The 72,089-nt window shown below is 40.3% G+C and overlaps 3 non-coding genes across 3 annotated transcripts; 2 read left to right on the forward strand and 1 right to left on the reverse strand.

Annotated features, from left to right (window-relative positions):
* Window positions 1-36,462: 36,462 nt before the first annotated feature.
* On the forward strand, window positions 36,463-36,569 carry LOC120278311. The gene has a single exon (XR_005541648.1). It is a non-coding gene; the product is annotated as a small nucleolar RNA R71 (small nucleolar RNA).
* An 11,936-nt stretch (window positions 36,570-48,505) lies between these two features.
* LOC120278379 lies at window positions 48,506-48,612 on the forward strand. Its single transcript, XR_005541710.1, has one exon. It is a non-coding gene; the product is annotated as a small nucleolar RNA R71 (small nucleolar RNA).
* A 10,877-nt stretch (window positions 48,613-59,489) lies between these two features.
* LOC120278325 lies at window positions 59,490-59,599 on the reverse strand. Its single transcript, XR_005541661.1, has one exon. It is a non-coding gene; the product is annotated as a small nucleolar RNA R71 (small nucleolar RNA).
* Window positions 59,600-72,089: the final 12,490 nt, after the last annotated feature.

Raw genomic sequence — 72,089 nt, forward strand, 5'->3', positions numbered from 1 at the left:
CAATAAAAGAAATAGAAAATCAAAGCTCTTTTAAATTACTTGTTCAAATGTAAGGAAAACCTCAGCTCAACAAAACCTAGAATAGATTTTAGTGATTTTTACCTGTAGCCTAAAAAAACATTGTACAGTAGTTTTAAGCACATTTGCAAATTGCTTGAAGACAGATCATTAATGTCAAAAAAACACAATCAAAGCATCATTTCAGTAATAATCATTATAAAAAGTCCCATTGAGTGCCCAAGGATAAGATTCAACACTCTAATACTAGTCGCTAGAAATTGAAACAACACTTAAATTCATTTAGTCCAAAACCTGTTACTGAAAAGTAAGAAACCCAATTTATAAAATATCAAATGTCATCAACTAATTGGTTATTTTACTCCAAAGACAAGAATAAACTACTGTTTCAATCTTTAATGAAAGACATTAATTAGGAAATTCTATCAACCAACTGTTGTGCTACTCAGATCTCCTTGAAGAGAAATCCAAGTGTTCAACAAATAAGAAATCTTGTCGAGAGAAAAATTAAAACACAACAGACTTTACCTTTCTTTTCTATCTTAGAAATTTGGACAAACCACTTGAAAGAATAATAGTCAAATCAACAAATCATGGCATGATTTAAAAAAAAAAAGAAATATTTACACTTCTAGTGGACAGATGAAATATAATTGAAGAAAATTCCAGTGATATATCAATTCTCTAGAATCTACAAAATTTAAACATGGTATCATAAAGTCAAAGAAGATATCAACAAGAGATCTTACAAAGATAACCCCTTTTGCACAAAAGGGATAAGCCTCACGCAACCAAACAGAATCCCAAGCTACCTGACATCCAAACTCATCCTTCAATCAAAACACACAACATTATCACCATTATTGTGCACAATCCATTCGAAGTAAAATATGAACAACTGAATAAATAAATAAATAAACAAACATATATATATATATATATATATATTTTAAATCATACACACAACATTCACAATTAGGGTTGTAGAGTAGACCATCCTGTCAATACATGGACATCCCATCTAACACACCCCTTGCGTGTGTACCGCAAGTGCACAGGTCGTCAAAGAAATAAAATACCCCGGTGAGTGGGTAGTCAAATCCACAGGGAATAGTTGCTTAGAAACACAAGTATTGCTATGTAGCTAAAGTGAAAACCAATTTATGATGTTAATTCAAAGAAATCGATGCAAAGAAAAGTAAAAGAGGAGAGAGAACAAGCAAGAGAAGTAAGGAGAGATATCGATGGTAAAATGGGGTACCCAGACAATTCTTACCCTAGGACTATTGTTTCAAGTGCAAGACTAATATTATGCCTCCTTATTGAAGTTTAATGAGTCATGGAGATCCAAAGATACACGGTCCCAAACCTAAGGTCAACCGTAACTAGTCTTTTACACTATGCCCCGGTGGAAAGGAATACTATAGATGCCTCACACTGTGTAGGACTGCTTGAAGCTCTAGGAATTCCAAGTGATAAACCCTATTCCCTAATATAGATCTAACTTTTGGTTCAGGTGAAAGACTCCTAGTCACAATTAAGCCGCAACACTAAGGATTATTTCAACACTTCATTCTGTTGTTTACGCAACTAAGCCCTAATGGAGTTTGTCTCGAAGCACTTCACTCTATCACGACTGCAAAGAACTCTTAGAACTTGGAGGTAGGATAAATCACGCCGGATGGGAAAGGGAACGTTCCGCTACCTCTTGACTCACCCTCTCAGCCCTGATAAAGTTATCACCCCTTCGTAGGATTACCTAGATAGATTCTCAACCCTAGTGTCACTCTAACGTAAAATCAAATCAACAAGCACACAAGATTGAAACTCAATTAAAACATCAATTAGAGGAAACATAATAAGAGTAAATGAAATAGAATTTTCCTAGGGTTTACAAGTCCAAGCACCCACTAGAGGTTTAGCTCTCCATGGAGCAATAAAAATCAACAATGAAATCAAAAGTGTATGCAAGCAATCCATAAAGAAAACCCCCTTGTCATCTGTATCAATGGTCTTGAGGAGCCGCTTCGTCTTCTCCAAAGGTTCCCTTATCAAACATAGGGCACACCTTGCTAAATCAATACTGATGAAAGCTCCCCTAATAGCTCTCCTCCAAAGGAACTCTATATCAAATGCGGTAGAACTGCTCCTAAAGCTCAGCAAAAGCCTCTGCAAACCCTAGCCGCGCTCTCCCCAAAAGATAGGCAAAAGATAGGAAGAAGATCCCCAAATAAAACTTTTAAAGCTTATTTATAGGGCTGAAATCAGGCATCCACAGGCCCTTATCGGATTTCCACACAGGCGTGCAGATTTCCAGGTTACGATTTTCTATGCGCTGTGAACAGTAACTACTATAGTAATTTTGCTACATTATTTTACTACAGTAACTGATGCAGTATTTTTTTACCAAAATACTCCTGAATTTATCTCTTCATCGAGGTCGCCAAGTTGGGCACACAACCAAGCCGTAGATCACGTCGCATCTTCAATTAATCTACATTGATGAAGCTCTTGGAAATGTTACACAAGTTGGAACACATGAGTGTAACTGCCTTTGTGGCCCTCTACTTTGTATATTCACTTGAGCATTTTGGAGATTGGCACACACTCACATATCTTTGATCACAACTTGTGCCTTGACTCTTGTTCGATATAGGAATTCCATCAACAATCGCGTCGACAATCTACTTTTGCTTCTTTTCTTCCAAAGTTGTCTGCACAATCCTAAATACACATGATTATGCTATAAAATCTGATAAAAGTAATGCTCAATGTAAGAAAGTATACTTCATATTACTTATACACAAGCACTTATCACCATCCAAGTATCTGACATGCACAAATCAATATCTTGTTAACTCAGATTTTTAAGTAATTTCAAGCTCTGTAAATAGAAGACACATGCTAAAAAGTGGAAGAATGGAAAGTGGAAGAATCACTAATTCAAGATCTTTACCATTCCAAATATAGGATTATATTTTTAGAAGAATATTAGCATTGAGGTCTTCCGCTAATTGACATTGTATGAGCCTAATAGCATTATTTTTCCAATATAGGCAAATGGCACTCTGCATCACCTATATGACTTTGAGCTACTTATATAACAAAATACATCACTGTAATATTTAAGAAACATTTGATATTGGTGATGTATCTAGCTTGATAGAGATAGGAAGTGTGATATTCTGCACAAAGTGGATTCAGTGTTAATTCTTATTAAACTATTTTGCTAACCTAATACTGATGATAATTGGGTAACTAACAACCAAGGTAAATTAAATTTTTTTTCCTTGTGGCCACAACAAGATATAATGGCTTCACCTCATATCCATCCACAACCAAGGTAAATTAAGTTGGATTACTTGTTCAATTAAACAAAGACCCAAAGCATAACATAACAATATAAGCAGAGCAAGCGGTAAAAATTTGGGGGGCGGGGGAGAGAGAGAGAGAGAGAGAGAGAGAGAGAGAGACAATTGTAAACCCTTGAAATCAATATTGATGCTCACTTGATAACCTCCATCAGAACTTGAATGTTACAATTATCCGCCTGTTTCTGCATTATGTCCATCTCTGTCACCACCGCGTTCTTGTGAATCGACAAGTTCAAACCCCAGAAGCATTCAAAGTGATCGATAGAGAGAAGGAGTAAAAACCCTAGATTCGAATTATAGGCATTCGAGGAGAGGTAATTGGGATGCGAGGTTGAAGGAGGAGACAGTGAGATGGAGCTGGTGTAGGAGGCCAAGGGTATTATTGAGAAGTGCTTGAGTAGGCATATTTATCTATATGTTTTACATGCATTGAGCATCATTTTTACCATGGTTTGTCTTATAAAGTGTATTTGGTGTTCTTTTGTGCAATTAGGTTATGAATGCCTTGAAGGAAGAAAAAGAAGCAAAGATAGGTTATAAAGACACATTTTGGGAATTTTTTGTGTGACCTAAGGATTAAGACACAAGAGGAGCTCATGTCATTGGAGGTGCGTGGCAACTTCCAAGAGAATTCAAGCCAATTTGTGAGTTGGAAGGGCATAAATGCAGTCACACCCACATGTCACTACTTATGTGAAGAATGCAAGAGCCTCTAAATGATAATTCGATGATGAAAAGTCTTATAGCCTACCACGTGGATGTGTGCCTGACTATGTGGCCTCAAGAGAAGAGTGTGTGAGACATATTTATGAAGAGTACTATAGCAAAGTACTATAACAAACCACGGTAGTTTTATTGTAGTAGTACTTTAGCAAAAACATTGTTCACGTGCCCGCTTGAAAATTCCACACGGTCGCTTGGGAATTTCTACAGCTCACGCGTGCGCGTGAAATCTCACACAGTCGCGTGGAGACACATGGCAGAAGCGGTTTAGGTTTATAAATAGCTCTTTTGCCCTATTCTTTGGAAACTTTTTTGCTAGTGTTTGAAGGGTGAAGCGGCTAGGGTTTGAAGTGGAGGTCTTTTGCGAATTTGGGGGGCATTCTTCACCAACTTTGATAGATCTTTTCTCTGTCATAGCATCGAGGAAGCCTTCGACAACCTAACTTCAGAGAGGGATCCTTCAAGACATTGAGCGACCCATCAAGGCCATCATCATGAATTTAACGGGGTTTTATTCCATGATTTACATTGCTTTTCATTGCATTATTCTTTGCTCTGTAATTTCCCCATGGAGGGTTAAACCCTAGTAGGTATTTGGGCATGTGAACCCTAGGATCTTATCTTTTGTATTGATTTACTTTATGTTTTCTATTCAATCTGAGTTTGTTTTAGTTTTAATCTTGTTTTCTAATTGCTTGTATGTCGTATTGATCCTTGTGATTGATTAGTAATAGATGATTTGTTGGCTTAGTGATATGGATGTCTCCATTAGGGTTAGAACTTCAAGATTGAAGAAGATTGAGAGGGTGAGTTATGAGATAGTGGAGTGTCCCCTTTACTCTCCGATGAGTGCTTCCTGTATCCATATTCCCTGAGCGTTATGCAACCATATTTGGTGTGAGGCATGAGATTGAGAAATTTCTCCGCAGGGACCTTGTAGGGGTTAGGGATCTTTCGCCTAGAAGTAGGATTAGATCTATCTTTATGAATCGGTTACACTCCTAGGTATCCCTAGAGTTTATTGCGGTCATATGTGGTGTGAAGTGTTGAGATTGAGCGATTTCTTCACCGGGACCTCATGGGGGACCAGTATAGGTGGTCTAGAGGCAGGGATCGATTGTTCTTGGGTTACCTCAACTCATTTAACTCGATTTAGAAATATTTAGTAAGTCTTGGGCTTCATGTTAGATCCTAGGGGGAGCATTTCCCTGGTATCTCATTTTTATTTATTGAGATCTCCCATGTTTTCTACTTTCCCTTTGCTTACTTATTTGTATTCTTGCAATTAAGTTCATTTTCATCACAATTCATGATTCTGACTAGATAACTAAGAAGTGGTTACCACTAATACTTCTGTTCCTTTTGGATTTGACTACCCATCTCACCGGGTATTTTATTATTATGACACCCGTTCACTTGCGGACACGTATGTAAATTGGTCGTGTCACTTATCGATGGAGTTGATCACTTGGGCAAGGTTCTGCTTCTAGTCCTCGCCGGCGTCAGGGTATTGGCGGCAAGGGTGGGGATGCTGCCATTGCTTCCAGCGATGTTTTGAAGAGAAGGATCCATCGTTCGAAGGTCATCTTGAACTCCCCCTCATCTTAAGATTCAACTGATCACAGTGTTTGCACTTATAATAATTCTTTACTAGGTTACTACTAATACTTCTGTTCCTTGTTGATTTGACTACCCATCTCACTGGGTATTTTATTATTATGACACCCGTGCACTTGCGGTACACGCATGTAAATTGGTAGTGTCACTTATCAATGGAGTTGATCACTTGGGCAAGGTTCTGCTTCTAGTCCTTGCCGACGTCAGGGTATTGGCGGCAAGGGTGGGGATGCCGCCATTGCTTCTAGCGATGTTTTGAAGAGAAGGATCTATTGCTCAAAGGTGATCTTGAACTCTCCCTCATCTTAAGATTCAACTGATCACAGTGTTCGCACTTATAACAATTCTTTACTAGGTTTACCCTAGGATTTCATCGCATCAATACCATTACTCTCATTTGTGTCCACAAAAACGCATCTCCCTGTTCATATCTCCAACTTCAACCTTCCACCTAAGATCCTTTGCCTATTAAATCAAAAGTATTAGAGGTATAAACCTCCAAAATCAATTTAAATGCAAACAAAGAAGTTCATAGATGCCTAAAATTGACTTATGATGCAAACCAATGCACCATGATGTCACTTTACAGAGGAGATCTAAAGTACTTCATATGAGAGCTGGTGGTTTAGATCACCCGAGATAGGAATTCCGCCATGGAAACCAAGCAGAAAGCAGTGCAGAGCTCAATGTCTTGAGAAAGTGAAGAAATAGAGGTGATGATGACATGGAAATGAGCCATTAGATTGGTCTTCACTTTGAGCTTAAGTAGAGATCAGAACCCCTTGATGTCGTTTGGATCATAGGTGAGATGGTCTTTGAGTGCGCGGACTTTCTCATCGTTGGTGAGGGATTCTGGGAGGATCTCGGACTAAGAGATGGAGGTGGCAGTGAGGGCTGGCTTGAGAGAGGAGAGCAGCTACCTCAGCTATGGAGGGGATGAGAGTTCTGAGAGGGTTGTCGTGGGGCCGGGGTTTGAGGGTAACACGAAGAAAGAGAGAGTGTTTGGGGAGGCAGCCACGAAGTCAATTTTTCTAATTGAAAATATGAATAGCAAGGCACCAGAAACAATGAAAGAAAATAAAACACAGTTCATTTTCCAGGAAACCAGTATAATAATCTCATTAATGCATTTTACTCTAAAACATCATATTAGCTTCATTTGGTTGAGAGAATAACAAACAAACAAACAAATGAATGAATTAAAATAGAGAAAAACAATCTGGTAAAAGCACAAAAATGCATTTATTCAAATCTACAAAACATACACTACAAGATCATGAATTGATAGTTATCTTACATATCCAAAGCTCAAATTCTCTAAATAGCAAGGAAAGCTAGGAGAATATAGCAGTGATTGTACAATACACAAGCCTCTCCTTTTTTTTCTGCCTTAACATCAATAAAATATGTCATGTAATAAGTATACCTATCTCTAAGAAACTTTAGCTAGCATATATTATCCAGGTTGAAGAGGATTGAACAAGCTTTTAACCCTAGCTAAATCACTCAATCCCAACAGATGTAAAAGATAGGTCGAAGGGGCTCTGTTGAACTATCTCGTTCTATGATTTTGTATACATATATGAGCAATATCATTGGTGAATGTAGAAGCACCATCTATTGCAGGGGTATCCTTGCCAAAAACCTTTTATCAATTAGAGCTTTATTAAAAACTCTTTATTCAAAAAATTACTGTAAGAACTTATACAACAACTACTATGACGAACAAAAAGATTACATTGACATCAAAGATAATATTGGTGGGAACAACAAGAAAGGTCAAATGTTAGTTAAAAACTTCCACGGCCAATTCAACATCTTTAACAAAGTCAATTTCAAATTTAGTTGAGAAAGAACAACCACAAAATGATTTTTTTAATAAAAAAAATCTTCAATTAACATCAAGTTTTTCAAGAAGTTAACACAACCCTAAAAATTTAATTTGCTTCATAATAAAATACTCCTTATATACCAAGGGTTAGATACTCTCTACGTGCTAATAATTAAAAGAAAAAAATCAGTTCTCTAGTTTGAAATATATACAAAATAAAGCTTGCAATGACAACCTAAAAAAAAAATTGAAATTGGGGAATTTATGTTGTAAAATGATGCACACACAATGAGGTAAGATGATTAAGACAATCTGAAATGAATAATATAAAAACAACACAAAGGCATAGAAGCACAAAATCTAATGGACAAGGAAATCAAGAACAATTATAAAAATTTTAAAAGAAAAGTACAATTTGTGAAATTAACGTAGGGAGAACATCTCAGAGTACATATCAATGTGATATGATGAAATGCAAGATGAGTATTGGCACAACAAGAAAGATTTAGAAAATTACCAAGAAAAAAAATATCCGCCTTGGGCCAAAATTCTAAAGGCGGTTATGAGATAAAAAGGGTTTCAAATTGGTGAATTTATGATAACAATAAGGAGGAATTGAAAGTGTAAATAGGATGAAGGATTAGGAATAAGTACGACATTTGTCAGTGGAACAACACTAATCAATTTACCATGAGAATGGTGGAAAGGTGTTTTTCTCTTCCGTTGTTAACAAATTATATATATATATATATATATATATATATATTTTGAAAATTTGGATAACCCACTTCCATTAATGTAAGAAAAGTACATTAGCTCCCACCAGATCGGTGAGAATTAGGAGCAAACAAACAAAATAAGACAAACCACTAGATGTGGTACAACAACAACAATAACACCCGAAAGAGAGGAAGCAGAGACATAAGAGCAGAAAGCTTCCTTGCTGCTAACATAAAAAATCCCTAGCCCGCGCCCTACTCCTGAAATTCCTCAGAAGATGACACTTTACCTGTCTCCTTCACCTGTGGACCTAAGAAGTTCAGGCTTCACCGAATAATGGCTATAGAATCCTCTAACTTTGTTTGGGAACACTCTGCCACAGCTTAGAACCAGGATAAAATTATACGATTAATCTTTAGGATATGAAGAAAAGTAAGAACCTCAGTAGCATTAAAGATGCGGCCATTTCTAACAAGCCAAATGTTCCACACAAGGGCCTTAACCACTAAATCTCCCAAATCCCTAATCAACTAACTCAAACCTAATCTCCAAGATCCCCAGACCAAACTCATAGAGGATGGTGGGTCCAACAACTATAGGAGACGCACAAAGTAGACCCACACCTACCTAGGAAAAGAGTAATGGATGAACAAATGATCAACTGATTTAGTGTTAGAATGATATAAGACACATGTTGCCATTGGCAACTGATTACAACGTCTTTTTATGAGATTCTCCAAAGATAGAATCTTGTTTTTCCACACCAACCAGAAGAACAAATTGATCTTCTTTGGGCATGTATTTTTCTAGAAGAGCCTCGTGATTGGGCAGCGCAACCCACCGTCCAAAGTTATAGAAAGATTTCACCGAATGGTGCTATTTCTCATGAGAAGCCACTGTTTCTGGTCCCTCAAAACTCCGCTCGTTGTCCTCAGCAGGTCTCTTATCTACAGCAAATCAATATTATCACGGAAAGGAGTCCTCTGCAGCAAGTAAGCGTGCTCATGAACAATGTCGTTTGGTCTTTGACTTGCATAAAATTTCTTAAGCCACAAGTACATTGGAGTTCTCCCCTCAAGGCAATGATCTTTCCAAAATAAAGTCTCTACACCCATATTAATTTTATGCACGATACACCCTCTAAAGGGCGGTAAGCAGTTGACCAGTCCTTGATAAAAGAAAGAGATTTAACCTGAGTATCTCTTAAACATGTTCCAACAAGCCCCACCATAGTTAAAAAAATAACCTCTGCACCACACCACTCAAGAATCATTATACACTTCCACCACCATTTTCCCAATAGCGCTTGATTAAAAGTGGAAAATCAAGAATACCCCGCCACCCTTGGTCCCGCAGTAGGCATAGATTTTTCCAGATAGCTAAACAACACCCAGGATGGTCGATATCCGGGCCTGACCATAGGAAGTCTCTTATAATTCTATCAATTTTCTTAATAACCCAATAAGGCAATCGGAAAAATAGACATCTAGTAAGTTGGGATCACCAAAAGCATAGAATTCACAACGGTGAGCCTCCCCCCAATGACTGATGTCTCACTTTCCACGATGATAGTCTCCTTTTAATTGTAAGGATCGAACCCTCCCAATCCTATTTACGCAGTGGTCTCCCAGAAATTGGAATACCGAGGTAAGTAACCGAGAGCAAACCCACTATGTAATTAAGAGTATCTGTAGTTGTAGCCTCCGGAACCTAACTTGCTAGAATATAAGTAAGTTTTTGAGAAATTGGTCTCCCGACTAGACAACCCTTCAAACACATATAAAATCAGTTTCATTATTTTGAGATCTTCCAGGCCGCCCGTGGTTAATAGAAGCAGGTCATCAGCATAGTGAAGATTGCATATGCTTTAAAAATCGGCAAACGAAACACCAACTAAAACTTTGGATCTTAGCACATGCTTGAACATCGAGCTTAGCACATCAGTCACAAGAATAAAGAGTAATGGTGAAACAGGATCACCCTGAGGCAGACATCTTTGATAGTGAACATATCCATTCAGGGAGCCATTGATAAGAATAGTAGCCTTCGAAGAGAATAGAATACTTTGGATCCAACCCATCCACGATGTCATCAACTAACAAATGCATCTTCCCTTCAAGAAAGCCGACTGATCAACATCAACTAACAAATGAATGAATTTTCTAAGCCGCGTTGCTAACATCTTAGAGATAATCTTCTAAGTGTAATTTATCAAACTGATGGGATGATAACCCCCCGGGACCTCTGGAGTATCCACTTTCGGATCGAGAGCTAAACAAGCCCAGTTAATTCTTTCTAAATTTGCATTACCAAAATAGAAGTCATCATAAAGTCTCTAGAGGTCCGACTTGAGCATATCCCAGAATTGCCAAAAGGAATGCAAGGGAAACCCATATAGGCGTTAAGCTTTGTCCCTTCCCAAATTGAACACTGAACCTTTGACTTCCTTTATGGTGAACGGCCTTTCTAGATGTTCCATGTCAACATGGGATTTGATTTCAAACAACTTTCCATAATCTACTTTGAGTCCAGAAGCTCTCTTTTGGCCGAATTGCTGTCAGAAGTGAGGGGCAAAAAACTTCCCCATTTCACATGGATCCTCAATCTGTGTCCCATACTTTCTAATATTTGGAATGAAATTCCTATTTTTACACCCATTTGCCACCGCTTAGAAATAATTCATGTTTCCATCATCTTCCTTTAACCGTTGTAATTGAGATCTTTGTTTCCAATAAATCTCCTCCTAATTCTGGATTTCTCCCAGGCTCTCCAACAAAGTCTGCTCCTATTGCAGCTCTGGCAACGTAAGACTTCTATCTTCTTTAGATTGGTCCAAATCATCCAATTGTTGTAGCAAAGCCAACTTTCGTAGTTTAATAGAACCAAAGCTAAATTTAGCTCAATGCCTCAAACTTATCTTTAAAGTGGATAATGTTTTTTGCAAGGATGAAGGCAGCACAACCCAAAAGGATTTGACTCCGACAATAATTGTTGAACAAGCTCTTGAAACCCTTCCGGTTAGGCCTAGACTAACTCAAATCTGAAGGGACTTGGATTTGTAAAGTGATGCCCCATCTTCAAACAAATCGGCACATGATCCGAACCCAATCTCGGTAAACTATTTTGAATTAATGTGGAAAAGCCCTCAATCCATGCACTATTAATGAGGAAACGATCTAGTTTAACCCAAATCGGATAAGTTTGACCATTTGTCTAAGTAAAATGCCTATCCCTCGAGGGGGTTCCCAGAGTTCGTGATAATGCATGAAGGAGTTCGCGCATTGAATATCCTCCAAGTTTGGGACACCTGTGACTTTATCCTCCATTATCAAGATAGCATTAAAGTCACCATAGGTAATTGCTGGAACAATAGGCGAACCACCATTAGTCCGCAGCTCTTTCCAGAAATCATACTTGTGGGATCTCTCTATAGGACCGTAGACCAAGGTGTAATGCCACTGAAACTTAAATTGTTTAGAGTAGAACTTAACCGTCAAACTAAACTCACCCACATTCATGATTTGACCAAGGACCGCACTGTTCCAACCAACAATAATTCCACCCAAAGATCCTTTAGCCTGAATGACCGCAAATTAATCTAGATGGCTATCTCCAATCTCTTGCCACATCATCTGGGAAACCAACTTAAGTATAGACTCTTGTAGACAACATACTTCAGCATATTGCAAATTTAGGAAGTCTTTAACAAGGAAGATATTTTGCTCATTTCCCTAGTCCCCCTAACATTCCATGATATAATATTCATAACAAAACTTGGTGCTCGCGTGCCTCCGAAGAGGTCTCCACCGTCTACGTACCAGGAGCTGTACGTGACTTTTCTAATAAGCAAACATGATTAATGCAATCATTAACATCACCAGTAAAATTAATGCATATACATTGCAATATTTAACAATTTGAGCATTAGACTAATTAAGAATTAGCAAAGGTTTGGCCAATGTACCTTTAGGGTTGTCCCCATATGCCCCTTTCTTCTTTGCAGATCTCAGACGTTCAACTAGGTAACCCATCTCCTCATTGAAACATGAGAAAGGTTTCTTTTGTCTCCCACTCTTCCAGGTACCTTGCAAAGAATCCGCAACTATAACTAATAAGTGCTTGTGCGATAAGAATGAGAAGTGTTCTTTCTTAATGATGAGCATTACTTTTATCGGGTTTTGAAGCTAATATGTGTGTATTTATGTTACTTTTATGCAGATAGGGTTGTGAGGCCGAATATTAGAGAAAGAAGCCAATGTGGATCGTAAATGCACCAATTGGAGGAAATCTTGAGAAGGTTTAAACGCGAAGACATAAGTCGGGGTCGAAATGCGGGAATGTGTACCAACCTCCTCGTATTCAAGTTAGCACAATGATTTGGAGGGGCACAAGGGCAGTCACATTCAAGCATTCAGGCTTGTGCATGTATAGCAAGATCTCCACCAACATGTCCGTTATTGAAGAAGCAAAGCGATCTACGACGTAATCATGTGCTCGTTTACATTACCTCCATGAAAGCATGGATTCGGGAGTGTTTCGAGCCGGTACTGTAGTATGGCAATGTAGCAAACACTACAGCAAAAGACTGTAGTAGGTACTATTCATAGCCGTTTGAAGAAGGCTAAAAACAAAGAATCCACATTGGCATGGGTTAATTCCACATGCCCGTGTGAAAAATCCACACGGGCACCCACAGGGGTGTGTGGATTCCCGATTAGAGCCCTTTAAAAGCCGATTTCAGCCCCGATTTCAACATTCTTTTCTCTATCTTTTCCCCACATGAGAGAGGGCTTCGGCTAGGATTTTGAGAGGTATTGGCTAGGGATTTGGAGAGGTTCTATGGCTCTAACATCACGCTCTGTTTGGAAGAAGGTTAGTGGGAGAGCTTTCGTCGGCACCGATCCGGCGAGGTGTATGCTAGGCCGGACAAAGGGACCCTTGGACTAGTAGAGGACTCTCCACAAGAACATCGCCACAACTATCGAGTTTGCTTTTACATTTGATTTCATTGATTGTAATTAGCAACATGGAGAGCTAAACCCCCTAGTGGGTACTTGGATATTTGTGAACCCTAGGATGTATTAATTTCATTGAACCTCTTTATCATGCTTTAATTAATTGATGTTTTATTTGAGTTCCAATATTGAATGCTTGATTGTATGAATACTCCTTTAGAGTGACACTAGGATTGAGAGTTCTTGTTGGTAACCCTTGTGAGTCAGTGACACACCACGAGAGTTAGGCAAAGCTAGATTGAAGAGGGTTGAGAGGGTGAGTCGAGAGGTAGTGGAGTATCCCTTTTCCCCTTCGGTGTGATTTATTCTACCTCCATTTCCTCAAGTTCTTTGCGGTCATAGCATAGTGAATGGGCTAAAGGATGATCTTCCGCTGGGGCTTAGTTGCGGGTGTAACAGAGTGAAGCGTTGAAGTGATTTTAGCACCTAGTGCTTAATCATGGCTAGGGACCTTCCTCCTGGACCAAAGGGTTAGGTCTACATCAAGGAAAAGGATTTATCACTTGGAATCCCTAGAACTCATTGCAAATCTATACGAGTGCGAGGTTGAGAGGTTATTTAATTTCTCTTCCGGGACATGTATAGAGTTAGGCATGGTTGACCCCATTTATATTGATTGCCTTACCTTCTCCTTTACTTGTGCTCTCTTTCTTGGTCTTTTACTTTTGTTATTTCACATGTTGTCACACATATCACTATTCATCTTTCACTTAGTTAAGAAACAATTTAAGTGTTTTTATTCCCTACTCCCTGTGGATACAATACCCCACTCATCTGCGATTTTATTACTTCGACAAACCAGTGCACTTGCATGACATATGCAAGGGGCGTTGTCAATAACCTTCACCCTGCCTGAAAGTTTCGCATGAGCTTCCTGAGGTTCCTTTCAAACTCAAAAATTTAATTGTCTGAATCCATGTCAAAATCCTGAGTTGCTTTTGTCCAAAGATTGAACATCTGAGCAATCAATATCCTTTTCTTCCCCTGTTGGGCCATCCACCTCAACTAGCGAGGCCATAATATTTGGAACCATAACTTACATACCTTCCATGTACTGCCACTTAAAGCCACCCGACGGCTTCATGTTAGGATCTTCATTAATATTATTGAAAGTTCCTTTTGAGAGATTTAATAGATTATTCCAAGGCCCATTTGAGTAAGCATCACCCAAATACCCACAATCCGTCTCCCCATTTTGCTCAGCATTTGGCTCAGAGATCTCAATGTTGGTCTTGAGCTTGTCACCATAAGCCCTAAAGCACATATTTTAGCCTACTTCGCATAGCAACAAGGGATCAAAATCGGAGCCCTCCTAAAAGCAATCATCAGTCACTTGGCCTACATTACCACTCAACCCAACTAATAATGCCAATGGATTTACTTCCGATACATCATGATCATCAGTCTTTATTGATTTCAGAATAACTAATGGCTGGCATTTCACCACCTGTGTGACAGTAGCCGCATCCACGTCAACCTTGGACTACTTAAGCTCGGATGCCCCCGAGCGCCATCTATCTTCAATTACAAAGAAGAATAATAAGCTCGCAAGATCTCATGACGTCTATTTCTTGAGCTATAAGATGTCAGAACATCAACTTTGATTGACTAGCGGTGCTCGGGTGACTAGGCCATCACATGCCCTCCAATCCATCCTCAACAAGCTAAGTGACCACCAGTCTGAAGCATTGGCACCCGAGAATGCAAGGAGTAGAGCTCGACCACCTTGCTACCTCCGGGGGAGTAGTACTTTACCACCATCAATGACTCGGAGGATAACTGGCAGCCTCATCTTCAACCCCAACATCCATTATATTATTCCCATTAGGGTCTTCCTGTAGCTCTCGCTCCCTTCCCCTCCTTCCTAATGAATGAGGTGCATGTCTAGTCACCTCACTGGACACCTCTTTGCTTCTTAGGGTACCCACCATCTCCATCACCTTGTGCTTCCCCTTTAATAACACAAGAATATTGTGAGTAAACCGATTAGCCACCAGCTGTTATACCCTCATATCATTCCCTTCCTCTAGTAAGGCATGGTGACCTAGCTCCTGCAGATATTTAGATCAGATGCCTTTGTTTGCAGTGAATAAAAGTTCATATTTTCACATCCCTAAGCTGCATCGGCAGCTCCACACCCCTCTGTTGGCGGACGAAGGCTAAGATGAATTTTTTATGAGGTACAGTAGCTTGAGATGACGACACAAGTTCTCCCACTGCCCGTAGAACCTAAGTGATAATCTCCCGGCACCAACCATGCAAATGGAGATTCCTGACGAGGATCCATTGCCCCTCCCTGGAGGCTCTTCCATTCGCCCCTCCCCTCCCCCCACCGGCACTCTGTTTACCATGGAGCAAGATTAAGTGAATAAGGCCTATCTTCAGTCACCATTCGGGAAATTCCCACCTTCCAGACCTCCTTAACCTCCTCCCTACTAGCCAACGACACCTGGAATGTGCACTCATTCAACGGAGTAAGGAGTGATCGGACCGGCCCTCGAGCAGTTGATGATAGTGCCGGTGATCTCTAGAATACTAGATTCATTAACAAAGCCATCAACCAGGGAAAACACGGCCACCTTAGCAAGACTTTCCTGGACCTTCGTTATTTATCAAGACAGAGAAAGTGAGATCGAGGCCTTGGATCTACCTACTTTTCTCATGTTCACTTCTCCCAATCTTGACATATCTCCTTCTACATTAGCAATAACAACTTCTTCCTGTCGCGCAGACTTACCTCCCTAAGTACTCATCCATTTGGATCGCACATTTAGGAACTTCTAGTATGGGCTTCACCTTGACACCACCGGGCAACATTCCCCCATATGTCCCACACACGCACCACAAACAGACGATCTAATGCTAGCAATCGGCCGTCTTATAGGAAGCTCTGAAACAGCAGCCACAGGTCGACTCCTTTGGAGAACATGGACGTTTAGATCCTACCAACGACGAAGACCCATTCTCCCTCTCCGACAAGGCCCCACGCAAGATTCGGCTGTTCTTTGCCTTGCACTTGCTAGAAGAAGAAGCACTCAACGCTTGCACATATGTCATCTTCGGAGAATGCGGGCAATTTGGAACTTTCACTAGCCGTTGAGCTTCGGTGGCTCTGGTTGGTACCCTTACTCTCCCTAACACCTCCCCCACCTGAATGATCTCCTCCACCACCGTCAGAATCGCCCCAGAGGTCACGTAGGAGACTCATCTTCAAGGTACCCAAGTCCTCAAATTATTTTTATATGTGGGAAAGAAAATCTGTCCGAGTCAATAAAAATAATTTTTTTAAAAAGGAAAACAATTTCTTTTATATTTTGTGAAAATGTTTTTTTATTTTTACTTTTTGTTTTGTTGCACTGCAAGATCATAGCAATAATTTGTTTTTTGTAATCTTGTTATTTTATTATTAATATAGTAATTTTAGGTTTAAGATAAATCTAATCGTCTGTCAACTGATGTTTTCAAAATACTCATTTTTAAAAATAATTTAGTAATGGATTCTTACACAAAGGCAGAGCTAGGAGTAATAACTTTTATTAATTTTTCTACTTTCCTAGCAATTCTATTAACAAAAAAAAATTAATAAAACCAAAAGAAAAAGACTTTTGATGAACATATGTCGTTTGGTTAAGGATAATATTATATAATCTCCAAATTTTACAGTAAATAATATAAGATTATCTTGTTTAGTTGCTTAGAATGAGAATATTACATTCTCAAAAGCTTATTAGTTGGGCAACACTATGGTAATGTGATTATCAACTTGGTGGTAACATAACATTTTGAGTGTAATGTGAAAATTTTCCATTATACCTTTTAAATAAAATAAAATTACGAAAACATCAAATCTTCTAAAAGTTCAAAAATAAAAAATTTTCATGTATTTTCTTTCCACAAATACTTATTTTTATGAAAATATATCTATCAAAATATTTGCTAGTAGATAAGAAAAATATTTCAAATTAAAACATTTTTGAAAATGTTAAGTTGGAAAAAAATTTATATTTATTCAAAATAATTAAGTCTGACTTAATTCATATTAATGAAAGTTAAATATTTTAAAATTAAAATTTTACTTTTTTTAAGTAATAACACATATTTATTATTAAACAATTTTGATATATTTGATACTTATTATGTAAGGGTATTTTAGTAAAAAATTATTGATAATGTGAGATTTCTAACTAATCAAACATAAGAATGTTGCATTCTAACCATAGTACTGTCTTGTCAATCAAATAAAATTTACACATATTCCCGTCAATATGATTTAGAAATCATATCACATATTCTGGATGATAATGTAAGATTCCATGAATGAAAAGGTCCTTACATATTTTTAGATAATTGTTTTTACAAACATAAACAAATTTTACATCTAGCTTATGGTAGGAGATGTGAAATAAATGACCTTTCCTATTTTTCCTACGATTTTTTTACGAACAAAACTAAATTCTACCTTTTGATTTAGTTAACACTATTTTTTTGCAACATATGGTAAAATATTAGAAAATAGGTCTTCAATTATAATCTTTATGAATATTTATATTTTAAATCACAACAAAATCAAATCTTGTATTGGTTAGATTTGGGGAAAAAAAGTGGATAAACCACATGCAGTAATAGGAAATACAGTACAAAATACAGGACTAGCTTAGACCAACCACAAGAAGTGGAGTAAGCAACCACAATGACCAGGAATCAAAACAGGGGGGAAAAACAAACCCCTGCACCCCCACCCCCCAAGAGACCACTCACAGGGAAAACAGAAGCTCAGAAACTACACCACTGCAGGGGAGGAAGGAGGCTCAGGGGGGACAGACTCCGTGTCCCTAGAAGAGATGAACTCAAGACTCCGCTTGATCTTCTTTAGCGGCTCCTCCAATTTAGCTCTCTTTGAATCTGGCACTGCATTACACCACAGGAGCACCATATTAACAATTTTAATAATAATAGTAACAGTAGAGGCACAAGCAGAGGAAAAAATGCGTGCATTTCGCTCAAGCCAAATGTTCCAGGTGATAGCTCTGATCAGTAAGTCCCAAAAAGAGGACAAGGATTTTCTAATGGACGAACGCCAAGTCCCCCATAATTCCTTTAAAGAGGTCGGGCTGCCTCGGATCTCGAAAAGCTGACCAAAGAAGCTCCAAATGTGCAGTGCCACAAGGCAATGGGTAAACAGATGATTTGATGACTCCACATCCGCATGACACATCACACAAGTGGGAGTAGGAAAGGGGTTGCAGCGCCTGTAAGGTAAGTTTTCCAAAGTCAAGATCTTATCGTCCAAAGCTAACCAGTTGAAGAGATTGACCTTCTTAGGACAGCAACTCTTGAGGATGATAGGGGTCCAGTGGAAACGTAAACCTCTATCATTCAAGAAGTTGTAAAAGGATTTGACCGAAAAGACACCATTCGAAGACAGACGCCAATACCTCCGATCGGCAGCCAAGGGTAAGAGCGCTCTAATGTTTTCAAACACCCTTCTAATTGGAGCGTAATCCCCCAACGGAGGCCCCCCAGGTGCCTCGGCCAGATCCCTCACTGTACACTCTTTGTTGCTAGCTGACAGATACAGTTGGGGCCAGATGTCTGCAGGGGAACGACCCTCAACCCAGTTGTCATGCCAGAATAGGGTGGTAAACCCGTCACCCACAGAAGTCACAACGTTGATTCGGAAGGCAGGTAGGGATTGTAAAATCCCATTCTACAGGAAGGATCTTCTGGCCCTACGCTTGTGAAAAAGATTCCAGTAAGGAATTCTACTAAAATAATTTTCATGAAAAATGGCCTCTCCACACCACCTACTTCCCAAGAGGATCTTCCACCACCATTTTTCAAGCAGAGCGATATTGAAAGTTTCAATATTAAGGATGTTCCATCCTCCCTGCTCCCTAGACCGGCATAGGCGATTCGAGTTGACGAGCCTAACTTTCCGCTGCTGGAAAACCGGACCTGACCATAGAAAATCCCTCCTAATCTTATCAATGCTCTTCACCACCCAGCTGGGAAGTTTGAAGATCGACATCCAGTAGGTGGGAATAGCCGTGAGCACTGAGTTAAGCAGCGTGAGTCTAACCCCTAAGGATAGAAACTTCGATTTCCAAAGTCCTGATCTCGCCGAGATTTTATTAATAAGGATATCCCAATCCTGCTTCCTAGGGCGACCACCAGAGATAGGGATCCCCAGATAAGTAAGGGGCAGGGTCCCCTTACTAAAGTGCACAGTCTCCGCTAAGTAACTTGGCGGTTCCAGATCCTTCCGTGTGGTATATAAACAAGATTTATTGGAATTAACAGCTAACCAGGAGAGGCCTTCAAAGATATAAAGAATCAGTTTAATAATTCGAAGGTCTTCCCCACCTCCCGAAGTCATGATGAGGAGATCATCCACATATTGTAGGTGGCACAACTTTACCCCTGAATTGTTCAACGTCACCCCATGCAAGATCCCCGAGTTAAGGGCATTGTTGATCATTGTGTTGAGAACATCCTCCACCAGAGTAAAAAGCAAAGGGGAGAGAGGATCTCCCTGTCGTAGGCCCCTTTTGTATCTAACATAGCCACTTTGCACACCATTGATAAGAAATTTAGCCTTGGAGGAGAAAAGGATAGACTTGATCCAACCTACCCATCTATCGCTAAAACCTCGAGCACTTAAAAGCTCCAGCAAGAAGCTCCAATCAACAGAATTGAATGCTTTTGAGAAGTCCACCTTTAGGATCAAGCCAGATAGGCGATTCTGTTGCATTAAGAAAATAATCTGGTTGGATATGGCGATATTGTCAGTAATGCAGCGCCCCTTGATAAAGGCAGACTGACACGTGTCGATCAGCTCATTAATTGTATGTCCCAGTCTAGTCGCCAAAATTTTTGACAGAATTTTGAGGGTTGAATTGATAAGACTGATCTGTCGGTAATGTGAGGGATCATCCGGTGATAGCCTCTTGGAAATTAATGCAATATTCGACTAGTTAATTCTCTCAAGGTTAACTCTGCCCCATAAGAAGTCATCACACAATCTAAAAATGTCATCCTTGACAATATCCCAGAATTTCTTGAAGAAAAGAAGTGACAAACCATCCGGCCCCGGTGCTTTCTCCGCCGGCATGCCGAACACAGCAGCCTTTATTTCCTCCTGAGTGAAGGGATCATCCAAATTAGAGAGATTATGATTAGCTTTGGAGCCCAATAACTCACCCCAAACAATCTGGTGACGATGCGTTTGAGTCGAGCTATAGAGGTTTTGATATAAGGAAGTGAAGGCTTCCCCTATGCCTTTGTTATCCGTAACTTTGATATTATCCTTCAACACCCAGGGGATGAAATTCTTATTACGTCTCCCATTAGCGACTGCATGGAAAAAGCTAGTGTTATCATCACCTTCTTTAAGCCAGGTCACTCTAGCTCGCTGCTTCCAGTAAACCTCTTCCAGCTTGAGGATCAACCCTAATTCTCCTTTTAAATTAGCCTCAGTGGTGGATTCCAAAGTCGAAAGAGGGCGGGATTCTCTTGTCACATCAAGATTCTCAATCTCACGCAACAGGTATAATTTCTTGAGTTTAATCGAACCAAACTCACATTTCGCCCAATGCTTAAGATGTTCCTTGATTCGCATGATATTCTTAGCAATAACAAATGCACCTACTTGATCAGGTCTGAAAAATTTTCAACCAAGCACCAAGCCTGTTCGAAGCGAAAGGGCCGAGCAATCGGGTTGTGGATACCGGACTCAAGCCTAATTGGGACATGATCCGATCCAAGTCTGGGCAAACCATTTTGGAAGACCTTAGGATACAAGGCCACCCAGTTGGAGTTAACTAAGAAATGATCTAACTTAACCCAAAGAGGGTTTTCCTGTCCGTTAGTCCAAGTGAAACATTTCCCAAAAGAAGGAGGCTCAAGAAGTTGAAGGTCACTAACAAAATCTTGTGTCATTCTAAGATCCTCCCTATTGATTGGCCCACTCAGTTTATCCAAAGGTGAGAAAATAGAATTAAAATCACCACAAATGACCCATGGGGTCTCAATATTAGGTTGGCAGGTTCTAAGCTCGTCCCAGAACCCATGTTTCAGGTGTCTGGCATTGGGACCGTACACAGAAGTGCAAACCCAAGTCACGTTATTAGATTTATTTCTAAATTCAAGTGACAGATAATAAAAACCAGCAAAAAGCATCTTTCCATCAAACATGACGCTATTCCAACCAATAATTATGCCACCAGCTGTACCAATAGCTTGGGTGTAAGCAAAGTGGTCCAAACGGGGACCACCAATAGAGCGCCAAGTGGATGGGTCAATCAATTTAGATTCTTGCAGACAGCAGATGTCCGCATGATGAAGCTGCAGAAAATCCTTAACTAGGAAACGCTTAGAGGGCATTCCTAGACCGTGAACATTCCAATTTAAAATATTCATAAACAAACTAATATAAACCATTGACAGGCCCTGAACTAGAGGGACCTGCAGCATCCTTCTTAATGGATGGACGACGATTTGATTCAAGCATGCGAACATGAGCAAAGCAATTATCTCTATGAAGCATTGAATCAAAAACAATACCACAAGCATTGCAGTAGTTATTTAATTGTACATCAGTCTAATCAGCAATAAGAAGGGGGTCAGAAGAAATACCTTCTGGTGACAGCGTAGCAGTCCCCTTTTTCTTAACTGATCTAGGAGGATGTGAGATGAAACCTGCTTCCTCATTCCAGCGGGAGGAGGGCTTCTTCCTCCTCTCACTTCTTCGAGCACCAAGAGAGGTGTCATCGGTTTGGCCAGTGTGAAGTTATCGGTGAATTATTTCTTCAAAATCAGTCTCTGAATCTTTGGTACGCCGACTATCTGAGCTATATAGCCCATTGCCCGGGATAGCCATCCCCTGGTTCCCAGTCTCCTGAATAAATTCATCTTCCTGGTTTTAAGAGCTCCAAATTTCTAAATTTTCATGCTGATCCAGGCTCCCTTCCCGATTGGAGCGAGCGGTGATATCAGAAGTGAATTTTTTCGGTACAAGTGTCCAAATCCCATGAAGGAAAACCCAATCGAAATTAGGTGGAGGAATAAGCAGCGAAGGTGGGTGTGAGGGGTCACAAAAAACCCCTTCCTCTAAGGGAACATCATTAGCATTATTCTTAATCTCCAGCCCAGAAAGCTGAGGGATAGTGACTTGGCCCATCTGGTCATTCTTCGGCCCATCAAGCTGAGAGGATGGAACAAAATCTTGATCCACATTTTCTGGCCCAGCTTGTAGAGAAAATGGGCCAGTAGTGATGAGCCCAATTTGCTCCTTCAAAAGGGTTGTGGCGGGGCCCAGCGAGGAATTACTGGTTCGGTTCTCCTTATCAGCTGGTGAAGGTTCCAACCCCTCACCACGTGTCTCCTCACCATTCCCCATATCTCCAGACACCCCAACGTCACCCCCCTGACAAGCGACAACCTCGACCAATCCCATTTCGACAGCACCAACCACTTCCCCATCAACTCCAATGCCATCCAACGACGTTGATCCATTGGTTAGATTTTAGTGAGATATGCAACAACGAGTTTTATGTTTGAATTAAAAATTTTTAAATCTAAACTTCACAAATGTGTTTGATGTATTTAATGGATATAGACACTAAGGCTGTGATTACCCCACATCCCTTATATATATATAAACCAAGGTTTCTTGTTTTTGTATTTGTGTCAGTTATATGTGTATTATTTTAATGAATGTAATTATTGTATTAAACATGTTAACTATTGATTTTTATTACTAATTTATTACTAATTTTAATACTATAGTTTTTAATTTGTCATAAATTTTAATTATTATTTGAGTTATTTTAATTATTATCAATTTTAATTATAAAAACATAAAAATTTTCATGGTACATAATTTTAATTTTGTTACTTCAAGTATTTAGAAATGATTAAAGCTTCCAACTAAGTTATGCCTGAATAATTAACTCATGGTCCTCTATAAAAGTTTAATAAGTACTTGAGCATCTCATGAACTGTGTTCCATATATTGAAATCAACCACTATTAGATGTATGTTGATACATGCATGGTAATAATTATATATGAACTGAAACACAGAAGCTCAAACAACATTAACAAAATTGCACATTCATAACAAGATTTTTTTTTTCAAAATAGTGAAATACCAAAGGTCAATTTAGGAAAACAAAAAAAAGGATAATTACTATACAATCTCTCAAAATTTCATTCCAACAAATAAAGGACTCTAACTTGCATATTGACAGGGAAAACCTTTTTTTTTTTGTCCAGGTGAAACTACAGTCCCTGCAAACATCTAATCAAACAATTAATAGATTTTTATTAAATGCAATCATAAAACTATCCCTTAGTCCTGTTTTTTTTGGTGGAAAAATTCTTTCCAAATGTCGAAGGTTCCTCTGCTTAAGTATAGTCAATGGTTGTTCTAGACCTGGCCTGCTTTATCATTGCAATTTTTTGTAATCGTACTTATGCTTCAATTTTCTAGCTAAACCATGGATTCCTTTATTGCCGTGGTGAGGTGGCGCATAGGTGGCCACATTGTGAACTTTACCATATAATACCATGATAGTTAATACTTGAGAGCATCTGCCGCAGATAGGGCTTGCAACTGATCTCTATTAGGGTGCAGTATATTGTCTCCAATGAACATAGGATCGATTGTTAAGTTGCAACCAAGAGTGACTTCTGTATAATGTGTACTGCGCATAATTTGTACAAGAAACAGCTCATGGAGATAGAGGTCAATGATGTGGAGGATGCAACTGAGAGAACTTCATTTGTTGCATTCTCAACATAAATTTCCAATAATTGATGGTGTACTATTTACAGTTATAAACGAATTGTAAAACAAATTTGAGCTAGTATAGCCCATGAGTAAAGTCTTGGTTGCTAGCATTGTTAGATGTCCCATTGACTATAATTTTTACATGCATTGACCATCATTTTTACCATGGTTTATATCTCACAAAAGTGTATTTGGTGTTACTTTGTGCAAATAGGTTGTGAAGGTCATGAAAGAAGGAAATGAAGCAAATATAGGTTATGAATACACTTCTTGTGGAGTTTTTTTGCAACATAAGGATCAAGACAGAAGAGAAGCTCATACACACAGGGGTGTGTGCCAACTTTGAAGAGAATTAAAGCCAAATTGTGAGTTGGAAGGGCACAAAGGCAGTCACACTCTTATGTCCCTACTTGTGTAAAGAATTCAAGAATTTTCTCAAACATGGTTAGATGATGAGAAGCCTCATAACCTACCACGTGGATGTGTGCCCATCCATGTGACCTTAAGAGAAGAGTAAAGGTCTTTAGATAATTTGGGGGACGTTCTTCACCAACTTTGATAAATCTCTTCTTCATTATAGCATCAAGGGAACCTTCGGTGACCTAGCTTCAGAGAAGGATCCTTGAAGATGTTGAATGACCCATCAAGGCCATCATTACGAATTCATGGGGGTTTGATTCAATGGTTTTCATTGATTTACATTGCATTAATTGTTTTGTAATTTGCCCCATGGAAGGCTAAGCCCTAGTAGGTACTTGGGCATGTGAAACCTAAGATCTTATCTTTGTGTTGATTTACTTTCTATTTTCTATTAAATCCGAGTTTAATTGAATTTCAATCTTGTTTTCTCATTGCTTGCATGTCTTATTAATCCTTGTAATTGATTTGTTTGTATGATTTGTTAGTCTTGGTGAGAGAGAGGTCTCCATTAGGGCTAGAACTTTAAGATTGAAGAGGGTTGAGAGGTTGAGTTATGAGATAGTGGAGTGTCCCTTTTTCCTTCTGATTATTACACTTTATCTCCGTATTCCCTAAGATTTATGCAACCATATTTGGTGTGAGGCGTGAGATTGAGAAATTTCTCCGCCATGAACTTGTAGGGGGTTAGGTGATAAACGCCTAAATGTATGTATTTTATATGTATCTGCGGTATACTATTTGTGTATTTTCTTGATGAATCGATGCCCTTTTATGATTTAATTGGTTTCTTTCATGTTACAGGCATGAACACTTGAAAAAAAATGCTAATTTAGAATTTGTCACGAGAAACCTCACAGCCGTGACCGCAACATACTGGAAAATCAGCCAAATGATTGACAACCTCACGGCCCGTTTGCTAACAGTAAGCCAGATCGCAAGTCACCCTGAGATGAGTTTTTAAGAAAGTTTTAGGGCATCTTTTGAGGAGAGAGGAAGGCCTTGCTTGGAGCTCATCACCACTATTCTTGATCAAAGGAAGAAGAAGGCCGGAGAGGGCATCTCCAAGGTGGAAATCAACGAGGAGAGCATGATTTGGCAAGATCTACTCCTAGGGCACATTTTTAGAAGGTTGAAGACAACAAGGAAAGCCACCCCTTGAGTTGCGTCCATGGAAGCCTTTCTACGGGGGATCCGAAGTGTCATTCAGCCTCTTACCTCTGAGGGAGTTTGATGTTGTAAGTGAACTTTGGGGGTGAATGTGTGTAGATTAAATGCTATGACTTGTTTTATTGTATTTGGTATGTTTGTGATCCATGCTTGGTGTACTTTATGGTATTGGTATGCTTGAGAACTCTGTGTATTGATTTCTAGGTTAAACTAGGTTGCATGACCATCGCCCTTGTATTAGACATGCCTAGCTTGGAAGGGTTACTTGTATGAATACGCTGTGATCATCGGGTATTTTGTACCCCTCCAATATTAGGGTTATACCTAGTTTGTGTTTTGACCATAATTTGAGAAGTCCTTAACCCTCATTGTAATCGTAGGGGAATTTGATCGAAAGAAATTCTGTATCCATACTCATAACGGATTAGGGGTTAATTGTTGTGACCATTGGGCTGACCTATCTTAGGATTCTCTCCGTCCAAAGCACCATTTGCATGACAGTCGGGGCATCCTTCAAACTTTAGTAGCCCCATGGGAACCCTTATCCGTGACCATTTCCCTTACCTGATTCCTACCTTTGATTTGCCTTCACTATAGACATCTAAGTAGAGTTTTTCTTATTGCTTTGTAGTTTCAACACATTACTCGAATTTGTAGGATAAAAACATTCGAAGAGGAAGTAAGAGTAGCTTCTTAGGCTATGGGAATACGACCACCTCGTGCTTGCGTGAGGGGTATTACTTAATTGAATAGGCTAATTTATTGTTTATATGTTCTCTCAAGAGTGAAGTGAACATCTTTCTATGCTGCAACATGTTCATGCCACAACACATTACCTGCAATGTGTCACATTAGAGCTATGTTCTCTGCCCATTTTTTATCCTTCTTTTGTAGATAGTTGGCTTACTCATTGTAGTTGATTGAATACGAAAGTTACCATTATTGTTGGCTTCTTGCAAAATTCTGGCCAACCTATCACAGGAGGTCAAAATAATTATTTTTGATTATATGATCTTATAGACGGACATGTGCAACTACTCTCTTGATGTTGACATTCGTCTAAATCAATTGTTGAGGTCAACACATGATGCCATACTTTACACTTGTACAAACTTGACATACACCACCACTCTATGGATACTATCATTGATGTTGACTTCCTCCATGGGTTTGGTGAGGTCCGCGTGGGTGATTAACGTAGCTAGCAGTCATTCATATTTCATGAGTTTCCACAATGAGCACACATCATCATTGTGTGGATGTTTTTATAGTTGTTGATTTCGTCTAGAGGTTTGGAGATGTCAGCACAACTAACAATCATTTAGACTTCATGATTACCCACAACGGCCATGCACTGTCACTCTTTGGATGTTATCATCATTGTTGACTTCATTCAAGGGGTTAACGAGGTGTTGCGTATGTTTTTACATGTTTGTCTCCCCTGAAGTGTTTAATCTGTTTGCCATTGGCAGGGCCCTTGGAGATGAAGCCATGCAACATAATTACCAAGACAATATAAAAGCATGAGGGAAAGTCGAGCTAATCTCTGTGCACCGTTATCCCAATTATTTATCCACCATTGTTCCTGCTATTAGCATGACTATTAAAGAGTCCAAACGTTGGAAGCAAAAGCTTGCGGATTTCACCCAATCAAGGAATTTTGATTTCACATGCATCAAAAATAATAAGGTGAGGCTTGTCATTCGTGTGCAGAGGAATGCTGCAAGTGGGCATTCATCCCACAAGGGTGGATCTTTCAGTGAGTTTAGGATAAGGACAATGAAGACACAGCATAGCTATAGCTGTGTTTGATGGGTGAGAATTTATACATAGCCTTATATTTTATTTAGAACATTCATCATGTACTTTCATTTCATTTTTAATCTCTTTATTGGTTTAACCATTTCTTTTATGATCCTAGGACCATGAGATTTCCGGAATCCACTATATCTTTCCCCTTCCCTGATGATCTGTTGGATAGCCCAACAACAGTGTAATCATACTCTCGAGCACACTTTCAAAGGCCTAATTCCAGGCTGTATCCACCCTTTATCCACTAGGCATGGATACCCCATAAATTGTGATTTTAGGGTTCCATATAAGAGCCATTGTGAGAATAGAGAAGGTTATCAGATAATCTCTAAGCCGAACTTCCACCAAAACTTAGAAGAGCCTATGATAAGTGCTAAAATATATGTATTTGTATACACAATTGTTGTATGTTAGCATGCACTTTTGGATGAATCGATGCCCATTTTGTTTTTAAATTTATTTTATTTGTGTTGCATGTCATAAAGAAGCCAAGATGAGCTCAAGAACTTATTTGGGAAAAAATTAGCATCTAAAACAATGTTTAGGGTTTCGAGCACTGTAGCATGAAGCAAGATCAAAGCCACAAGAGTTTGGATGAAAGCCTCACAGGCTCCATGCGGCCGCAAGGATACCCATGAGGTTCACTAGAATTTTTTGCACCGAACACTATAGATGGATAATGTAGCAGTTACTGTAGCACATTTATTGTAACTGGAATACTATAGCAGGTACTATAGTGTCCCTAGATGAATTTCTAGCAGAAAAGGCTGGGAGCCTCACAGGCATCCATGCGCTTCGCATGGAGCCCATAAAGCTCGGGCAAATGACTTTTATAAGGGCATAAGAGTAAAATTAAAAGGGACTTTTGGGGAGAGGCTTTGAAGCCCTAAGGTAAGGAGGCGTAATCCGGGCAAGAGAGGGCCGATCCTTGCCATTTAGAGAGTGGAAAACAAAGGGAGAAGCATTATTTGGAAAGATCTTCACCGATCTCACCTTAGGAGAGCTTGAAGATGATGAGAGAAGCAGCTACCATTGCGGCGCCAGTAGAAGCTTTCAACATGATCCAGCTCGTTATCTCATCTCCATTGCTTGAGGAAGTCTTGTTATGCATACTTTAGTTGTTTCGATGCCTTTATTCTTCTTATTGGCTTGTATGGATGGCTAAACCCCAAGGCCACAAGATGTTGTTGAACTTTGGGATGAACTTGCTTGTTTGGATGGTGTGATTTACATTTAATGTAATGTGTGTGATTTTTGGTTCTTGCTATGTGTTGTTAATTATATTTGATTGCATGAGAACTCTGTGGTTCTATTTCTAGTTTGTACTAGGAGTGCGAAAAGTGTTTTATATTAGACTCACGTAGCTTGAAAGGGATCCATATACTAATACACTGAGGGATTTGGGTATTTGCTATTGACGGACGTGTTATGGGTGGGTAAATTATGCAGTCATATAAGCATGAAAGTATGTATTTAATAATACAATTGGTCCGTGATACCACAAGTATATGGGTCATCAAGTAATGCCTTGTAGATGAACACGAGGGTTGTATTTCCCCAGGAATGGCGAGAGGCTCCTATTACTTTCTTTTTACTTAATCAATAGTCTAATGGTTTACACTCTTTTTTTAGTTCTACTTATACAACACTATTAAACAATAGAATTGGAGATTAGTTAAGCATACTTAGAAGGAGTGGGGGGTGGGTATGTACTAAAGTGATCTTGATTATTTATTATGGTAAGCGTTGAGTGTCAATCGTGTTCTATGTTCGAACCGAGGGCATTCAAAGGCCTACTAGCCCCAATAAGTAATGGTGACTAGGTCTAAATCACTAGGAACTTAAGATTGAATCTCTTCCAACCAAGTCACCTATTTTTGCCTTAAGTACGGGAATCTCAAAAGAAGAGATTGATCCAACCCTAATCCTAAGGGACAGTCAATCCCTAATTTGAAAACCTAGCTATGCCCTAAGCTGATGATGGTATGGTCGAGCTTGAAACAGCTCATGACCTCCATCGTGAGCTCCCAATACATTAGCTCATCTATACCGAAGAATTAATCTAAACCCTAAACTAAAATAGGATCCTGTTCCTTATCAGTGAGACCATTGTGCTCTGGCATCGACCAGTCTATCCTATGCCCCTCAATGAATCTCTGATCAATGAGGCTCCTGCAGCAAGCTCTGTGCCTGAGATCCCTGAACCATGGTACTGATGGCTAAGAAGACTCTCCAGTCTTTTTCTTTTTCTCGTCCTCTACCATGGGACCACTAGTAATTCTTTTTTGACCTATGACCTACAATTCGGAAAGAATACAGAAAATCAATTAATAGAATATGGAAAATGTAATGTAGGAAGGAATAACGACTGCACAATGGGTACATCACGACCGTTATATATAACCATAATGGTCTTACAATGGCCATTACCAAGGCCATGATGTATCTCTGGATTGTTATAACAAGTACATAATGGCCCGTAGTGTGACTCAACAGCTTAACTATGCACTGTGTTAGGGCCACCACTGGCGTACAGTGCTCGTGATGCGTCCGTTATGTCCTACAGTGAAGCAACAACCAACTGATAATGGGTTTCCTCTCATTGCTAGGTGTTGCTGAGGTGAGATGACTAGGAAAAATCTCATAACACCTCATAATAGGTGGATAACAACCATTGTGGCTCATCTTTCCCTTGTTCAGTGTTTGAACACAATGATCATCACAACGACTGTTGTGATGCTCGACCATGGTGAAAAATTTCTATACATTAGCCTATTTCGATGGAAATTTACTTAAAAAATTCACCAAGCATCATTAAACAATTTCATGCCATTGAAATATTATAAAATCGTGATTTAAAAGGTTTCGAAAGGTTCTTACCAAATCGGCCCAAAAGAGAGATTTTTCCATGTTGAGAATCGAGTTGATATAGTGCTAAATCGAGTGGAAATAAACCCAAGCTCCTTCAAATCACTAGGCAAAGATCACGGAAGGGCCTCTGGTGAAGTGACAGAGAGGAAAGTGAGTTTTGAGTGAGAAAAGCCAAGAGTCGGCCTTCGGTGACCCTATATCTCCCCATAATATAGGTAACAACTGCCAAACAATGGACATTGTTCATGTATTCAGTCTCTTCGAGGCACCATGGCTATTATAAGCCAATTATGGGGCCATTGTCAACTTGATTTGGGATAAAAAAAATTCTAAGTGTTGGCAATGGCCGTTATAGGGCTTGTTGTGTGCACCACGGGCAGACAACGGGCATGGTGAAGCTATGCCATACCTCTGAAAATACCAGAGCCACAACACACTCTGTGGAACGGCCATTTTAAATCACCATGGCCATCCCAACGAGTGTTATAAGTTCGTTGCAGACTCACTCAATTTTCCAGAAAAGTTTATCTCTCTACCTGAACATCATAATGGGTATAACGGGTTTAACACGCCCGTTGTGATTCTCGCAATGAAAACTAAAGATGTTCCCTATGTAAAACGTCAAGAAAACAATTCCTACTGATAATACTGGATTCCCCCATCATGTTTTGCTCATAAAATGCAGTGAGGGTGTGTCAATTTCACACTTTCATATTAATTACCACTTTTTGTATTTTATTAAACAACAACTAATATTGAAAACTATGAGTAAATAAACTAACGTTTTGAAAACTACTTCGGTTGCCTCCCAAGAAGTGATTGTATTACGTCACAAGCCTAACATCCCTATTCTTACCTCAAGATGGCTCTGATAGGTTACTTGAAGCATATATGGGAGCCTTTCCTTTATTACCTATTTTAAAGTACTAGAGTTTGTTATCTCAATAGTGTGATCCTCTTTTGGTTGTACCTTTCTCCACACCTTCTTTGCCGATGCAGCTCTCACATTACTCCCTATATTGTTCCTCTGAAGTCATGGCTTTGATAGTTGTATCTTTCCTTACCCAAGCTACTCCTCCACATATTCAGAAGGAGGGTTCAACATGAATACATCATGTACAAAATTGTGTATAGAAAGATCAGGCTCATGTGCAAAATAACATTAATCATCTTGGTCTATTGAGTGCTTAATGGCACTAGGGAGTTCATACACCACTTCTTCATCTCCCACTTTTAATGTCATCTTTCCATCTCCCTGATTGATGAAGGCCCCAGATGTATTTAGGAAGGGTCATCCAAGAATGAGTGGGGTCTCTATATCCTCATCTATGTCAATAATTACAAAGTCTATGGGGAAGACAAGTTTTACCAAAGTTACAAGCACATCTTCCACAATTCCCCACGGCCTCCTCACTAATCTATCGACCAACTGCAAAGTCATTCTTGTCGACTTTACCTCTCCCAATCCAATCTTCATGTATATGGTGCATACCATTACATTTATGCTAGCTCCAGGATTAGTAAGTGTATTTTCTTCCACGCCATCACCCAAAAAACCTTGGACCACAAACTTCCAAGATTTCTCAACTTTATAGGCATCTTTTTATCCACTATGGCGGAATAGTTCCCATTGAGAGCTATCACATCGACCTCTTCCAACTTCCTCTTGCTGGTGATCAAGTCCTTTTAAAATTTAGCATACTTCAGCATTTGGGACAATGCTTCTACTATGGGGATGTTTATATGGAGTTGCTTGAAGATAGTCAAGGATTTCTTTCATTGCACATCCTCATTGACTTTCAGTCTAGAAGGATAAGGAACTTGGTTTTGTTTTTTTTTTCTAACAGTGGATTGAGCTGGTGATGACTCTTTTGGCTCTTCCTCAACTGCTCCCTCTTCTTCCGCTATGGATTCTTGTGCAGTACTAGGGCCTTCTTATAAGGTCACTAACACACCCCTTGCGGGTGTGTACCGTAAGTGCACGGATTGTCGAAGTAATAAAGTACCCAATGGCTGGGCAGTCAAATCTATAGGGAATAGATGTCTAGAAATAAGAAGTATTGCTACTTAGCTAACGTTAAAATCAATTATTGATCGTAATTCAAAATATTAATGAAACTAAAGAGATAAGAAAAGAGAGTAAGAAAGAGTAATTAGAAGAGGTACTCAATGGTAAAGTGGGGTACTCAGACAATGTTCACCCTAGGACTATTGTTTCAAGTGCAAGACTAATATTATACTTCCCTAATAAAAGTTTAATGAGTCGTGGAGATCCAAAGACACTTGGTCCCAAACATAAGGTCAACCATGACTAGCCCTCTACACTATGCCCCGGTGGAAAGAGATACTCTGAACACCTCATACTATGTGGAACCGCTTGAGGTTCTAGAGACTCCAAGTGATAAACCCTATTCCCTAATTTAGATCAAACCCTTTGGTCCAGGCGAAAGATCCCTTATTACAATTAAGCCCCAGCACTAAGGATATTTCAACACTTTTCTTTGTCACTCATAAATCTAAGCACTAGCGGAGAAGGTCTCTTAGCACTTCACTCTATCATGGTCGCAAATAACTCTTGGAACATGGAGGTAGGATAGATCATATCGGAGGAGAAAGGGGACATTTCGATACTTCTCGACTCACCCTCTCAACCCTCTCCAATTTTGCTAAGTCTAACCTAATGAAGTGTCACTCATTCAAAAGGTTGCCTAGATAAACTCTCAACCTAAGTGTAACTCCAAGGGAAAATCAAAACAATAAGCACAGAAGATTGAAACTCAATTAAAACATCAATTAAAAGAATAATAATAGAAATTAATGAAACAAAACCATCCTAGGGTTTACAAGTCCAAGTACCACAGGGGTTTAGATCTCCAGGGAGCAATACAAAATCAAAGATAAAATCAAAAGTGAATGCAAAAACTCCATAAAGATAACGTCCTTACTTTCCGTGATGAGGGTCTTGAAGAGTAGCTTCTACTTCTTCAAAGATTCCTCCGTCGAGCCTAGGGCACGGCTTGCCGAATCAATGCCGTTGAAAGCTCCCCCAATAACTCTTATTTGAAAGAAATCAATGTAGATTACCGTAGAAATGCTCCAAATCCCAGAAAAAACCTCTCCATGGCCTAGCCGCGCTATCTCCAAAAGATAGGAAAAGGATCCATAAAATGATATCTCGAAGCGGTATTTAAAGGGCTGAAATCGCAATTTCACACGCCCCTGTGGAAATTCCACACAAGCGTGTTGATCGCTTCCCCGCAAGTGTACTAGATCTCCAAGTAATACCTTGTGCAAACAAGCAAGGATCGTATTCCACCGGGCTAAGAAGATCCTATTACTCCTCCATCACTTATTATCTAACCTCACAACTTAAGCATGGTGAACTACTCTAATATATGCAAGAAAGTAAACAAATACAAGTATAGGAATCATAGGGCAAGACAAGTGATTACAAGAGAAACAATGAGATACAGAGGCCTATGGATGAGGATCCCCTTGAGGGGTCATCATGATATATGGATGCATGATAAAAGCATAGCAAGGGTGATTTAGACCGAGGGATGTCAAGATTAGACCAACCCCAATTTCTTAGCAATTGGACCCTAATCCAATACGAATGATGAAGGAATGTCTCTCTAACCAACATCCCTACAACTGCATTGAGTACAAGGAGATCTCAAAATAAGAATACACTAACCCTAAGTCTATCCTTAAGATTCGGAGGGCTACCGACATCCAATTTCTCGGCATGTCGATACAAGCAAACCCCTTTTAGTTCATTAAGGATCTAATACATGCGAGTAGGTCACATATACATGTATAACTCAAATAAGAATTACAGATCTCTCCATTTAGTAGTTCTAGGCATGAAGAACAATGAACTAAACCATAAATCAACCCAATGCATTTCAATTCAAAAGAAAGCATCCAAAATACATAATGAACCCCCCAAGGTTCATCTACATCCGGTGGCCTTGGGGGTTTAATGTGCCATCATACAAACAAGCATAACAAAGTCAAGTAAAGTAAGAAACAAATTCATAAATGATACTCCCTAGTCGAAATGATGAAGAAGAAATGCAAGGTCGGGCGAATGACGCTTCCTCTAACCAAATGAATGACGAATGACCCTTGGTTCCTCCTCTCTTGCTGATGAATCTCTCCCCTTGAAGATCAAGCTCTTGGTGACCTCTCTAGCCTCAAGGATATTCTTCTTCAACATGTCTTCGTTCTCCTCTATCCTCTCCAAGTAATGGCTGCCAAGAATCCCCTTCTTTCATGCCCTAAAATGTTCTTTTATAGTCCTCATGTATCCCATCCGTATAGGGGTCATCAAGGGTTCAAAAGAGGCACAATATCTCCCAAAATGAGCCATCCCGGGGTCAATCCAGGGGTCTATGGGGCCCTCATTTAGGCCGTATGGTTTAAGGCAAACCTTTGTTTCTCTTGCTACAGTGTCAATACTGGGGTCAATCCTGGGCTGCATCGAGGCCGTATAGCCTAAAACATTTTCTACCTTGAAAACTCTCCAAGTGCTACAGTGACTTCTATAGTAATCTTGCTACAGTGCCCAGCTGTAGTATTACGCTACAATACCGCGACCTGATTTTCTTCTCTTTTTCGCCCAAATCGTATCTTCGTGTCCTCCATGGCTTCTCCATGCCCTATAATGCAAATAATACATGATTAAGTACAAAACGGGCATCCATTCTTACAAAATACATGCTAGAAGTATAAAATACATATACTAAAATACATATACTTAGACACTTATCAAGTGTGAATTTCCAGGCTCTTTATTTTCTGCGCACTGTGGACAATAATTGCTACAATACTTTGCTACAGTACTCCTGAAATCTTCTTCTTCCATTGAGGCCGCATGGTTGGGCACACATCCATGCAGTAAATCATGTCGCATCTTCACTTTAAAACACATTGACGAAGATCTTGACAATATTACACAAGTTGGAGCATTTGTGTGTGACTGTCTTCGTGCCAATCCAATTTGTAGATTCACTAGCATATTTTGGAGGTTGGCACACACCCATATGCCTTTGACCACAACTTGTGCCTTGATCCTTGTTTGGTACAAAAGATTCCTCAAAAATCTCATTCATGATCTATTTTTGCTTCTTTTCTTCCAAACTTGTCTCCACAACCCTAAATGCATAAAAGAATACAATTACACAAGAATGAGTCATAAAAACTGATAAAAGTGATGCTCAATGTAAGAAAAGTATACTTAATAATACTTATACTCAAGCACTTATCAGTTGTCATTTCTATCGCAATACTGGGACCTTGAGTGGTCCTTGCCTCAATGGTCTTACCACTATGTAGTGAGATAGCTTTAAGCAGTTCTCTTGGGTTTACTTCGTTGTTGCCTGGGAGGCTTCCTTAAGGCCTTTCAGTACTAGCTCTTGCCAATTGTCCAAATTGATTTTCCAAGTTCTTGATTGATGCTTGAACGTTTTGTAATGTCATACCAAACTCATATATTTGCACATCATTACTAGTCATATAATTGGCCAAAACATCTTCTATGGACATCTTCCTTTCAGGTTGTAGCTATTGGGACTGCTATTGGTAGTTCTATTAAGGGGGAGACCTCCGCTGGCGACCTTGACTCTAGGAGTAGTTAGGATGGTTCCTCCATTCCTAGTTGTATGTGATGCTATACGGGCTATTCTGGTTCCTTTGACCACCACTGATATAGTCAACATGTTCCATAGGAGCTACTGTTGGGCTTATAGTCGGGCACTGAGATGCTTCATGGCCTCCTCCACAAGTTTCATAAAATAAAATGACCCCGGAATTCAAGCTGGCACCCTGACCATTGTTCATGAGTAGATTCAACTTTCGTGTTAGCACATCTACTTTTGTCGCCAAAAAAGTATCTGCGTTTATCTCATATAGTTGAGGAACTCTTAGCTATCTCCCTCTTGAACTCCAGTGTGATTCATTGGTTGCATATCTTTGAATAACTATTTTTCTTCTTCAAGATACTTGTTACTCAGAGATCCTCCTAATACTACATTAATAAGCTGCCTAGTCTAGTAGTTCATCCCATTATACAAAAATTTATAATCTCATACATGAACAGAATCCATGATGCGGACACTGCCTAAGAAGGTCCTTGAATCATTCACATGCCTTGAATAGTGTTTTTGATTCTCCTTGCTTAAATGCTGAGATCTCCTACCTGATCTTCGTTGTCTTGCTTGGTGTAAAGTATCATCCAAGGAATTTCTGCACCAAGTCATTCCTTGTCTTGATCGAGCGTGGTACTAGGGAAGTAAGCCACTGATATGGCAAACCTCTTAAGCTGAAAAGCAAGAGTCACAATCTAATCGCGTCATCTGTCACTGTGCTCATCTTGAATATTAAACAGATCTATAAAAATTTTGAAAAATGGGAAGGTGGGTCTTCATTAGCTAGGCCATCAAACTGAAAAAAGTTCTAAATCATCCCAATAGTGCTAGCTTTGATTTCTAAGTTATTAGGTAATACTTCTGGGGCTTGCACACTGAATTCTTCCCCTATAAACTATGGTCTCTCATACTCCGATGATGTTCTTCTTAGTTCAGCCATGGTTGCAGATTCTGCACTATTACTATCACTATTTGCTTCCATAATTGATCTCGTCTGGAGTTTCCTCAACAACGTTAGGGCTCTTTCTAGTTCACTGCTTCCTTCTACTAAATTCATGGGATTAGATCTAGTCATGAACAGTCACCTATAGAAGAGAGTAACATAATAAGTCTTCAACATTGTATGAGTATAATAATTTATACAAATAAAAAGAATTACATAAAACACTAAGCTACAAGTTTACTTAGAATCTCTTGACTATGTTTCCCTGCAGTGGTGCCTAAAACTTGACGGACACATTATGGCTGTGTAAATTATGCAGTCATATAAGCATGCAAGTATGTATTTAATACTACAATTGGTCTATGATAGCGCAAGTGTACGGGTTGTCAAGCAATACCTCATGGATGAACACGTTCCCCTGGAATGGCGAGAGGCTCCTATTACTTCCTTTTCACTTAATTAATAGCCTAATGGTTTACGCTCTTTATTTATTTCTACTTATACAACAGTATCAAGCAATACAATTGGAGACACCGTTAAGCATATTTAGAAGGAGTTGGGGGCATGTACTTTAGTGATCTCGATTATTAATTATGGTAAGTGTTGAGTGTCAATCGTGTTCTTGATTCAAACAGGGGAATTCAAAGGCCTACTAGCCTCAATAAGCCATGGTGACTAGGTCTAAAGCACTAGGAACTTAAGATGGAATATTTTCTACCCCAGTATTATATATTTGTCTTAAGTACGGGAATCCCACGAGAAGAGACCAATCAAACTCTAAGCCTAAAGGACAATCAATCCCTAATCTAGAAACCTAGCTATGCCTAACCTCTTAGAACATGCGTAGATCTATCATTGCATGGACATCATCAATATGGGGGCATATCCTCCTCATCCACATCAACATGTAACAATCAATTAAAAACATGCAATGATTAAAAAAATTAGAACAATTTTTATTAAGCAATCAAGATTCATAAATAATAACCGAGTGCCCTAGACATACAATTCTCCTTGAATTAGGTTCTTATTGATCATACAAAACAAAGCATCAAAGCACAATAGAACCACAAGACCAAATAAATAATAAATACGTGTTTAATGTATTCCTAGACTAACTCCCTCCAATAGTTCTTCAAAGATTGGAATTAGAGGATCCCAAGATTATCTGATGACGTGTGTCACTCACGCCCCACTGATGATGATCTTTGAAGATGCCTATCACACACGATCTTCTACGATGATGCTTATTGATGTACTCTTGAGAAATTCTCTGAAATCCATTGGATTATGGAAGAAACATAATCTCCCACCACTCCGATCTCCAAAAATTTGGCCGCCCTAGCTTTTTCGACAAAAGAGTCTCTCCAAATTTAGATAATATTGTGGTATTTATAGTAATCAGCTCCACCATGGGCGTTGTGAATAAGTTATTGCTTGTGGTCCAAGTCGCCTCCTAGCATGGTCTTTGGGCGTTATGTGTCTTGCAATGGACGTTATGAACTTTACAAAAACCATTATAAGGTCGTTATGGCTTCTATGTTGCTACCAGTAAGTTCATGCTGCCACAGCTTGATCACAGTAGTGGTGAGTAAAGATAACGGGCGTTGTGTATTTCCATAACGCCCGTTGTGAGTCGTGGTGTCAACTTGATTTAGCAGCATGCTTCATTTTGTTTCAAAACATCCTCAAATTCACTTCTTTCTTCTTAAAATATAAATAAAGGTCATTGTGAACAAAAGGATGAAATTTCATACAATTGAGATTCTAAGCAAACACAATTTCATGCTAAATTTAGTATAAATGATATAGAAAATTTGATCAGCTTAACACTTATCAGGTACCTTTCAAACCATTAGGATCAAACCTAGGCATTAAGTTTGACCTTGACCTTAAATAGAGATTTCCCTAAATGTAGTGCAATCATATAAGGATTTGGTCGGAAGTGATTTTGATCAATACTTGTATGGGATTAGGTGTTAATTATCAAGGGATTCAGTGTTAACCTACTTTAAAAATCTCTTAGCCCAAACCACCATTTCTTTTGTAACCCTAGCATCCTTTTAGCTTTAGTAGTCCTGATGGGATCCGCATCCTTCTAGCTCTTTTTAATCTTTTTAGTAGTTTAGATCATGATGTTACTCTTGCTAATGCACGGGGTCATCTAGTAAAACCCTGTGAGTGACACAGGGGTCATATTCTACGAGGCTAAGCAGCAACCCTTACTTCCACTTTACTCGTTGTCTAGCCTAAAAATTCTAGTTAGTCCTCTAAACTACTAAAAATGGGAGAAAAAAAACTAAAAGAAGATGTCTACACAGCCAGGTGAAAGAAGATGTCTATGGAAGAAGATGGTCACGGATACAGATTCCCTCGGGGCTACTAAAGCTAGAAGGATGTTAAGATCACAAAGCAATGACGGGTTTGGGCAAAGAGATAACCTAAAGTAGGTCAACCCCGATGGTCATGGCGGTCAACCCCGAATCCCGTACAACATGGTCATGGATATTGATCCTCCTACTATTGCATTATTCTTAGGGAAGTCTCTAAGTAGGGTCAAACACAATACCTAGGTTCATCCCTAATGGTTATGGCGTATTCATACATGAATCCCTTTTAAACCTAGTGAGTCTAGTACAAGGGCGATGGTCACACAAACAAGTATAACCTAGAAATTGAATATACAATTCTCATGCAATTCAAAACATTAAAGAATACGAGGCTTAAACCACAAACCAATCAAATGCATTAAAGTAATCAAAACATCAAAACAAGCAAGTTCACCCCAAGGTTCACCGGCATCCGGTGACCTTGGGGTTTATCCATCCACAAAAGCAAATACGATGTTTAATACATGAGAAAAATTGAAACAAGTATAATAAAGGCTCCGTCAAAAATTTGAGGCCGAATAACACTTTGGATTGGTGGAAAGCTTCCACAAATGCCTCATCTAAGGTGGCTTCCTTCATGATCTCCAACCCTCTACAAATGGGATCAAGGCAGATCTTGCCATTATGTGCTTCTCCCTTCGATTTCGTCCTGAGAAATGCCCTCAAATGTCGTTCTTCACCTAAAATCCAAGTTGGGGGTGGAGAGCTTAAGAAAGGGGAAGAAGATGATGAACATATGCCCTAAACCCTGTTTTAAAGGTCTTCCTTGGTTAACATCATAGCTTGGCTCACGACCGTGAAGATGCCCCCAAACCCCTCCAGATGTCTGCCAAAATTATCATAATGTGCCATAGCACCTACTACAGTAATTTTGCCAGTACCTTTAATATAGTAAAACTTCTACATTATTTTGCTGCAGTATCATGTACTCAGTTTTCTCCAGCTGGCTTGCGGGCTTCTTCACGGCCGTAATGTGCCTGCAAGGAAAACCCAAGGCTTCACAAGTTCTTCATCTCTTTTGTGATACAGTGCTTACTACATTAATGCTACAGTACTTGAGGTCTTAGAACACTGTTTTTGGTGTAGATTTCTTCCTAAATGCGTTCGTGGGCTCACCTAAGCTTCCTGTAGGCCTGTAACACAAATAGAAATGATTAAGCCACACAAAAGGTATCAATTCATCCAAATATGTATAAATAGTACACATATACATATAAAATACATACATTTAGGCATTTATTAGGTCACTTGAACTCGAATTTGCCAGTTAGACAATAGGTGAAGGGAAAGTAAGGGTAGATCCTTAGTCTTATCGAATATGACCCCTATGTCACACATAAGATATTACTTGATACCCCCGTTGACAAGGTCCCCTTGCGTATATCTCGCAAGTGCACGGGTTTGTCGAAGTAATAATCTCGGATGAGCGGGTATCGAATCCACAGGGAGTAGGGAATAAAAACACTTAATTCGATTCTTAGTTATGTGAAAGATCAATAGTCATAAGTGTGACAATGATTCAATTCTCGACAATAAAAACAACAAGTAAGAGAGCAAAAGTAAAGTAGGAGGTAAGGCAATCGATAAAGATGGGGTACCCGGATAATGCTCCGCCTAGGATAATCATTTTAAGTGCAACAACCCTCTATTATGCTTTCTAATCAATGCAATAGTGAGTCATGGAAAGCCTTAAATACATAGTCCCAAATCTAAGGTTAACTATGCCTAACTCTATACATGCCCCGGAGGAGAGATTAGATAACCTCTCAACCTCGCACTCGCATAGAGTTGCAATGAGCTCTAGGGATTCCAAGTGATAAATCTCTTCCTAATTATAGACCTAACCCTTTGGTCCAGGTGGAAGATCCCTAACCACGATTAAGCCCTAGATACTAAGATCACCTCAAAAGCTTCACTCCATTGCACGCGCAACTAAGCCCCAGCGGAGGATCATCCTTTAGACCATTCACTCTATTATGGCCGCAAAGAACTCGAGGAACAGAGGTAGAATCTATCACGTCGGAGGGGAAAGGGGGCGCTCCTGTATCTCTCGACTCACCCTCTCAACCCTCTCCAATCTTGCTCTGTCTAACGCTCGTGGTGTGTCACTCACTCACAAGGTTACCAACAAGAACTCTCAACCCTAGTGTCACTGTAGGGGAAATGTTCATACATTCAAGCATTCAAGGTTGGAACTCACAATAAACATCAATTTATTGAAAGCATAATAAAGAGATTCAAAGAAATGAATACATCCTAGGGTTCACAAATACCCAAGTACCCACTAGGGGTTTAGCTCTCCATGGAGCTAAGTACAATCAAAGAAATAGAATGTAAAAGCAATGAATCCATAAAGAAACCCCCTCGATGTTCGTGTCGATGGTCTTGTGGAGAGTCCTCTACTCGTCGTCCAAGGATTCCCTCATCCAGTATAGGATACACCTCGATGGAAGCTCCCCTACCAACCTTCTTCCTAAGGAATGACGATGTCGGAGCCGTAGAATCTCTCCAAAACCCTAGCCAGTACCCCTCAAAACCCTAGCCGAAGCCCTCTCTCCAGTTGGGGAAAAGATGGAGAGAATATTAAAATCGGGGCTGAATCGTCTTTTTACAGGGCTGGAATCGGGTGACTACACGGGCGTAGATGCTTCACGTGCCCGTACGGAATTTCCTCACGGGAGAGGATAATTTCCACACGCCCGTGTGGATTCTCTGAACTTCTGTTTTCTCGGTCGGCTGTGAACAGCGCTGCTACAGTGCTTGCTACCGTGTTGCTACGGTGCTCTGCTACAGTATCCGGCATGAATAGCTTCCCGAATTCATACTTTTATCGGAGTAACGCAAACGGGCACACGTTCACGTCGTAGATCACTTACTTCTTCAATGATAGGGAAGTTGGTGGAGCTCTTATTCTATGTGCATAAGTCGGAATGCTCGAGTGTGACTGCCTTTGTGCCCCTCCAATTGGATGTGCCAAACTCGAATACGAGAAGGTTGGCACACACTCTAGCATCTCACACCCGACCTATGTCTTCGCGTTTGAACCTTAGCAAGATTTCCTCCAAAATCAGTGCATTGTGCTCCACATTGGCTTCTTTCCTTCATACTCGGTCTCACAACCTTGCCTACACGAAAGTAACATAAAAACACACGTATTAGTGTAAAAACACGAGAAAAGTAATGCTCAACATAAGGAATGAACGCTTCGCATTCATATCGCACAAGCACTTATCAAACTCCCCCACACTTAAGCTTTTGCTTGTCCTCAAGCAAAAATTAAAATGTTATGTGCATCAATGAAGAAAATATTGAAAGTGATTGGCCTTAGGTTCACCAAAGCATACAAAGAGAGCATTCTACAAGAAAGGGAAATTTCAACACTAAATACGAAAAATCAATGCTTTAGCTAAACACTTGAATAAAAAAGGACAACACACCCGAAATCGTGTACATGTGTGAACTCACTCAAAACAACCCAAGGTATACTGCTCAAAGTTCTAACTATAAGGGACTTATTTATCTACAAAAGTCACAGCAATTTCAAAGACGGTAGTAGCTTCACACATCCTCTAAGGTAGCCCTCTCCAAAGCGGCCGCTAAGGTGGCTTTCACACTTTCGAGGTGGTAGCTCTTTCTACCGGAGTGGTAGCTTTCACTCATCCTATGAGATAGCTCTTTCTCTCATTAGGGCATAGCTAGTATCTGACTTATGAGAGTAGCTTTATACGTCATAGGTGGTAGCTCTTTCCACCCAACAAACACAAATAAACAATAAAACTTTTGTTTTTTTTTAGAATTTAACACAAGAAACAACTATAACTAGTCCCTTTAACATCAAACTTGAGTTTCCAAAAGAGTTTAAAGAGTGAGTAGTGCACTAAGTGTAAATCGGGCAAAAATTCCTAGAAATTCAAGCAAGAACTAGAGCATGAAAACATTCAATGTTAGAAATTTTCCTAAACTAAAGAATGGAATCATTGCAACTAAGGTGAACCGCCATTGGCTATGTGATCATATATCCATCAAGAACAATAGAAAAGATGTGTGCACTATGAAACTCCCCCCCACATTTAAGTTGTACATTGTCCCCAATGTACACATGCAAGCTCACTCAAAATGTATATCATTCAAAAGCAAATGTGGGAGAAGTAATCAAAACAATACTCCCCTAACTCCTAGTGTTGCGTTTTATGAGGCGAATTCCATGGGAGTAGTGTTCCGATGGGTTGTGAACCTCACACGGCCAAGTTCTACAGTATCTTGGTCGTGCCCATGACAAAGTCTCAATTCCCATGATGACAAGACCATCTGCACGCATACACGAGGGGGTTCAGTGAAGCTCAATAAAAACAAAATAACTCGAGTATATATAAGAGATAGACAATACATACAACTCGAGATGCAAAATAAAAATAAACTCAGAAGGAGAATCCTTTCTGAGTGAACAAGTCTAAAAATAAAGTGCATAAAAGTAAAAGAACTAAAAGTCAAATATCGGTGTCGCCCTTGGGCTCCGGTGCTACTGCTGCTGGTGAAGACGCACATGGTGGGTCCACCGGTGCAGGGGTAGGGGATGAGGGTGCAGGAGGAACTGAGGTGGCCTGAGGAGTCCTCGGCCGCAAGACAAATGATGAGGCGACGTCGCGCTCTAAGATCTGCTATAATATGTCAAAACGTGCCATGAACTCTGTGTACAAAGTGGCCTGCGTATCCCTAATCTCTGCAATCTCGGCTCGAGCCTCAGCTACCTAAGTCCGTATCACCCCCAAAGCGCTCTCGAGCCTCTCAAAGCGATCATAAGCTCGAGATGGTGAAAATATACGCACGGGGGGTGGTTCCTCTGCCACTGGAGGTACCTCAGTCTCCATCGGGGCTGGCTGAGGCTCGGGAGCGGGCTGAGATGCCTTGGCTTCATCACCTTCATCCTCGGCTATCTCTGGAGCTGGTAGCACTAAAGCAAAAACCCCTGTCCGAACCCTGTGGACCATGCCCATCAACCTCATCGTCTCTAGCCTCAGGGGAGCAGGTATACTCATCTTCTCGGCCCCGCGAATCGAATCCAAGAGACCCATGCCCAGCACTAATATCGTAATGTAGGGGCCCGAGAAGATCGCTCCCAGTTTAGCATAGTGCCCCTGATGTTTGATGTATTCTGCCATGATGTGCCCTAAGTGAATCGGTACGTGCTGGGCCATCGAGTACAGATACAGTAGTTCCTGTCAGCTCAGAACACTAGTGCTATCACCACGGCCATTCACCGACCTACTCATGATGGCATGTAAATATCTGTATGCAGGTCGGGAAAGGCACGTGGCCTTGGACAACCCCGGCTCGTACTGACCCTGACCACATAGCACTCTGTAAGCTCTCTGCGGGGTCAAGGTTCCAGGATAATTAGTCGGTAACTGAGCATACTCCTTCGTATCTGTGAATGCCTCCTGATACAAGCCAAGTCATACTAAAAACTGAGTAACGCTCAAGGTATGGTGGTGTCCAAATACTCTGAACTGAATGGTGTCCAAACTATCGAAGCTCGCGTACGATCTGTCAAACTTGAATGATGATAGCGCCTCCAGTGCAAACTCTCGGATGGCTGGCTCTCTAATCGTCAATAACTGCCGCCAATCACCTGCTGAAACGAGATCGTCGACCTCATCAGCGAACTCATCACCCTGTTGTAGATCTCGCAGTATAGTCATGTCCAGGAATCGAGTCTGTCCGAACCGGAGTTTTGACAAGCGCTCATAGCGAACCCGATGCTCTGGAATCGCAAAACTCATGCCCTCAGGCTCAGGGGATGACTCACGCGGCGTCTTATCAGCTTGCTTCTTCAACCGAGGTGTCATAATCTGTAAAACTTGAAACAAAATCGATTAAACAAGTTGATAAAATAATGTTGCAGAAATCCACACGGTCATGTGAAATTTCCGCACACCCGTGTGGAACCACGGGGCGTGAAAACCGCACGGCCGCGCTTCAAAAATCCAAAAATAAAACATAAAAATACTTCTAACTTCGTTATAAACATAAATCATCTTTCCAATTGAAGAAACGAAGCATTATTAACCAGATGAATCGATGGAAACCATGAATTGGCAAAGAAAATGATAAATAGGGCTTACCGACAAGATGGAATGAGAAAATGAGGAACCGGCCGGAAAACCGCGCAAAAATCCTACCAAATTAGCGCTATGGAGTTGGAGACTGATGTGAGAGTGTTTTTAGATGAATAGAGGACGTGAAGAAGGAGAGAAACTATTCTTCTTTAAAAAGAACTCGCAACCCTTGGCGTTCTGTGCATCTACACGGGCGTGCGGAAATTACCCACGCCCGTGCGCTTCATTACAAGAGAGCCATAGAGGGCGCACACACGCCCCTGTGTGCTTTCGGGAAAACACTCCTTTGACTCTGACTGCTCTCGCACGGGCATGTAGAAAATATCCACGCCCATGCGTTCGATCCACAGGGGCAGCCGCACGCCCCTGTGTCTTCTCTGGACATCCGAGAAAAATACCAAGTGTTCCACACGCCCGTGCGGAAATTCCGCACGGGTGTAGACATTCACATGCCCATCTCATAGGGGCAGCCACACACCCCTGTGTCTTCTCGGGATGGAGAGAACTCCTCTACAGAGTTTCGCACGGGCGTGTGAAAATTACCCAGGCCCGTGCGTGGTTCGCAAGGTCGCCCATAGGGGCGAGTCCACGCCCCTGTGTCCTCCCGGGATAATCTGCCCAACTCTGCAGGAATTCACATGCCCTTGCGGAAATTACCCACGGGCATGTGACAATCGCATGGTCATTTATAGGGGTAGCCGCAAGCCCCTGTGCCTTCTGTGGATGAGCTTGCAGTGCAACTCCACAGGCGTGCGGAAATTCCACACGCCCATGTGTTTTCTCTAGATGACTTAGAAAAATCTGCAAGCTCTACAGAAGATTTCTGAACATGTTTACACACTTAGAGCCTGCTCTATTATGCAATTTTACCATTGAAAAACATGAAATAGAGCTCAAACGACCAAACTTCGCCAATTCCACATGAAAACACACAATGACTTTAAAAACCCACAATAAAATCGCAGCACAAGCATGTAAAAATCAAGACACCAACACTTAACAATTTATTCATGCAAAAAATAAAACCAACTAAAAAATAAGAAAACAGTTAACACTTGGGTTGCCTCCCAAGAAGCGCTTGTTTAACGTCACTTAGCTTGACGTACCTTGTTTTACCTCACGGGGGTTCATAGATGAAGGTTGTCCTCTTACCCATGGCTTGAAAGCATAATGTGTAGAGTCTCTTGAGGGTAGAGGGTGTATTATCGGGCTTGGGACCACCTAGCAATGGTTCATCCAACTTCTTTGGCTCAAGTACGTCTCCAACAGCCTTGGAGCATTTTCGGTGGAGTCTGCAAGCCCTCTTCATTTTCCGGAGCACCTTCTTCAAGATCCCCGGGGTAGATGGTACTTCTTCCGTCGATCCAAGCATCATTACATCTTCATGTCCCTCCTCTTGGTTGAACAAACCTTCATACGGATCCGGATTGAACATTTCCTGCATATATTCATCAATAATCTCATCAGTAGTGTCTAGAAAGTATAAAGTATCATCGAAGTCAAGAGAATGCCGCATGGCTTCAGCAAGGCGGTATGTGAGACTGTCATCTCCAACTCTCAATGTGAGCTCTCCGCCGTCCATGTCAATCAATGCTTTGGAAGTCCACAAGAACGGTCTCCCAAGTATCAAGGCTACATCCGCATCCTCATCGACATCTAGCACTACAAAGTCAACCGAAAAAATGTACTTGTCCACCTTGACAAGCACGTCTTCAATGATGCCTCTTGGATGTCGCAATGGTCGGTCCGCCAGTTGTAAAGTCATCCGAGTAGGACTAGGCTTGCCCAAGCCTAGCTTTTGAAACAAGGTGTATGGCATGATGTTGATACTTGCCCCTGAGTCCGCCAATGCCATTTCCTCACCAAGATTGCCAATATTACACGGAATGATGAAGCTTCCCTGGTCTTTCTTCTTGTTCGGCATGTTCTTTTGCAATACTGCCGAGCATGAAGCATCTAAAATCACTGAATCACTTTCCTCCAACTTCCTCTTGTTAGTCAACAAGTCTTTCAAGAACTTCGCATACTTAGGCATTTGGGCCAATGCCTCAACAAACGGAATATTGATGTGAAGTTGCTTGAACAAACTCAGGAACTTTTTGTATTGTTCATCCCCTTGGTCATTTTTCAATCTAGAGGGATAAGGATTCTTGGCTTGAAAGGTGGGGATGCCACCTCTTTCTCTTTGCTTGTTCCCTCTTCTACCTCTATAACCTCGGGTGCGTGTTCTTTTGGCTTCTCACTTGGAAGCCTACCTTCAACCTCATGACCACTTCTCAAAGTGATCGCCTTCACATGCTCTCTAGGGTTGGTCTCTGTATTGCTTGGTAAGATTCCATGTGGCCTTTCGGAGAGAGACTTCGTAATTTGCCCCACTTGATTTTCAAGATTATGCAAAGAGGCGGTGTGGTTGCGAAGTGTAGCCTCGACTGATTCAAACCTTGTATTTGCAGATTGCACAAATCTAGCCAAGTGCTTCTCTAAGTCACTCATTCGGGTTTCCAAACCTGAGACTCTGTTTTCCACCTGAGGGGCTTGTTGTTGTTGTTGGAAACCCGGTGGCCCCATGGCCTTTTGTGGACCTTGATTACTCCATGAAAAATTGGGATGATTCTTCCAACCTGGATTGTAGGTGTTGCTATATGGGTTTCCTTGAGGTCTCATTCCATTACCTACAAAATCAACATTCTCCACCGAAGAAACATCACCAATAGAGATCGGGCAATCGGAGGGAGCATGTCCTCCACCACACCAGGTACAATTAGTCATGGCTGCTACTTTGTTTGAAGTTAGAAGATCCAACTTCTTACTCAAATTCTCCACTTGAGCCACCAATGAAGTTACCGCATCTATTTCATGGAGACCGGCCACCTTTTTCTTCTCCCTAGCATTCCATTGGTAGCTGTTTAACCCCATTTCCTCAATTAATTGATGGGCCTCATCGGGGGTCTTGCTACCCAAGGTACCTCCTGCTGCCGCATCCAAGAGTTGCCTTGTACTCGGGTTCAAACCATTGTAAAAGGTTTGAACAATCATCCACTCCGGGAATCCGTGTTGCGGGCATTTTCTCAGAAGCTCCTTGAACCTTTCCCATGTCTCGAATAGAGACTCCAATTCCAACTGAACAAAGGATGAGATCTCATTCCTAAGCTTTGCTGATTTTTCGGGAGGAAAATAACGGGCTAGAAAAGCTTCTACCATCTCCTCCCACGTGGTAATTGACGCTCTAGGTAACGAGTGTAGCCACTGCTTCGCTCTCCCCTTTAGGGAAAATGGGAAAGCTCTCAACTTGATGGCATCATCCGTCACTCCGTTTATCTTCAGCATATCACACACCTCTAGAAAGCTCTCTATATGACTGTTTGGGTCCTCATCGGCCAAACCATTGAATTGTGCAGATTGCTGCAACATGTGGATGAATGTCGGCTTCAGCTCAAAGTTCTGAGCTGTAATCGGGGAATGCAGTATACTCGATTGTGTCCCCAACACTGAAGGTCTGGTATAATCGGATAATGTTCGTTGTTGCTCGTTCTGTTCTGCCATGTTTTCAGATTCTTCTACTTCTAAATTAGCTAGATTAGACTATTCTTGCACAGGCTCTTTTCCTTTTCTTCTCAGTGTACGTTCAAGCTCGGGATCCCCTTCAATCAATATTGAGGGATTCCCTCGGGTCATAACCTGGAGCTGCACCCAAAAAGAAAGAAAAAGAAATCAGAACGATGATAGAATAAGAAGATACGAAATATAATGTATGGTGAAATAGCTAAGAAAACAAAGTGCAAAGTATCTCTAAATGCCTACTCCCCGGCAACGGCGCCAAAAACTTGACAAGGTCCCCTTGCGTATATCCCGCAAGTGCACGGGTTTGTCGAAGTAATAATCCCGGATGAGCGGGTATCGAATCCACAAGGAGTAGGGGATAAAAACACTCAATTCGATTCTTAGCTATGTAAAAGATCAATAGTGATAAGTGTGACAATGATTCAATTCTCGACAATAAAAACAACAAGTAAGAGAGCAAAAGTAAAGTAGGAGGTAAGGCAATCGATAAAGATGGGGTACCCGGATAATGCTCCACCTAGGATAATCATTTCAAGTGCAAGAATTCTCTATTATGCTTTCTAATCAATGCAATAGTGAGTCGTGGAAAGTCTTAAATACATAGTCCAAATCTAAGGTCAACTATGCCTAACTCTATACAAGTCCCGGATGAGAGATTAGATAACCTCTCAACCTAGCACTCACATATAGTTGCAATGAGCTCTAGGGATTCCAAGTGATAAATCTCTTCCTAATTATAGACCTAACCCTTTGGTCCAGGCGGAAGGTCCCTAATTATGATTAAGCCGTAGATACTAAGATCACCTCAACGCTTCAGTCCATTGCACGCGCAACTAAGCCCCAGCGGAGGGTCATCCCTTAGACCATTCACTATATTTTGGCCACAAAGAACTCGAGGAACGGAGGTAGAATCTATCACATCGGAGGGGAAAGGGGGCGCTCCTGTACCTCTCGACTCACCCTCTCCAATCTAGCTCTGTCTAACGCTCGTGGTGTGTCACTCACTCACAAGGTTACCAACAAGAACTCTTAACCCTAGTGTCACTCTAGGGGAAATGTTCATACAATCAAGCATTCAAGGTTGGAACTCACAATAAACATCAATTTATTGAAAGCATAATAAAGAGATTCAAAGAAACGAATACATCCTAGGGTTCACAAATACCCAAGTACCCACTAGGTGTTTAGCTCTCCATGGAGCTAAGTACAATCAAAGAAATAGAATGTAAAAGCAATGAATCCATAAAGAAATCCCCTCGATGGTCGTGTCGATGGTCTTATGGAGAGTCCTCTACTCGTCGTCCAAGGATTCCCTCGTCCGGTATAGGATACACCTCGATGGAAGCTCCCCTACCAACCTTCTTCCTAAGGAATGACGATGTCGGAGCCGTAGAACCTCTCTAAAATCCTAGCCAATATCCCTCAAAACCCTAGCCGAAGCCCTCTCTCCAGTTGGGGAAAAGATGGAGAGAATACTAAAATCGGGGCTGAATCGGCTTTTTATAGGGCTGGAATTGGGCTACTACACGGGCGCGGATGCTTCACGCGCCCGTGTGGAATTTCCACACGGGCGTGGATAATTTCCACACGCCCGTGTGGATTCTCTGAACTCCTGTTTTTTCTCGGCCGGCTGTGAACAGTGCTGCTACAGTATTTGCTACCGTGCCACTACAGTGCTATGCTACAGTATCCGGCCTGAATAGCTTCCCGAATCCATACTTTCATTAGAGTAACGCAAACGGGCACACATTCAGGTCGTAGATCACTTGCTTCTTCAATGATAGGCAAGTTGGTGGAGCTCTTGTTCTATTTTCATAAGTCGGAATGCTTGAGTGTGACTGCCTTTGTGCCCCTGCAATTGGATGTGCCAAACTCGAATACGAGGAGGTTGGCACACACTCTAGCATCTCACACCTGACCTATATCTTCGGGTTTGAACCTTAGCAAGATTTCCTCCAAAATCAGTGCATTGTGTTCCACATTGGCTTCTTTCCTTCATACTCGGCCTCACAACCCTGCTTGTACGAAAGTAACATAAAAACACACGTATTAGTGTAAAAACCCGAGAAAAGTAATGCTCAACATAAGGAATGAACGCTTCGCATTCATATCGCACAAGCACTTATCACCCGTGCACTTGTGGGAGGTCAATTAGCCTTCAGAGAAGTTTACCACTACTTTAGAGAAGGATCGTACCAAGAATGAAGCGCTCAAAGAAGTCATCCAAGGAAGGTTTATCCATCTTGCTTGTGTGGCATCCAATGAGGAATTCGGAGATTAGAGAAAGGTGCTCATCCTCATTAATTCATTGAAGCAACATGGGACTCTAGCATGATTTATATTTCTATGTTTTCGTCCATAGGTTGTGTTGTGAACCTTATTAGCATGATAGTTTCAACTTTGCTTAAGTATTTTGATTTGAGGAAACCTATAATGAACTTGTAATAGGACATTAGCTCTTATTGATTTATGTTGATTCTCTTGTGATCATTCATATTATATTCAATATATTAGATTGTTTATAGCAAGAGCTTCAATCCTTGTATGATTTATTCATTGTGATTGAGAAATCCTCCTTGTAGAGATCTAGAATAAACGAAGAGATTCATTGATGTCTGTAGAGATAAGGTATTGTGATTCTTCCTCCTAGGGTTTATAGTGAGAGCTTGAATCTAATTTTAGAGATTCATTGAGTGTTAATGCGGTCATACAATACCTAGGTTGTAGAGAGACCTCACCAAGGCCTAAAAGGGGACTAGTCGTTGATAGACTCAAGAGAGCTATCTTTATGATCTTAAATTTCTATTGTCCAATAAATTAAATTTCTAAATTAATATTTATATTCAATTGCAAGTGTAGTCATTGGTGGAACTTAATCTGAATACTCTCATTGACTTGATTGCCTCTTTATCTATGGCTCTTGCTCTTAGAATTCTTCTTTAGGATTAATTTAGTTTCCATTTCAATTTCAATTTCAATTTCAATTTCAATTTCAATTTCAATTTCAATTTCATTTCACTTCAATTCATTTCAAGTTAATTGTTGGGCTAGATAGTAAGGGAATAGAAACTACTAGCACTCCTAATTCATGGGGGATACGACAACCTCCTTTATCACTTTATTCCTTTTGTGACCTATGCACTTATGGAGCACCATGCACATTAATGGTATTGCCCATTCATCAAATTTGAAAAAAATCAAAGAAATGGGTGGGCAAGCATGTTTTACAAAACCTAAATTATCAGTCAAAAATAGAAGTAGACACGTAGCAGGACCTTTATGACGATGTTGGCATTGTACTATCATATAAGTAACTATGGATATGAAAAAAGGCCGCCAATAGCATAATAAACTATTCGACCATGGCAAGCTATGAACTGTTTTGTGCAATGTAAAGAATGTATTATAGACCAACAATGATGGCATTGTACCACATAGAATTATCTGAAGTTAATACTTTTTATAACGAAAAAGTTTCTTTACCAATAGAAATGTATTCATCAATGATGGATACCAACGTAATCATTTCAAATTATATATTTTAAAAATTAATTACTGAGGATTGCATTTGATGCAATTTGCATTTTCTGTTGACTGTATTACTATGAGGAACTAAACATGCTATGGTGTTCGGACATTGAGGAACCGTAGGATGTGATTTGTATTCGACTTTGAATATCGGCTATATATTTGCATTCATTTTTACTGTGATTCAATTATATGTATTGAATGTCATGATTTCTTTATGGTGAGGGCTTGATTTCATTCATGATATATGTGTAGGAGATTGTGAAATTCACATACATTGATCTATCGCAGTTAGTTAAGGGTAAATAGGGTTGTCATACCTCTAGATTTCATTAAGCGTTCATGCAGTTATCTAGATTAGAATAAGATCTCAATTTTGTTTCCTAGGGGATTAGTTATTAATCTTCTTTAGAAAGGGATTATTATAATTTAGAAAATCTAGATTTAAACCTTTTCATGGGGTTCAGATAGCGTTAATGCAATCTTACAATGTCTAAATTAGGAAGATATTCCAATGTAGATCTAGAGAGGATTAGTTGTTCATCACCTTGAGAAATGGGTGAGCATATTTTAGGAATATCCGCAGTCCAATTGATTTAGTTTTAGTTCAATATCCTAGTCTAGCGCTTCATTTGACATCCTAGGAGGATTCTTTATCTATGTATCTCCTTTTCAAGATTGGCAGTCCTTTTTGCCAATTCACAATGTTTTCCAAAGCTTTTGATTGAATTTGTTCATATTCATCATCTTATACCAATAGATGGAACACAATTTCAAAACTATCACAAGTCTTGAAAATGCCATATTCCACATTACAACACATTTTTGAGAATACATGATACTTATTAAAATTCCTCAAATCGAGCATAATACTTATGATAAGTGCTTGTGTATAAGTAATATGAAGTATTCTTTTCTGACATTGAACATTACTTTTCTCAGATTTTATCACTTATGCATGTGTATTTGTGTTCTTTTGTGCATTTAGGGTTATAGAGACAATTGTTGAAGAAATAGACCAAAAGTAGATCGTGGATGCATTTGTTGATGAAGTCTTGGAGTGAACAAACGTGAAGACACAAGTTGTGCTCAAAGACATGTGGGTGTGTGCCAACCTCCATTGTGCTCAAGCGATTACCTAATTTGGAGAGGCACAAAGGCAGTCACACTCATGTGTTCTAACTTGTGCAATGCTAGCAAGATCATTCGTCAATATGGTTTACTTGAAGATGTAATATGATCTACCTCATGGATGTGTGCCCATTCATGTGGCCTAGATGAAAAGTGTTGATTTGGGATTATTTTGGTGAAGGACTGTAGCAGTTTATTGTAGCAAAATCATTGTAGCAGTTACTATTCCCAGCTCGCAAGAAATCAACTTCTGGAAATTTATACGGGCATGTGGAAAATCCACATGCCTGTGTGCATATCCGATTCCAGCCCTATTTAAGCCGCAATTTTAGACATTTTGGGGATCCCTTTTCTGATCCTTTTCTCATCTTTTCCCCACCTTTGGAGCCACTTGTGGCTAGGGTTTGGAGAGGCATTGGCTAGGTCTTTGGAGTGGTTCTACGGCCTTCGACATCATGTTACTTTGGAAGATAGTTATTGGAGGAGCTTTCGTCGGCATCGATTCGGTGAGGTGTGCCCTAGACTTGATGAGGTAATCCTTAGAGAAGACAAGGCAACTCCACAAGACCATCGATACGGATTACAAAGGGGCTTGACTTATGGATTGCATGCTTTCATATTCAATTTTATTGTTTATTGTATATCACTCCATGGAGAGCTAAACCCCTAGTGAGTGCTTGAACTTGTAAACCCTAGGATAATTTTGTTTCATTGACCTTTAATTATGTTTATTTAATTGATGTTTTAATTGAGTTCCAACCTTGAATGATTATTGCATTGATTTTCCCTTAGAGTGACATTAGGGTTGAGAATCTATCATTGTAATATTTGTGGATGAGTGACACACTATGAGGGTTAGATAAAGCATGGTTGGAGAGGGTCGAGAGGATGAGACAAGAGGTAGCAGAACGTCCCCTTTCCCTTCTGATGTAATTTATCCTATCTCCACATTCCAAGAGTTCTTTGCGGTCATGATAAAGTGAAGTGCTAAGAGACAAACTCCGTTGGGGCTTAGTTGCGCAAGGAACAGAGTCAAGCGTTGAAGTAATCCTTAGTGCTAGGGCTTAATCGTACCTAGGGTTCTTTCGACTAGACCAAAGGGTTAGATCTATATTAGGAAATAGGGTTTATCACTTGGAGTCTCTAGAGCTTTAAACAACCTTGCACAGTGTGCGGTGTTGAGAGTATTCCTTTTCACCGCGGCATAGTGTAGGGTTAGTCACGGTTGACCTTAGTATTGGGACCGTGTGATTTAGGATTTCTACAACTAATTAAACATCGGTTAGGAGACATAATAATTAGTCTTGCACTTAAAACAATAGTCATAGGGTGAGCAATGCCCGTGTTGCCCATTTTTTATTGATTGCCTCTCCTTGCTTCTATTGTGTTGCTTTCCTCTTTTCTTTATTTCTATTTACGTTGATATTGTTCACATTAATCTTAAATCATCTTACTATAGCTAAATAGCAACACTTGTGTTTCCGAGCACTATTTTCTAGTCGATACGACTACCCACTCATTATGGTACTTTATTACTTCGATAAATCGTGCACTTACAGTATGCACTCACAAAGGGTGTGTCAAAGTTTTTGGCACCATTGCTGGAGAATATGCGTTTTGGAAGCATTATTTTGCACTTTGCTATTTTAGCTATTCATTACTTGTTCTATTTCACTCTTTCTTATCCTTCCATCATTTTGATTTGTTTTTCTTTCTTTGATTTCAGGAAAGAAGATCAACATAACTGAAGTATTTGACACCATCACAGGAATGGTTGAAAACATAGAACTAAAGATGTAATTGTTTGCAATATAGTCTACTACACGCTGTTGTGTGCAAGAGCACCATACAAGCAACCACCCTGGGGAAGAATCAGTTGTTGATCAGATTAATGAGATTCAGGTTACAAATTGTGAACTGGAAAGTGTGTTATATCAGTTTGAAAAATCAACACTATTGTCTATGGGCTACTCTATGGACAGAAGTTTGGAGAGGGTCCTTGCTCAGTTTGATTCTTTCCATCAAGAACAAAGGCATGAAATTTTCTCATTGGATATTTTGAAGGCAGTCCTGGAAACTTGTGAGATAGAGAATGTGGTTGTTATTGAAGATCAATCCAGAATCATATACACAAGTGGATGGTTTAGAGGACACTCTTGAGCAAGGTTCAGCACAGTTCGAGCAAATTGATAGATTGAGGGAGAACAAATTGCGACCATCCATTGAGGAACCACCCGAGTTAGAGCTTAAAACTTTGCCGGCATATTTGGAATATGCTTTTCTAATGGAAGGATCAAAGATCCCTGTTATTGTGGCTTCAAACCTCGCTGCAGATCAAAAGGACAAGCTTGTGAGCATGTTGAAGAGACATAAATCTTCCATTGCTTGGAAGATTTCTAATATAAAAGGCATCAATCCCTCATTTTACACTCATAAAATCCTAATGGAGGACAATTACAAGTCTGTGATTCAACCTTAGAGAAGATTGAACCCAAACATGAAGAAAGTTGTCAAGACAGAGGTGGCAAAACTTCTGGATGTGGGAATCATTTATCCCATCTCTGATAGTGCGTGGGTGAGCCCAATTCAAGTAGTCCCAAAGAAAATAGGAATAACTGTGGTGAGAAATGAAAGGAATGAATTAATTACAACCATGACAGTTACAGGTTGGCATGTCTACATTGATTACAGAATGTTGAATGATGCAACTCAAAATGATTATTTTCCATTGCCATTTATTTATTAGATATTGGAGTGATTGGTTAGGAATTAGTTTTATTGCGTCCTTGATGGCATGTAAGGATACTTTCAAATACCCATAGCTCTATAAGATCAAGAGATGACAATATTTACTTGCCCCTATAGTACTTTTGCTTATAGAAGAATGCCAGATTAAAGTCATAGAAAAACTCCCTCCACATACAAATGTGAAAGTAATTCGAAGTTTCTTGGGGCATGCGGGTTTCTACAGAAGGTTCATCAGGGATTTTTGGAAGATCACTCAACCGCTGACAAAACTTCTTGAAAAGGATGCTCTCTTTGATTTCAGGAATGATTGTTTGACTGCTTTTAATCTGTTGAAAGAAAAATTAGTACAAACACTAATTCTGATCATGCCAGATTAGAACGAACCCTTCGAGCTCATGTGCGATGCAAGTGATTATGCTATTGGGGCAATTTTGGGTCAGAGGAAAGGTAAATGGTTCCAACAAATCTATTATGTTAGCAAGACTCTTACAAGTGCTCAAGGGAACTATACAACTACAGAAAAAGAATTATTAGCAGTGGTGTTTGCTTTTGACAAGTTCAGGCCATACCTCATCTTATCTAAGGTCATTGTATTCACCGATCACTAGGCACTCTGTTATCTCATGAAAAAGGCTGATGCTAAACCGAGGTTGATCCGTTGGATCCTACTCTTGCAAGAGTTTGATATGGAGATAAAAGATAAGAGAGGGACTGAAAATGTGGTTGCAGACCATTTGTCTCGATTGGAGGGTTGTGAAGGTCAAGATCCATCAAACAAAGAAATTAACAATTTTTTTCCCAAGAAGCATTTGTATGCATTCCAAAGTTTGGCATCAGAGGACACTCCATGGTTCACGGATTTCACAAACTACTCATCGGGGAAAGTGCTTAAGCCGGGCCTCACCTTCCAACAAAAGAAAAAGTTCTTCAGTGATTTAAAGAATTACTTTTGGGATGATCCATTCCTGTTTTGCATTTGTGTAGATCATGTGGTCCGAAGATGTATATCAAGGGAAGAAGGTTGGGACATCCTTGTGCATTATCACTCTGGGCCGGTTGTGGGTGGGGGAGGGGGAGGGGGCATAATGCGTCTAGTCGAACTGCTAAAAAACCTTGTCTGATGATGAGTGCACTTTGCATACATGTTTTCATACTCTAATTTCATTATTTTCCTTGTTCTCAAGTGTACTTTTACACATGAGCAGTGCTATTATAGGTATTCTTGTCATATGTGCAGAAATCAAGGGCCTAGTACACTTTGGGGCAAATTCGGGATGAAAATACCTCATAGGAGTTCAAGTGTTCAAGCCTGACATGAGCGGGACACGCTTGTGTCTATCCCCCGAAGTTCTCAGCCAATTGTTGACTTAGTGAGACTTCGGTGCTGAAGGATATTTGCAAGGTCGACACAGTCAGGACACGGTCGTGTCAATGCCTCCGAAAAATCGAGGCCATCGGTGAATTCAGTAGAAAATTATTGACACAAGCTGGGTGCCCATGACACGATCGTATCCTAGTATTACACGGGTCAAAACACGATCATGTCCTTGCCACTGAAGTTTTCAGGCTGAGATACTCCTTTTCACCTTTGTTGTCCCCAACATTACAAGGTCTAAGACACGATCGTGCGCAGACCATGTCGAGCCCGAAAAGTGCCTTTTTAACTCAAGTTTTAAGGTTTCCTCTTCATCTTTGTTCTGGGAATTTTCTTCTCCACCAGGAGGACTTTGATTACGATGAAGATCAAGCTTATTCACATCTTCTCGGACGTAACGGAACCAGTGGGAGGCATAAGAGAAGTGGTGTTAGCACAAGGAGCTCGACATCATAGGCATATCTTAGAGTGAAGGAAGCCATGTCTTCTTTCTCTAGATCTAGTCTTTTCTCCTCCATGGTGTACCCACCCATGAGGAGCTAACTGGCCACGGTGTCCCGGGGTGGGAACTTTGTACTTTGAATGCTAAAAACACTTATACTCTTTTGATCTACGGAGTTGTTTTGGTTGTTGTGTTAATCTTGTGTTGGTTTAAGTTGATGTGTTTGATTTTCATAGTTTCTTGGGCATGACTTGATATGTGGATTGTCGTAGTTGTGATTATCTTGCATGATTGCAAAACTTGATGTGCAAGAGGCCATAGTTACCTTTGCAAAACTTGGTGTATATGGGAACCATAGCTGCCACATTACTATTAAGCACACACTAGAACCCTAGAATGTACCTAGTAGAACTTGAGAGTGAGTGAGCATTCCCTAGTGCAAGGGGAACATCCCGGGGCATTGTTTTCTTCTGTTGACACTTGATCGAATTGCTTTTATCTCCATCCTTTATCCTTCGTATCTTTACTCTGATTATTCTCTCATTTTGGTCAACTTCATCATCTATTTAATTGTCACTAGAAGTTGGTGTTAAGTTAGTATTTTTAGTTCAGTCCCTGAGGTTTGACAACCCTACCACTCACAGGGTACTACTATATTACTTGTGTACGACCCGTATACTTGCAAAGAACACATCAAGTTTATGGCGCCGTTGCCGGGGACTGGAAACTATTAAGAAAGCTTATAATCTAGTGTTCTAGTTTGCTTATATTGTGCATATTTGTGTATATATTCTTTCTTTTTTGTCGCATTCTTTATTTTGTCATTACTTTCTTGCTTTACTTTGAATTTTTTATGCGCTTACATAAGGTTCATCTATTAAGCTTAGGTACAAGTGTATGACCTGTGGGAGCACATCGACCCTACCAGCATTGTTCATCCTCCCATTACTACAAATAATTTTGAGTTGAAGCCAAATTTTATCCAGTTAATGCAATAGATGTGTCAATTCGATGGGGTTTAGGATAAATACCCATATAAGCACCTCAGAAATTTCTTGGAAATCTGTGACACATATAAGGCAAGCAACGTCCCCGAGGAAGTAGTTCATTTGAGACTCTTCCCATTCACATTGTGAGGAAGGGCTAAGCAGTGGCTAAATTCCTTGCTACCTATGTCTCTTACAACATGGAAGCAAATTTTTTGAGTTATTTGTTGCTAGATACTTCACTCCTACAAAGATCACCAAGCTCAGAAGCGATATCTCTTTCTTTCATCAATTGGAAGAGTAAGAATCTTCGTATGAGACATGGGAAAGATACAAAGAGATGCTACGGAAATGCCCACAACATGAAATTGTTCCGTAAATGTGAATTCAAATTTTCTACAACGGGCTATACACTTGGATCAAACAGATGCTTGATGCGGCCATCAGGGTTTCATTATGTAACAAGCAACCTAATGAGGCACAAATGATGATTGGAGAAATGGCAAGCAATGGGTATCGATGGAGTTCTGAAAGGAACAAACCTGTGAAATCCAGTGGTATCTATCAAGTAGATGCCATCACAACTCTTGCAGCACAGGTTGAAGCAATATCAAAAAGGTTAGACAACATGCAATCCCCATCTTCAAGCTCTAGGCCCATTCAGGATAACTTCGGCCATTCAATTTACTCCAATTTCTGACCTATTTGTGATGTAAGCGCAGAGCACATTGAACAAGTGGATTTCCTTGGTCAGAATCGTCATTACCATAATAGTCCATATAGCAACACTTACAATGCCCGGTGGAGGAATCATCCAAATTTTTCATGTAATCAGTCGGGGCAAGGTCAAGCAACACAACACCAGTATAAGACCCCACCTCAGGTTGCATCACAATCACAGTCTTTATCCTCTTCTGATTCTACTAATGATCTCACCAATTTAATGGCTCGATTCATTAAGAGGGCGAAGACCCGTTTTGGCGGTCATGAAGAGATGATTAGAAATACAAATGCAACTGTTAGGAGCTTAGAACATCAAGTGGCTCAAATGTCCAAGTTAGTTGAAGAAAGATTACCATGGACCCTTCCAAACAACACGGTGGCTAACCCAAAAGAGTCATTGAAGGGTGTGTCCTTAAGAAGTGGGAAGCAACTACAAGATCCGGTTGAGTAGGAACATGAACTGACAGTTACTGAACCAGTGGTGATCTCTGAAATAGACAATGCTCCACAGAACAAAACTCCAGTCCCATTATATCAGCAGAAACTTCCTTTTCCTTCCAAGGTAAAGAAAGACCAACAAGATGAGCAATACAAAAGTTCCTAGACATGTTCAAGACTTTGCATATTAATATTCCATTTGTAGAATCCCTCGCTCAGATGCCTAGGTATGCTAAGTTTCTGAAAGAATTGCTCACCAACAAGAGGAAATTGGAGGATGTATCTTCAGTAACACTGAGTGAGGAGTGCTCTGCTTTGCTTTGCAACAATCTCCCCAAGAAGGAGCGAGATCCTGGAGCTTTATTGTTCCATGCAAGATTGGAGGTTTGGTTAATGAAAAGGCACTTGCTGACCTTGGGGCAAGTATTAATTTGATTCCATACATGATTTTCTAGAGCTTGGGTCTTGGTGAGCCTAAACCTACAAACATAACTCTCAAATTGGCAGACCGATCCACCGGAAGACCACTGGGGTATAATTGAGGATGTTTTGGTCAAGGTAGAGAAATTTAAATTTCTGGTAGACTTTGTCATCTTGGATATTGATGATAAAGTGGAAGTGCCTTTAATCCTGGGACGACCATTTTCGGTGACATCCAAAGCTCTCATTGATGAGAAAGATGGACGAATGACTCTACAAGTCGGTGATGAAGAAACCACATTTAGGTTTTGTGGCTCTATGCGACATGCGATGGATTTTGATGATACTTGTTATTTTGTTGATGTGGTTGATGAGGTTGTTTTTAATTTGATACAGGAGACATTCTTGAGGGATGAACTTAATAACATTTTGGAAGACATCCCATTTGAGGATGATGAACTAGGTTTAGCAACAGAGGAAGTCCAGGGTCTTGAAGTGTTAGTATGCATGGGCTCCAAGCCACCTGAGAGGCAAATCTTCCTCGCGAAGAAGTGGTGTAAGAAGGTAACATGTAACAAGAAAAAGACACTCACTTAACCGCCTAAACCGTGTGTCCCTAATTATGTTGGCACTCGAGCATTTGGTGAGATCCATTTAATTAACATTTTGTCGTCGTATGTATGCAATTATGTCTCAGGTGGCCTAGAGAGGTCTCAATTTCATGAACCTCTGTAAGAGTGTAATAGGTAAGTCAAGCTAGTGACATTAAACAAGCGCTTCTTGGGAGGCAACCAAGTTATTTTTTGTGTTGGTTATCTCTGTTTTTCATTTTTTTTTTTTTGGTTCACTGTCTCCTAGCCTCATGACATTCTCTCTCTCATGGTTTTATGGTTGCCGTGATCTATTTGGTTTGATTTTCATGTCATTTTGCATTTTATGTTTGGTCGTGTGCTTTATCGTTCATTTTGGGAGGAAGATTCTCTACTCTAAAAATTTTTAGGACAGACACAGGCAGGACACGGGCAGGGCACGCTCATGTGTACGCCCCTGATTTTCTCTGACCAGAAATCTTGATAAATTTTCAGGGTCGACACGAGCCTGACATGATCGCGTCAATGTGAAACACGTACTCTCTACTCCGAGCACGATCGTGTCCGGGCTGAATTGTTAATTTTGCCATTCTTCAGTGATTTTTGGGGGGATTAGCTCCCTTGGTGTCGGCACTTGATTTTCGTGCCCCAAACTTGCGATCCGACATGCACGCATAGCGGACGTGTGCAGGGTGCGACCTTATGGCTTTGGCGCTTTCTTTCAAAACCCTATCACCTGTAGCCATACCCTTTCGCCGCATTTTTTCCCTTGGAATCACCTAATGCTTCCCCCTCCTTTTCGGCCTAGTTAGTGTGGTGCGCCCGGTTGCAACATCCATCGACGGGTCCCTTTCATCGATAACCTTCTTTTGTTTTTCTAGGATTTCCCTGATTTCGGCACGTTTCCATTATTTATTGCAAGTACTTGGTGTTTTGAATGTGCGATTATATGTTATTTTTTATTCTTTGTTCTTGCATTCGTGTGGTTGGCATACCTTTCAGCTTTGTGCGTTAGCCCTTAGGGGATGTTGTTATAGCCCCTCTTTTCGGATCGAAGACCAACAATGGCATGATCGTGTCCGATGCGATACGATTGTGCGTTGACTGAGTTTTGATTTGCTTCATGCTTGGACATGGTCGCAGTGCCCTAGCATGATCAAGTCTAACCTTGGATTTGATACTTTTGACTTGAGTTATTTTGTGTTCTATTTGCAGATCATACCGAAGAAGAATATTGCTGGTGGGCATTCTAAGTGACCTACGTCTGACATGTCATCACCTGGCGGGGAATATTGGCCCACACTTCATGCTCAGTCCTAAATTAAGAGATATGCTCGTCTTTCTTGTAGGCGTTTTGGTGAGTCACGAGAAATAGATTGGGACGTCTTGCCAGAGATCAGACTTGAGGCTAAGGTGTGGCAATTATTGAGTACTGGGGAATGGGGGCAGCTATTTTAGATCACTGACAATACCTATGAGCAGTTGGCACTCGAGGTGTTGTCCACTTTTGACCTATCAAGGTGTACGTTGTGTTTTACCGTGCAGATTATATTCAGTTCCAGGTTTTTGGTGTACTGTAGTGCATGAGTTCATGCACACCTCTACTTATGATGCCTTGCTAACTTCTAGATCGGCAGGGGAGCCCATTTTCGATGCTTGGCGATGGTTGAGCTCTGCTCCCACCTATGATCCCCGTCGCACCAAGACCACCACACTCTGCTCCCCCGCACTGTAGTACATTTATTTCTTGCTCAGTCATACTTTGACAGGGTATGGTGACAGCACTGGGTTGTCAATTTTTATCTACATTTAGGATATGAGGTTGCTATATCAGTCTCCTATCAGGGCACATACTTTGACTGGTTATGGGTGCTATCTTCATCGGTCCTTATATCACTCGTCTAGTCCGCCACATAGGCATTCGTCAGGGGGCTGACATGATGCGTGCGGTTGGGGGTATGGCGCCTATTACTTTAGAGGAACTTTGTTTTATGAGATTGGTTCATAGGGTCACAACTGTTCGGGGGGGTTGAATACAATATCACTTCACATGGGGATTAGCCTTCTACAGACACTGCTGCCCCTGCTTCTACATCTGCTCCCGAGCTACTTCTTGCCACATCTTCTCTGCTGCGTTCACAGCCACCATCTACCGCTTCTGGACTGATATTCTGTTTATCTACTGAGTTCCAGTGGCTACAGCGGCATGTGGTGCGCATTGCTGAGCATCTGGGAATTTGTGTCTCATCGGAGCCCGCTTCCCCTGCGCGCACCATTCGGCATATCAGTATTAACACAATCGACTTGGGTGTCGGTGTTTGCACCTCAGCCACTTTCCCCATCAGAGATTCTGGCGACTACACTGGTGTAGAGAGTGACTCATTCTGATTTAGCAATCCTTTTATTTCATTTGTATTTGCTTTTTATTTTCTCTTTTCATAGTTTGGTTTGTACTTTAGTTAGCATGGGATTCTCTCTGCTGTATTGGCATTTTGGTTTGTTTACTTTTCTAGATGCTGCTTTTTTATCCTATTATTGATTGTTAGTTCCCTTGTGTCCTAAATTTTATCTCAGGAGTGGTGTGGTTGCTTGGAGTTTACATCACGTGAAAGTCGCCAATTCATTCTCCGTGTATTTGTTCTGAGGGAGATTACACTTGTCCACAACAAAATTCAATTCTCAATTCAGGGCAGTGGCTTTATACTTCTCCTTGCATTTCTACTCATTTCATTGTATGGTTTATTTACATTGAGGACAATGTTACTATCAAGTGTGGGGCAGGGTTGCATGTTTGTATGGCTAATGAGTGCCTTGTTCATGATGATCTATGATAAGTTAGCAGGTGATGTTTGAACTTAGGGGAAAAAGTGTGTGTTAGTAACCATTGTAGTAAAACTACGACTTACTCTCACTTCCCCAACCTAAAACTTTAGTCACCTTACACTACTTGTGGTTCAACACTCCCCTTGTGTAAAAAAAAAATTTTAAAAAAAATGTTGGAAAGTTGGATTTCTTATTGGGAATGCCCTACCAATAATTTTTTAAAGTTTAGTTTTGTAAAAAGTTGGTGGAAAGAGCTATCACCTTAGATGAGTGAAAGCCACTCTTGAGTACTCAGATTTTGGGCACCACAAATGTGCATTTGACAAGCTACCCAGGGAAAAGGCTACCTCTAGGCTGTATGAAGCTATCACTCTTGCGTTTAGTGTCATTGTAAATATTGTTGACTATGGGGAACACAAGTAGGGTTTTGTACACACACACACATAGTAGGTAATGGGAGCAAGAATATTGTCGTTCTTGTACATTCATGTCTTTACTAGCGCCCATGTCTCCCCTTTATTTAAAACTTATCACCTCTATCCTGAGATCGAAAACATCGCACTCATCGCCTTTGTTATTGAATGTATGATTGTTGCTCAAGGACAAGCAACAACTCAAGTGTGGTGGTACTTGATGAGTGTACTTTGTATATATGTTTTCATGCCTTAATTTCGTTATTTTACTTGTTCTCAAGTGTACTTTCATACATGAGCAACACTATTATGGGTATTCTTGTCATATGTGAAGAAACAGGGGCTCAATATGTTTTGGGGCAAATTCAAGATGAAAATACCCCATAGGAGTTCAAGTGTTCAAGCCTAACAAGGGCAGGACACACTCGTGTCATGCCCCTCGAAGTTCTTAGCCAATTGTTGACTCAGTGAGATTTTGGTGCTGAAGGATATTTGCAAGATCAGCACAGTCAGGACATAGTTTTGTCAATGCCCCTAAAAAACAAAGGCCATCTGCGAATTCAGTAGAAAATTATTGACACGAGCTGGGTGCCCATGACATGATCATGTCCTAATGTTGCACATTCACAACACGATCGTGTCCTTGCCACCAAACTTTTCAGGCTGAGACACTGCTTATTACCTTTATCACCCCCAGCATGACACAGTTTAAGACACGATCTTGCGCAAACCGTGTCGAGCCAGAAATGAGCCTTTTTAACTCCCATTTTAGGGGTTCCTCTTCATTTTTGTTTAGGGATTTTTCTTCTCTAGTGCAAGGAATTTGTTGACGACAAAGATCGAGCCTATCCACACCTTCTAGGGCGTAGCAGAACTAGTGGGATGCACAAGAGAAGTGGTGTTAGCACAAGAAGCTCGACATCGGAGGCATATCTTAGAGTGAAAGGGGGTCATATCTTCTTTCTCTAGATCTAGTCCTTTCTCATCCATGTTGTACCCACCCATGAGGGGCTATCTTGCCACGGTGTCCCGGAGTGGGAACCTTTTACTTTGAATGCTAAAAGCACTTTTACTCTTTTAATCTACGGAGTTATTTTGGTTCTTGTGTTAATCTTGTGTTGGTATAACTTGATGTGTTTGATTTGCAAAGTTGCTTGGGTATGACTTGATTGTGGATTGCCGTAGTTGTGATTATCTTGCGTGATTGCAAAACTTAATGTGCAAGAGGTGATAGTTACCTTAGCAAAACTTGGTGTATATGAGAACTATAGCTGCCACATTACTACTGAGCACACACTAGAACCCTAGAATGTATCTGGTAGAACTTTAGAGTGAGTGAGCATTCCCGAGTGCAAGGGGAACATCCTGGGGCATTGTTCTCTTCTGTTGATACTTGATCCAATTGCCTTTATCTCCATCCTTTCTCTTTAATATATTCCCTTTAAATATTCTCTCATTTTGCTCGAATTCATCATCTATTTAATTGTCACTAGAGATCAGTGTTAAGTTAGTATTTTTAATCCTGTCCCTGAGTTCCGACAACTCCCCTCACAAAGTACTTCTATATTACTTGTGTGCGACCGATATATTTGCGAAGAACACGTCATCTGCCAGATTCTATTCACCAACTTTGTTTCAGGATGCACATCAGTTTGTTCTTCGATGCGACAGTTGTCAAAGGGCCAGAAATCTATCGCATCGGGATGAAATGCCTCAGATTCCGATGCAATTTTGCTAGGTGTTTGATGTATGGAGTATTGATTTTATGGGACCATTTTTGAAATCCAATAGTAATCAATATATTCGAGTAGCGGTTGATAATGTTTCTAAATGGGTGGAGGCTCAAGCTCTACCCACTAATGATGCCCGGACAGTGGTAAAATTTTTTAAGAGGCTTTTCACTCAATTCAGAACCCTAGATTAAAGAAAGCGGTTGACAAGCATCCGCATGAGCTTTCTCATGAGCCAGAACATATGGAGCTTGCGATTCCCTAGCATCAGGCTCTATTTCAGCGCTTGTCGAAGCTAAAGTTCGGCCAATCTCATTTCCCAGATTTAAGCACACTCAAAGAGATATAGTTGGGGGATGAGATAGCTAATGAGATGGAGGAACTCCTCGCTGTGGGTGGTTGGTGCAGATTATTTTCCATCAAAGAGCCGGTCATTCATATGCTAACATTGGAGGTGTTAGCATCTTTAGAGTTTGACCAATCATATAGTAGCTTTGACAGCATAGATGCTATTCAGTTCCTTACGTTCAGTCAGTACCACAGTATGAGCATCTCCCAGTTCTTGATCCGACTTGGATTATATGATGAGGCCTTTACCGATATCGAGGAGTATGGGCAGTTGTCTACAGACTATCCCTGTAGTTTGGTGCCATAATGTGCCTACAGAGAGTTGTGTGGGCAGGGGCAGTATGAGCCAGGAGTTTCCAATGTGACGTGCTTCACTTGACTAGTTTACCTATATCTCTACGCCTTTCTCAGCAGGTCAATGAACTGGTGTGGTGACAATATGGGAAGTTTGAGCTGTCAGGAACTATTATACTTGTATTCGATGGTGCAAAGTGAGTCAATCCACCTTGGGCGCATTTTAGTAGATTACCTAAGGCATCAGGGGTAGTATGCCAGGGTGGGAGGGATCTTCTCAGGCCCATACATCACCAGACTTATCATGGGGTTGGGTGTTCTGGAAACCATTCGAGGGGCTAAGAAGATTATTGTACCATCTCCCATCGGTCTCGAGACGATGTGACTTAGCTGAGGCCGAGGGTGACACAGAAGAGGTACAGAAACGGCATCTATGTGATGATCATGCCCCTACCTGAGACAGCTGAGGCCGAGGGTGACGCAGTAGAGGAGACTCGGCCGGTACAGGAGCCCTAGTAAGTACAGATGGAGACTAAGGTACCACCTGCAGCACAGAAGCCAGATCTAGTGCTTATGTTTTCTCCCTCTCGAGCCTATAATCAATTTGAGAGGCTCGAGAGTGCTGTAGGGGTGCTACATAGGCTGAGGTTCACGCTACATAGGCTGTGAACCATACAGAGGTGATGGTACATCTCAACACACTACAACAGCTACTAGAGCGAGATGTTGTCTCTCCCTTTATCATGAGACCCAGAGCTTCACCGACTCCTCTGACATTACTAGCACCACCATCACCACCACTAGCATCAGTTGATTCAACAACAATAGTAGAGCCGATCGAGTAGGACACCAACGCTTAAGGCGTCTTTATCTTTCGTTGTTTCTTATGTTTTTCGTATTTTATTTTAGACTTTTACTACTTAGAAAGGATCCTCCTTTGGAGTTTGTCTTTTATTTTCAGTCTTTTCAGTTAAATTTCATTTTCATATCTTTATGTACTCGAGTTATTTTGTTTTTGTTAAGCTTCACTGAACCCCCTTGTGTATACGTGCAGATATTCTTGTGAGTCTACAATTTGAGGAATAGTCATGGACATGGTCAATGTGGCATTCACATAGTCATGTGTGCTCCACAATCCATTGGAACTCAACTCTTAATGAAATTAGCTCCATCAAACGTACAATTAGGAGTTCAGGGGAGTATTGTTTCAATTGCCCATCTCCACACATATGTTTTGATTGTTTTATATCTTGTTGTCCTTGCATGCAGACATTGAGGGCAACGTACATCTTAAGTGTGGGAGGGGGAGGAGGGGGGAGGGAGTTCATATTACACATGTTCTATACTTATGCTTCATTGTTCATGCTCATGTAGCCAATGGCAGTTCACCTTATTTGCAATGGTTGTATTCTTAAGTTTAGGAGAATTGTTAATATTGAATGTTCTCATGCTCTAGTTTTTACTTGAATTCTTAGGAATTTTTGCCGATTGACACTTTGTTGCACTATTCGCTCATTAAACCTTGTAGAAACTCAAGTTCAAGGTTGAAGAGACTAAATTAGTTTGTTTCTTGTTTTAATTTCTGCGAAAAAAATAGATATGTTTGTTTGTTTATGCATTAGGGGTGAAAATAGCTACCACCTATGAAGTATGTAGCTATTCTCATAAGTCGGATACTAGTTATGCCCTAGTTTGAGAAAGAGCTATCTCACGGGATGAGTGAAAGCTACCACCCCTTCAGAAAGAGCTACCACCTCAAAATTATGAAAGCCACCTTAGCGGCCGCTTAGGAAAGGGATACCTTAGAGGATGTGTGAAACTACTACCTTTTCTTTCTTTTTTGTAAAAAATAAGTTCCTCTTACTTACAGATTTGAGGAGTATGCGTTGGGTTGACTTGAGTGAGTTTACACACACTTACACGATATCGGGTTGCTGTCCTTTTTGAGTTAAGTTTTTAGCTAGAGCATTGATTTTTCTTATTCAGTGTTGAAATGTTTCCTTACATGTAGAATGCTTCCCTTGTATGCTTTTGGTGAACCTAAGGCCAAGCACTTCCAATTTTCCTTCTTATATACTTTAATGTTTTATTTTTGCTTGAGGACAAACAAAAGCTTAAGTGTGGGGGTGTTTGATAAGTGCTTGTGTATAAGTAATACGAAGTATTCTTTTCTTACATTGAGCATTCCTATTTAAGCCACAATTTCATACGTTTTGGAGAAATTAACACTGGCGTGTGGAAATTCCACACGGCCATGTGGATGCCCGAAACATCCCTATATAAGCCACGATTTCAAACATTTTGGGGATCCCTTTTTTAATCCTTTTCTCATCTTTTCCCCACCTTTGGAGGCGCTCGAGGCTAGGGTTTGGAGAAGCTTTGTTTAGGTCTTTGGAGTGGTTCTACGGCCTTCAACATCGCGTTCTTTCGTAAGATAGTTATTGGGGGAGCTTTCATCAGCATCGATTCGGCGAGGTGTGCCCTAGGCTTGAGAAGGAAACCCTTGGAGAAGACGAGGCGACTCCACAAGACCATCGTTACGGACTACAAGGAGGGTTTACTTCTGGATTGCATGCTTTTACATTCAATTTCATTATTGATTGTGTATTGCTCCATGGAGAGCTAAACCCCTAGTGGGTGCTTGGACTTGTAAACCCTAGGATGATTTTATTTCATTGACTCTTATTATGTTTCTTTAATCAATGTTTTAATTGAGTTTTACCCTTGAATGCTTCTTGATTTGATTTTTCCTTAGAGTGACACTAGGGTTGAGAATCTATCTTGGTAATCTTTGTGGATAAGTGACACACCATGAGGGTTAGACAAAGCAAGGTTGGAGAGGGTCGAGAGGGTGTGTCGTGAGGTAGCACAACATCACATTTCCATTCCGATGTGATTTATCCTACTTTCACGTTCCAAGAGTTCTCTGCGATCATGATAGAGTAAAGTGCTAAGAGACAAACTCCACTGGAGCTTAGTTGTGCAAGGAATAGAGTGAAGCATTTAAGTAATCCTTAGTGCTGGAGCTTAATCATGATTAGGGGTTTTTTGCCTGGACCAAAGGATTGGATCTATATTAGGGAATAGGGTTTATCACTTGGGCATTGTGAGCCGTCGAGAGTATTCCTTTCCACTGGGGCATAGGGTAGGGTTAGTCACAGTTGACCTTAGGTTTGGGACTGTGTGTTTTAGGAATTTCAGGACTCATTAAACTTCGGTTAGGAGACATAATGATTAATCTTACACTTGAAACAATAGTCCTAGGGTGAGAAATGTCCAAGTACCCCATTTTCTATCAATTGACTCTCCTTACTTCTATTGCATTTCTTTCCTCTTTTCTTTATTTCTATTTGCACTGATATTGTTCACATTAAAATTAAATCATCTTCACTATAGCTAAATAGCAATACTTGTGTTTTCAAGAACTATTACCAGTGGATACAACTACTCACTCACCAGGGTACTTTATTAATTCGACAACCCGTGTACTTGCGGTACACACTCACAAGGGGTGTGTCAACTTATTAAAAAAAATTTATAAAATACTTAAAACGTAATTGAAGTTCTTAAAACAAACACATTATTGAGAGGAGGAAATAAAAATCCTAAGTTCAAGATAGACCACTAAAAGGACAAACTTATATGGTAAGAATTTCTTTTATGCCTATTGGCAAAGCAATCTTATAGTTGGAGTAATACATTCGATGAACATCACATTTAGAAAGAGACACATGGAAAATTATATCTAGGAGAGATGACACACCCTTTGCGTGTGTATACCGCAAGTGCACGGGTCATCGAAGTAATAAAATATCCTAGTGAGTAGGTAGTCGAATCCACAGGGAATAGTTGCTCAGAAATACTAAATATGGCTATTTAAATATAGTGAACACCAATTTGTGATGTTGATTCAAAGAAATAAACGCAAAGAAAAGTAAAAGAGAAGAGAGAACAAGCAAGAGGAGTAAAGAGAGGTATCAATGGTAAACTTGGGTACTCGGACAATGCTCAGCCTAGGACTATTATTTCAAGTGTAAGACTAATATTATACCTCCTAATTGAAGTCTAATGAGTCATGGAAATCCAAAGATACATGGCCCCAAATCTATGGTCAACTGTGACTAGCCCTCAACATTATGCCATGTCGTAAAGAAATACTCTCAACACCTCACACTGTGTGGAACTGCTTGAAGCTCTAGATATTCCAAGTGATAAACCATATTCCCTAAAATAGATCTTACCCATTGGTCTAGGTAAAAGACCCCTAATTGTAATTAAGCCCCAGTCAGTACTAAGGATTACTTCAACACTTTGATAAGTGTTTAAATGTATGTATTTTAGTTTATATATTTTATACTTCTAGCATGTATTTTTGTAAGAATGGATGCCCATTTTGTACTTAATCATTTATTATTTGCATTGTAGAGCATGGAGAATCCATGGAGGCCACGAAGATACGATTTAGACAAAAAAGAGAAGAAAATCATGTCTCAGTACTGTAGCGTATTTACTGTACCAGATTACTGTAGATGGAGTACTATAGTAGTGGCACTCTAGCAAGATTACTACAGTAGGCACTGTAGCACCTGGAGAGTTTTTGAGCCAGAAATTATTTTAGGCCATACGGCTTCATTGTATCTCGTGATTGACCCCGAGATTGATACTGTAGCAAGAGAAGCAAGGGTTTTGCTTAAACCATACTGCCTCAATGAGGGCCTCATTGACCCCGGAATTGACCGTGGGATGGCTCGATTTTCAACATTATAAGAAGGCTTTGCTAGGGCAATTAGGAGGGACTTTTCCTTAGCAAGTTGGGCCGCCGCCACCACACCTCCTCGAGCCTTTCTGGCAATCTTCTGGTGACGTTCCTTGTGGGAAACGCGCACACATCATCACCAAGACGAAGAAGTGCAAAGGAGAAGGAGTTGGAGTGAAGATCTAAGCCGTCATCTACAAACTTGTGAAGCTTCATCCATTCTTTGGAATCATGACCTAGAGGGGGTTTTCATTACTTCTTTTATGTTTTTGTTTTCCTTATATGTTGTTCAAGTGTCCCTTATCATGAGGGATTAACTTATTA

This window comes from Dioscorea cayenensis, chromosome 15, assembly GCF_009730915.1.
Source record: "Dioscorea cayenensis subsp. rotundata cultivar TDr96_F1 chromosome 15, TDr96_F1_v2_PseudoChromosome.rev07_lg8_w22 25.fasta, whole genome shotgun sequence".
Taxonomy (NCBI): Eukaryota; Viridiplantae; Streptophyta; class Magnoliopsida; order Dioscoreales; family Dioscoreaceae; genus Dioscorea; species Dioscorea cayenensis.